This window comes from Dermacentor andersoni, chromosome 8 (assembly GCF_023375885.2).
Source record: "Dermacentor andersoni chromosome 8, qqDerAnde1_hic_scaffold, whole genome shotgun sequence".
Taxonomy (NCBI): Eukaryota; Metazoa; Arthropoda; class Arachnida; order Ixodida; family Ixodidae; genus Dermacentor; species Dermacentor andersoni.
Genome location: NC_092821.1, coordinates 84,493,038 through 84,548,653, shown reverse-complemented (window position 1 = coordinate 84,548,653; position 55,616 = coordinate 84,493,038). Strand labels below are relative to the sequence as shown.

The following is a 55,616-nucleotide window of genomic DNA, read 5'->3' as shown; positions in this document are numbered from 1 at the left end:
GTTGGTGCGTAACGCAAGAAAAGAATCATTTCGGTTCGTGGAGCTCTTTTGATGTAGCGGTCTGCTACATTAAGAGACACCTTTTTTAGCAGTCTGCTCGTAAGAATAACCAATACGTCTTCTTGTTTTTCACAATATAAGGTCATGACAGGGAACACCTGCATGCGCTATTCTTCGCACAGAGAAATATGTTTACGTGCCCAGGTCAATGCAGTGTAACTGGAGATATATAAAAATTATGCTGGACATGTTAGTTGCTGCTCTACAGACTAAAAGGCGCTAGTGACATTGCGTTGGAAACCCTATGCATGCTCACAAATTCTCGTTCATTGGGGACAGTTTTCTGTGAGTTTTATAGCAAAAGACGAGAACGAATTTCTTCTATATGCCTTGTGAAGCCGGCGTTACATGTTTATAAATGAGTTCATTTATTTACCTGGTGTTTTTACTTCTGGTGTCAGCTAGATCAGCGGCAGGACGAAGAGAACACAGTGAAGGAAGAGGACCTGCTTCAGGTAAGGTAGTTTGAAAGATTCAATTATTTGTGGTGTCTTTTTCTAAATTAGACTTGCAAACAAAATTAAGCTTTCTTAGTAAACATGATTATTTTAAAGGGCCTTATTATATCCTGAGATTATAGTGATTCTCTGTTATATAAGGGCCCTATAGTTCCAATGCATTTTTGACCTTGTTGAGGAACATAATGCTCGCTAATAGCGGTGCCCTGGTAACACACACATCATTTTGTTCCAAATTTTTGGCACGTTTAACTGAACTAGACTTATCGAAACATGTTGAAAATTAGGTTTTTAATAAGAATGTTAAGCCTAACCCAATAATTCATGCGTTTTTGTATTTAGAATATTGTAACAAAAAAAAACTAGTTTGTGCAATTGTTTAATTCTAGTTCAGTAACTTCCGAAACGCTTGTGTAAATGACTTAATAATAGAATCAGCCGTCTATCTTCAAGGGATTAGGAAATAATGGTAAGTTTCTATCAAAAACACGTTTTAAAATAATTAGGCCTAAAGTAGAAGAAGACAATATACGCGCCCATCGCTCTTCAAACTCGGAGATGGGTAGACGTAACGCGGACAAACTTGTCGAATGGCACTGGAACTGCAGGGGGTTCCGCCGCAAGCGGAGACACGAAGCGCACAGCAATGACTCGCAGCTCGCGGGGGGCCTCGTGTTCGACCGCTCAACTGCCCTTATTCATTCCGTAGCTACCGACATCCCTCATGAAATTTTAGAAGTCATCACACACCATAAATGCCGCTAAATTTTCTTTAGTTGCCTAAAGTTGCTCGTGCCCGCTCACATAGTTACCACCAACTATTTACTGTGTTTAGCAAGCTCGGGGACAACTTGTTGGTCTGCAGAGGCTTCAATACACCGCACCCGGTCTGGAGTTTCCCGAAGGTAACAGTGAAAGGAAACCAAATCGTGGGATGGGATATGCAAAGTGTGCTTCACATTGCTTTATGATCCCGCGCAATCAACCCTCATCGCGAACAGTGTCGTTTGATATAAGTGTTCCGACCTCACAATGAACCGCGGCACTGCAGCGGCCGTGTCCAGCGGGCCCTTAGACGACAATTTAGGTAGCGATCACTACATCGTCGCAACCACCCTTTCTCTTATCAACTCTCACCCACCCGAGAGCCGGGTTTTTATAAAGCATTGGGCTCGATTTTGGGAGTATTGGGCCACCTCTCCAAAAGCGGCTTGGGTACGAGACTGGCTCGCAGCCTTCGCAGCAGACATAGAGGCAATCACGCGTGCGATCACTACTACGTCTGCCAATCCGGACGTTGACCGACAGCGGCTCCACCTGTGCTACGCCAGGAGCGTGCTGACGAACTGATGGAGGAGGCAGCGTCTGAATCGCAAGCTCCAAGTACGCTTTTCCCGTACTTACTAGTAGACTCTTGCTAGTAGCAACTGGAGATGATTCTGGGACCGTCTGTCTGGCATACTAGAAATTGCGAAGACGTGGGCCATTCTACGTGCACTGATAGACCCAACGGGCACCAAGACGCAGGCACACAAGCGCTTGCACGTTCTTATTCACTTATTCCGTGACAATTCCGACCGCCTCCTCCAGGAGCTCTAGCCCGTTAGGCTCACGCCCTCAATACTGTCCGCACCCGTAGATCACAGAGCCGCCCAACGCTCTAGACACAGAAATCACAATTCAGCAGGTCCGTGGAGTGCTGCAGGACATCTGCGAAAACTTGACACCGGGAGCAGACCACGTCCGGTATGCAACTCTCAGCAAAGTCAATATCGAGGATATGGATCGGCTGGTGGACACGTTTAGCGAGCATTGGCTGAGTGGCACGCTGCCTAGACATGGCGCCACGCGGATATATCTATCATCCCAAAGCGATCCATCAACACACGCAGAGCCGTGTTACTTACGTCCTGTACAGGCAAGCTCACTGAGTACGTGGTTCTGTGGCGCCTGCAGCCGTTCTTCGAGGGTCAGTCCTTTTTCCCGCATACGCAGTTAGGTTTATTCGCACCAGTCCACACAGGACGTGCTACTACAAATAAAGGAGGAGCTCCTGAGTCCCCCGCAGGGGGCCCGAACCTAGCTTTGCTTGCGCTCGACCTAATTAAGCCTTCGACAATGTGGAACACGACCCCATCCTCAATATCATCGCCGAATCGTGCTGCGGCATCCGGTTATACAACTACGTTAGAGCTGTCCTCTGCTACCGCACAGCAACGATTAGAATTGGTCCTCACCGCTAACGGGACGTGACACCGCCCTCCCTCCAGAGATCGATCATTTCACCCACCTTCTTTAACAGCGCTATGGCAGATCTCCCCAAGCAATTTGTCCAAGTCGAGTATCGTCACCATGCGCTCTATGCAGACAATATAACGCTGTGGACTGTGGACGGTTCGGGGCTTTGACACAGTCATTCAAGACCGGCTCCAACAGGCGGTCGAGATCATGTCAGACTACGCCCGAAGGGGTGACCTCAGCTGCGCGCCCCGCATTTCCGAACTCGTCATCTTCCGTCCACGCGGCAAGTCTACCGCGGACTCCATCACAGTCCTCGCCGACGGGACAACCGTACCACGGGTGTCACGAGCGCGCGTCCTCGGACTTTACGTTCAGGATGATGGCAGGGCTGGACCCACCCTCTCTGTACTTTCGCGCCAGATGGAACAGCTCATCGCTATGCGGCGCCGCGTTAGCAATCGATGCTTTAAACTTAAGGAAGGGGACATGATTCGATCAGTAGATGCATGCATTCTTAGGCGCTTGAATTATCATCTCCCCTTTCACCGCCTAACGCGGACACAACGTGACCGTGTGGACACACTCATCCGCAAAGCCACCAAAGTCGCATTCTGGGTTCCACACCATAGCTGCAATCAGCGTATTTTATCGCTCGGGGTAGACACTACCCTCGACGAACTACTAGAGGACCAATGGATCAGCCATCACCAACGTCTTCTCCACGCTTCGTTGGGTAGACAGCTCCTCATTCGCTTCTGCCACCCACTTCGGCCGGCATCCCCAGACATGCAAGGGATCTGCGTACCGGACAAGATCACTAGGATGCTTCGGGGGCATCACATGCCGCGTAGCATGCATCCTGAGCACAATGTGGGTAGACGACGGGCGCCGGGGAGATACCTCGCTCGTATTCTTGGTGAACTTCAGTGTTCTCTACACGAATGCCGCTTGTACGGAACAAGGGCACATAACGGTGGTGGTCGACGGTACCCGCCAGGTTGTGCGCGTAACCTCTATTATCTCTCCCGCTTCAGCTACCGACTCGGGCGAGAACCTGGTGGTTACTCTCGCCATCCAACACATCTTGAGTATCCCGGGGGAGACGTATTACATAATCACCCATTTGCAAGCGGGCTTTCTTGACAGGTCATGGTATTCGAAAAGCCGCGTACAGCATTTTTTACGTGCGTCTAAGTTAACAACATTCGACAACATTCACCTTCTCTGCACGCCTGGCCATGCCTCACTACCGGGTAATGAATGCGCTCATGCGCCCGTTTGAGAACTCACCCTCCGAGCAGCCCTGCCGCAGTGAGGCGGCCAACACAGGGCACAGTTCCCCCCCTCACACATCACGAGGTTACACAGCAATACACACGCCAGCGTCAGCTTCACCAACCTCCACCGGCGTATTCCACTAGGGGGGAGGCGGTCGCACTCCCCCCCCCCCCATTTGCAGACCCACACATTTCCCAATGTCCACTTCCTGCACATCCTATACCCCACGCGCAACCCCGACGCTTGTCCAGGATGGGGCGCTTCCCCCACCACCTTGCACGTTGCGGTAATGTGGTGCAATGCGCCGCTCCTTGCTTCCCATCCCTTTCCCGTATCCTTCTTTGGTCCCGTACTACAGAGCAGTGGGAAGGCGTCCTTCGCGACGGCACCTCCAAGGTCCGCTAGGCATTGATCCGATGGGCATGGGCCATTACCGAACGTGTAATAAGAGCCCCGGACTAGGGGCCCCTTCTCAGTTTGCCATCACCTGTCAATTAAATATGTTTTCATCATCAGGAGAGTGCTCTGGCTTTCGCTGTCTACGCGCTCAGTTGTGCGCACTCGCATTACCGTTCCGTCTGAGAAACTGTGCGCATACAACGCCGTGGTGAACGCAGTGGCCTTAGTGGTACGCACAGTAAACGTTGAGCTAAAATCATCTTGGTACTTCTTTGAGCACTGAAAAACACCCATGATTTTCCCTCAGTCTTAATTCATGCCAAAAATTCTGATTTGGGTGAGTTGGTAGAGCTTCACCTCAACGCAAAGCTCATCTGATGCGCCATCGAAATGCCACTTTTGTTACGCCGCTGCCGGTGTGTTACACATCATATATTTATATTAGATATTTATATTACATATTAGACATTAGGCATATTAGGTATTAGATATTCAGGTTACGGAAAACGTCTCAAAACTTGTCGCACGCTATTAGATATTCAGGTTACAGAAGACGTCTCAAAACTTTTCGCACGCTAAGTTTCTCATTTGTTCTCACACCTATGCCTGACACTGCTGTAAGATGTGTATTTCTAAAGGAAATGGCCGGTACGAATTGGCACTTCGGAAGGGGGGTGTAGCGGGCACACAGAAATCATCTAAACATTCAGTACTGCACTAATGGATATTAAGGACAGGATGCGAAATAAAAGAAGATTTTTGAATGCTGCTTTCGCAAACTGTGGAACTGGCTGTCATCGCGTTCAGGCGCGTTGCATGGCCTATATAGAGGATTTACACATGCGCAGATGTGTTAATGTAAGAGGAAAATAAAAGCTTGAATATCCAATATAAGTCTCAAGGAAGCTGATTTCTTTCGCGTAGAAAGGAAAAGAAGCGTCACTGGTGCAGCTCTTTTTCTTTTTTATCCACAATCCTTCCAGTAAGAAGCGCGATTACTATTTGGAGCTCTTTCCTGGAATCTTTGTTACTCGAAACAATGCCTTCTCGAAGCACGTCAAGCGCAAAAGTTCACGTGTTCCACCAGGTGCGTGTCTTCATTCTTTCGTAATGTTCCAGGCGTGCTCTCGGAATCGGTTGTTTACGCCCTTTCTACAATGGCCGATAGAACTCTCTCTACAGCACAAAGGAATGCCGAATACAACCCTCCAAGTGCACTTGAAAGAGGAACGCACATGCTTCTTCGCAACCTTATTTATGAGAAAGGATGAAATGCAGCTTTTTATAGCAATCAGGACACCTCCTCCCCTGCGGAAAACTTATATTTCTCACTGTTGGGAAGAAGTTCTTCATTAGGGACGTCCGTGCGCAATCAAGTCTTGGTAGACTTCGTTAGTCATCCTTATGAACTTTCTGAGACTTCCTTATACAAGTCTGAAGATTGTTTAGAAAATACCATTGTGCTTTCATCCTGGCAAAGACAACTACACACATGTGCTGCTACTACCTGCTTGCCTCCTCGGTCTAATATCAAAGTTCACACGTTTTAACGAAACAGACTCTCATTGACGTCGTGTGTTTCTAGTTGTTTCTTGCTTTTCCTGTACGCCACAGAGCATTTATCCTAACAAGTTGCCACTAACACAAACCGATCTCAAGATAAACACTTCCTACCAGCAGTACCTTCATTGGGATCCCTAGCTGCAAGACTGGCAGCGTCTGCACTAGAAATAAATACTAATCTCAGCGTCGGACTTCGAAGTTGGTGGCCATGATCATCTTTTCATTGCCTCGTGAAGTTTTGTTTATACACGGAGTTACATTTCCAATTCAGATCACTGTCATAAATATGCCCCTTACAACACCATCTAGAGGCCTGTTGATGCCGAAGAAGAAAGCATCGACGCGCCGGCCGGTATGCAAATATACTTGTCACATATTCCGGATCCAATGGAACTCGTGATGGCTCCTCAGGAATAAAAGCCAGAATAATAATCACGCGCACCGCGATCTACTCTGGAGTGCCTTGAAAAAGTTCCACGAAATCCCCGGGACGACAAGGGAATGCCTTGTCAGGGAAAAAAAGAAACGCCGACATCTTGCAGAACTACAGGACAAACCGACAGCCACTTGAAGATTAAGTAACAGCCTCAGAGCGATTCGGCTACCTCTGAGGTGAAAGCGTTATGCATGTGAAATTGAACTCCCACGTAGGTGGTCTAGCATTGGAGAGAAAAAAGATCAGCCGCATACCAGTGCTGCGACAACCAAAAGCAATACGCAACGCCTCATTCAAGAACAAAGCCGATGAAGCAATGACAGGCACTGGAAAATGGATTGGGCACCTTTGCAGGAGTGGTCGCTGCAGATTCGTGCTGTCTTCTTCAGCTTCCATGATGTGTCATTCCGGTTGACGCTGCGTACAGCAGCGCCGCCTGGAGTGACGCCTATCACTGGCAAAAGATGCCGAGAGTGAGTGGGGCTATACTAATCCAGGTACAACCAAATTAGGAAGGCCCACAAAGTTTCAACAAGACACTCCCTCACCCGATCACGAATTGGCCTCCCTGGTGCGGTATTCGGCCACCCCCTCCCAAATGACCCACTCAATTACTCAATGGCCCTCAGCACCCAGCAACAGCGGAGCCTCTGACCAAGGTGGTGGTCAGACCTGTAACGCTGCAGAGGGTGCTAAGAATCTCTGTATCCGGATAGGCCACCAATGGAAACTGACTCTTGCAGCGTTTAACACCCGAACCCTCTCGAATGAGCCCAGCTTAGCAGGACTCTGAAGAATTATTAGACATTGTTTGGGATATCATCGGCCTTCGTGAGATTAGAACTGGTGAGGTTATACATTGCTGAATAAACGACAAGTCCTCTGCTATAGAGGTCTTCTAGATAAGAAGCAATACGGGGTAGGATTCCTAATTTATAAGGACATAACGGGTAGCATTGACGAATTCTACAGCCCTAATGAGAGGGTAGCTGTAGTCGTAATTAAACTTAATAAGAGGTATCGATTAAAGGTAGTACAAGCCTACTCTACAATATTCAGTCACGATGGTGAGGAAGTAGATGAGTTTTATGAAGATGTTGAATTAGCAATGAAAAAAGCGCAAACTCAGTATACTGTAGTAATGGGCGACTTCAATGCAAAAGTGGGGAAAAAGCAGGCTGGCCAACAAGCAATTGGCCACTGCGGCATCGATTCTAGGAACGCTAGAGGAGAGCTGATCGTAGAATTCGCATAAAAGAATAAGTTTCGAGTAATGAACAGCTTTTTCAGGAAGCGTAGCAACAGAAAGTGGACCTGGGAAAGCCCTAATGGTGAAACAAGAATTGAAATTGACTTCATACGTTTTGCTGATCCTAGCACAGTACAGATGTAGAAGAATTAGGCAGGGTTAAGTGCAGTGATCATAGGTTAGTGAGGGCTAGGATTCACCTCAACTTAAAGAGACATAGAACTAAATTGGTCAAGAAGAAACAGGTCAACCTAAAGGCAGTAATTGTAAAAGCAGACACATTCAGGCTGGTACTTGCAAACAAATATCCAGCCCCACCTTAGAACAGAGAGATGATAACGGCATAGAGCTAATGAATGAAACCGTAACTAGGTTGGTTTCAGAGGCAGCAACTGAAGGGGGAGAAAAGGCACCAAGGCAGCCAGTAGGCAAGCTCTCCCAAGTAACAATGGATCTAATACAGAAACGACAAAAACTGAGATTCGCAGGAATGACTTGTTCACAATGAAAAACCTGTTAAGCAGAATGCTTCTATAAGGCTTGAGCGCACAACGCAAACGTTAGAAGTACACCTGCTGTAAGCGCCAGATGATCGGTTCATTTTGGCATTTGTAGTCTGAATGAATGAAGATTGAGCCATTTGGTCAGGTTTTTCTTTGTGGCTAGGAGAGGCGCGTTGTCCTAGCTTATTTTGTGACCTGTCTTCTGGGTGTGCTCTGCTAGGGCATTTCTGAGTACTCGATCTTTGGTGCGGTCATTTATACACTGCTTGAGATGCCTGCAGTAATCTTCACTATCACCAATTTAGTTTCTCAATCGGCGCACAGAATCTTGAAGACAACTCCATGAAAATTTGCTCGATGTAAGGGATTCTTAAAGGGACACTGAAGCGAAACAATAAATCAGTAGAGAATAATAAAGTATTGTTTGAGAACCCTGCAAGCAGTCATTTCAATATAATAGCTTGATTGTTAGGTGAGAAAATGAAGGTCCAAGTATGAGTATCTGAATTTCGCGCCGAAACCCCGCCTCCTCGACGTCAGTGTGACGTCAGGGATACCAAAGTATGCTTTCGTATTTGGGCCGCGTTGGCTGAGTAAAGGTTCCCGAAAGTTGCCATGTTTAACATTTGGTTCTTCTAGAACACGATGTAGGCAATCTGTACCACAACATAATTAAGTAGGCCCTAGAAGATGCCATCGAAATTTATGACGTCACAACGGCCAGGTGCGGGAACTTCAAGGAGCCGTCGCCACCGGTCTTTCGTTCTTGTACTTTTTCTGGTTTACCAAGCGTCTTATTCTGGTAAGAGTGGTGTTTTTGGTGTCATAGAAGGGTAATTTATTGATGCAGAAGAAATAATGTTTCCCTTCAGTGTCCCTTTAATATTCATCAGATCACATCCTTGACTGGCGCCACAGGCTTGCTAAAGAGATAGGCCAGGTCTTCGCTCGCGCCTTGTCTGTAAGGGAAAGAAGTACGCTTATCTTTATGCTGAAGCTTTCATCACTTGCTTGGACAGCGGTTGATTGTTCATCAGGAACTCAACTGTGCTGCAAATAGAATGCTAGAAGTATAACTTTTTGTCAGGTCCGCTTCAACACTCCTAATTTCCCAACGAACACATCCTCTCCCGTACGCTATATGAATATAGGCGCTCGCATCGCGTTAAATGCCGTTGTTCTCTTTTCATGCACATTGCCAGAAAAAAAAAAAGAAAGACATCAGCACATGTATTTGCAAAATGTTTATGTCACTTGGCGAGACTTCGAATAAAAATAATCCTTTAATTCCCGCTGGAAGAGCTGGCTTGTAGAAAACAGTTTGCCATTATTAGAAAGGGAGATATTGAAGAACCACGAATCGCCTAAATATGAACATAACGCTTTGTTACAGAATCGCTGCATCGTGACCTGCACGTATGCTGCTAAAATAATGCACAGGTCACAACCACGTGAGCAGGTCTTACTGTTGCAAGTAAGCGAAAAAGAAGAGCTGCAAGAGAATAATGAAAATGGCAAAATGAGTGAGGTGGCGTTCTTTTATGTTCAGATCAGTGCGGACGGACACACTAGTGAGGACGAAAGTATGAAGGTGCTACATAAAGGCAGAAACGTTTTAATGAAATTGAGTGTCGCATGCCTGATAAATAACCTCAAGCTAACTACATCCTGTGGCGTTGACGACATTACTTCTAAAATTCTAAAAAAGAATGACATAGCGTCTTGTAAAATTCTGCCTCACATCTTCAGGCAATCTTTATAGACTGGACTGCTGCCTTCAGATTGGAAGATAGCAAATGTCATAGCCATATTTAATTAAGGTAATAAACGCGCACCGAAAAACTACCGTCCAATATCATTACCATCTATATGCTGTAAAATTCTAGAACATGTAATTGCATCAAGTGTCTACAGTCACCTGGAAGCCAACAAATTGTCTTTTCTAACCAACACGGATTTCAGAAGGACTTCTCTTCTGAAACGCAATTACTAGAATTAGCAACTGATTTGCATGCTAACGGAAGACGATCTCCAAACTGAATGTACTTTTGTAGACTTCTCAAAAGCGTTTGACCTCGTAGCACATTGCCGTGTGATTTTGAAATTGCTCTTAAATTAAATTCTCTTACATGAACATGGATTTGCAAATTCCTTTGTAATCGTCAGCTGTTCACAGCAGTTAATAATTTTTCCTCTCCTTTTTCGCACGTCACTTCCGGTGTACCACAAGGCAGCTTTCTTGGGCCATTACTATGTCTAACATACATTAATGACTTACCCAATAATATTTCCTCACACGTGCGCATTTTTGCAGAGGACTGCATTCTTTATCGTTCCATCAAATGTGCCGATGATCATGCAATTCTCCAAAAAGACCTCGAACTTATTTATCTTTGGTGTAAGACTTGGCTAATGAATTTTAACGTTTCTAAATGTAAAATTATCTCTTTTAGCCGCAAACATACTAAATCTACGTTTCCCTGTCACATAAATAACATCACTATTTTGCACGATAATCAATATAAATATCTTGTTGTTAACTTCTACTCTTCGGTGGTGAGCGCACATTGCATACATATGCGCCAAATGCTTCAAGATCATTGGGGTACATAAGACGCAAGTTGCATAATTCTACTAAAGACATTCGTAAACTAACATATCTTACATTTGTTCGACCTCAGCTTGAATACGCCGCATCCGTATGGTCTCCCCGTCAGAAATACTTGATCGAACAACTCGAATATATCCGGAATAGGGCGGCGAATTTATTTCACGTTGTTATGAATTTAACGAAAGCATAACACAGATTAAACTCGACCTCTCAGTACAGCCCTTGCGTGATCGTCTTGATATAGGCCCGCTATAATTATTTCATAACTATGTCCATAATACAGCACCATCAGTCCTGCATCTTGAAACTCCTCATTACAGGTCACACCGTCTGTACAGTCAGTTCAATTTCATGCGCATCTACGGAAAGGCTAATTCATTTAACTACTTCGCTCTTTCAAGAGCCATTCGCCTTTGAGACAGTCTTCCTAACGCCATCGCTAATGAGGGTGACCAGGAAAAATTCCGGCATCTTCAAGCAACGCATTTTTCAAACTCTACATAACCTAAGGTGTTCTTTTTCTTGAGTTTCCCGTTATTATTGTTCTGCTTCCCCTTAAATACTGTTTTTTTATAGTCAAATATTGTCCCGCTCGCTCTGTAATTGTCTTCGTTATATTTTACTTTGCGAAACTTTCTTGTTTACTAATCTCTCGCGTTCAAAAGCATTCGGTTTGTCTTTTGCACAATTTTTAACACCACATTACTGCATGTCTGCGCATTTCTAACACTGTATTTTTTTGTATATACATTCACATACGTATTCTAATTATTATATGTCCTTTCAGTGTACTTTCCCCCCTTACAAAATAACTCAAGGAGCCTGTAAGGTATCTTTAAATAAATAAATAAATAAATAAATAAATAAATAAATAAATTATATTGTGGGTGAAGAAAAACGAGGCAGACGTTAGTGCCTGGTGCCCACAAATTACATCTTTAGCCGAAGCGGCTCAATCAGGCGGAAGCCTGATACCGCTGATTCCACAGCTCGGGTACCGTCAGCGTGTTGGGCGTGTCCTTGTCGTCTTGCGTGACCGGACCATTGCGGCACGTAGCAGTGCGCTACAGGGCCCCCTTCTAGCGAGGAACCAGTGAGCTGGACGGAAGGGGAAGCGCGTACGGTGGTGATGCGAAGCGCATGCGGAGAGTACGACTGGCCTGATCTGAAGGGAATGTAACAATAGTAGTAGCTAAAGCATGAGAGTCCAAATAGGCAAGCTTCAGATGATCGACGGAGTCCGCACCTTGACGGCCCTTGATGAGCAGTAGAACGTGTTTAGGTGCACGCTTATGTACTTTGAACAGACCATCAAGCGGTGACCGTAATACAGGACGCACCACGTCGTGGTGCACAAAGACGTGCCTGCAGTTCTCAAGGCGATGGTTGACGTATACGTACCGGGAAGAAGGTCGCTGTTGGGAGGGGCCGACAGTACGCATAGTGCTACGTAGGCGGTAGGTGTAGTTGTACACGTCAGAAAATATGGTGGGCGGGTGGTCGAAGAATTCACCAGGGATTCGTACAGGGGGGCCAAACGTAAGTTCGCCGGCGCTGGTAGAATAGTCACTGCGTGAAGCGGTGCGGGTGCCAAGTATAACGAAAGAAAAGCGCTCGATCCATTATTAAGGAAAAGTCGAAGCCATGAGTGAATCCTTCAGTTGGCGGAGAAAACTTTCGATGATCCCATTGGATATCGGGTGGTAAGAGGTAGTCTTGATGTGATTGACGCCGAGCAGCCGAGATAGACTGGCAAACAATGTTGAGTCGAAGTGGTGACCACGTTCAGCGGTAATGGTGGAAGGGACACCGTAGCGGCTAATCGAGGCGTGATGCGTGCTCGAGCTATTGACCCCGCCGTTATGTCAAGGAGGGGCATCGCTTCAGGCCATCTGGTAAACCTGTCAGTGCAGGTTAACAGGTACCTATGGTTCCCGCAGGGAGGAAAGGGGCCGATAATATCGACGTGCAGATGGCTGAAGCATGCGTGCGGGGACGGTATGTGCCAAGAGGAGTTGCAGTGTGGCGATGCACTTTAGACTGTTGGCAGTTGAGGCACGTGCGTAAGCAGCGGCGAATGTCGACCTTGATACTGGGCCACACATAAGGAAAAGTGGCGAGTCGCTGTGTTGCGCGAATGCTAGGATGAGCCAAAGAATGCAGGGCGTCAAAGACGGCTCGGCGGTATGGAGGAGGCACGTAAGGCCGAGAACGTCTTCGACGTATCGCAAACAAGGGACACGTCGCAGTGAGGACTTGAGGTATCTTCAAACACCAGAGAGGTACCGCGGTCGTGCGATGCAGCAGGAGCTCGGCGTCAGCATTATGGGTGGAAGCCACGGCCGTGAAGTCGATGACCGGTCGACCGCGGTGCATCGCATGGATGGCGGTGAGAGAAAGTGCTTCGGAAACAGCGTTGGATTTTCAGCTGAAGTGACGAATGTCACTGGCGTATTCAGAAATGTAGGCGAACTGCCTGATTTCGCAGACCGCATAGTAGGTGCTGCTGACGCTATGGTGGAAATCAGTGGTTTATGGTGGGTAAGGACATGGAACGGATGTCCGTCGAGAAAATTACGAAAGTGTCTCACAGCCAAATAGGTGGCCAGCAGCTCTCGGCCGAACGTCGTTTAATGGTTCTCAGGGGGCGCAGGCTTCCTGGAAAAGAAAGCGATGGCCTGCCAAACACCGGAAACGAACTGCTGCAAGACTGCACCGACAGCGGTGTTCGATGCGTCAACCGTGATAGATGTTGGGGCGTCGCATTTGGGGTGCACGAGGAGCGTCGCGCTAGCAATGGCTTCTTTCATGCCTCTAAACACGCGGTCAACGGTGCCGTTCATGGCCATGGGAGTATTCGGTGTCTTGAGGCCCAAGAGAAGGTCCTGGAGAGGCTTCAGTATACATACCCAGCAAGGAATGAAGTGGCGGTAATACTTGGCCAGGCCAAAGAAATTCGCGCAGTTGCCTGGTGGTGACTGGCTGAGGATACTCATGGATGGCTGTGACGCAGATCGGCAGTGGACGAAAGCTGTGTACATTGACGCGATGGCCAAGAAAATCCAACTTCGTAACACCAAAATCGGACCAATAACGACAATAACGAATTTTCTCAGTCTTGCGAGCACTTTACCTAGATGTAGCTTATGAGCTTCAGCAGAAGCGCTGTATATGAGGATGCCGTAGCAGCGTTCCAAGCCACGTAATACCTAGTCACCGAAACACTCAAAGGTCTGCAGCGCATTATGGAGACCGAAAGGCATGCGCAGATATTCAAACATACCGAAGGGTGTTATAATCTCGGTCTTGGGAACATCTGAGGATTCCACACGAATCTCGTGGTAGGCTTTCACTAGGTGGACCTTGCTAAAAATGGCGCCGCCGTGCAGCGCTGATGTAAAATCCTGAATGTGATGGACTGGGTACCGGTCCGGGACAGTGGCGTTGTTGAGAGCACGGTAATCGTTGCAGGGCGCCAGTCACCGGTGTTTTTGGTCATCATATTGCTACGGAATAGTATTACCGATGACGAAGAGGTGAGCAGTAAGACGACGACGACGACGAAGTGCGGCGTATTACGTTGTAAATATACTTGCATATAGCTTTTCATCTGCGTCTTCTTACGTAACATATCTGGTGGAGGTGCGGGGTCATCACTACATCACTCTCCCTGCTCCTCGTGATCCTGGCTTATTCTCTGGCAAAGATGGGGAAGACGTCGACGACTGGATCAGCCTGTACGAACACGTCAGCCGCAATAACCGGTGGGGCCCTACCGCGTGCTGCGCCAGGTGACGCCTGTGACGTACTAAATTGCTCCTGTGAGCTCAACCTCGTCATCTACTGTGGCATCTAGTGATGTCGTGCACGTCAGTAGGCTCACGGCCTACTACACTGCTTCCGAGGCCGGCCTTTAGTCGCTCCGGGGCGGCGCTTTTACCGCCGGGGGTAGTGCTACGGAATAGTATTACCGATGACGAAGAGGCGAACAGTAAGAAGACGACGACGACGATTGGACGCTAGCGCGGGCTATTATTACCTCTTGGCCAAGTGCGGCGTATTACGTTGTAAATATACTTGTATATAGCTTTTCATCTGCGTCTTCTTACGTAACAATATGAAGTGGTGAGGCCCAAGGACTGGAAAAGGGACGAATGAAGCAAATGTCGAGAACGTGTTCAAACTAATTTCTTGGCGACAGCTAGACAAGCCGGCGTGAGGCGACGAGCCCAAGCAAACACGGCATGGCGAGCCGTGACGTTATGGGCAGTCACGCTGTCAGTGACCGAGTACTGAAAGGAAGGAGGTGGGAAGGCGTCCTGAAACTCGGCAAGGTCGGGAACGGCCATGTGCTCCTGGGGACGCCAGAGTGGTGGAGAGCAACAGGAAACGCTTTTGACGGTTAAGCTCGTCTCAGAGTCCAAGATGCGGCTGTGCCGCGCGTCCGCGACGACCTTGCAGTGCCAAAGAAAGCCGGCTCCGATAATGGGCTGGCGCACGGTCGCGATGAGAATGATACAGCGAAAAGTACGTCTGAAGCTGATGTCAAGAGTCACCGACTTTTGGCAGTAGGTCCACATGGTTGATCCGTTGACCACGGTGAGAGGAGGCGAGTCGGAAGGATGGCAGCGCTCAGTCAACGTAGGAGGAAGGACGCTAATCTCGGTGCCAGTGTCGACGAGATAGCGGGCTTTGGTGACATGGTCGATGACGTGGAAAAAGTGACTGCATCTGGGACCGCAAACAGCGGTCGCCGTCGGTGTTCTGCCGAAGCGTTTCCCGCGTAGGCGCAGGGCTGGCTGCACTGGCTTGCGCGAGAGCCATAGCGATGGTGGTACTTGCAAAGCGTAATCGGAGGATAGCGGCGTCCACAGTGACTGGGGTTGGGGAGACGAGGTTGTGACGAAGAACGCGGCTGGCGGGCCCGGATCGCAGCGACTTCAGCTGTCGCTCGCGCCACTTGCCTTGTAAGCTCCTCGTTAGCTTGAAGAAGACGCGCATAGATGTCGGTAGCAGCTGCGCCGTGGGACGGAGGGTCGGCAGGGCGATGAACTTCCACCACGAAGGGAAAACCGACATCCCTAATCTTCTCGACCAATTGAGCCAGAGCTTCCAGTTTCGAGCATGAAGACGCGGTCAGGATCATGCGCACTTGCGATGGGAGGCGCTGTAGCAAAAGTGCCCATAGAAGTTCGCTGTCGGTTGTAGGAGCCAGGTCTCCACCCAAAGCTTCTGTACGTCGCCATAGGTAGGTAACTTTGCGCTCCCTGAGCTCCTTCAGTGAAGTGGATGCCGCTCCGTTTCAGTGGTGCGCTGGATAAACGTAGCCTTAGGGTGGCCATAATGGTGGTCAGTGGGCGGGGAGCATGGAGCATCGCGAACAATCGCTGCAGTAGTAGGTGGAAACGCCCCAACGACGTGGTCGAACATGTTCAACTGCGAACTGAGGCGGTGACGACGAAACAAGGATTCGATCGTAAGGAACCAATATTCCAAGTCCCACGACCAGAATTCCGGGAGCTTGAGAGTGATGCCTCGGGTTCGCGGGGTAGTGGCGTAAACGGCAGTACTTGATCGGGGCAATCCGAGGCCATGACTGAGTGGATAGAAGGTAGACTGCGAAGACAATGGGCCTCGAGGTCCTGGCGGCAGTAGACCTACGGAAGCGAGTGAGGCACCCGGAGCTAATTGCGATGATGGGAAGTCCGGAGTCACCAATTTTGTGGGTGAAGAAAAACCAGACAGATGCTGGGGCTTGGCGTCCACAAATTATATATTTTTAGCCCAGCCCGCTCAAGCGGATGGAAGCCTGATTCCGCCGATTCCACTGCTCGTGCACCGTCAGCGTGCTGGGTGTGCCCTCGTCCTCTTTTGTGACCGGATTATTGTGTGACGTTGTAGTGCGCTACAAAATCACATACCAGCTATTTCAGTTAAACTAATTTTGAGGTTTGGCTTATGTAACACCTTGGAAGAATGACATCAGTGGTACATTGTTGGTAGTTGTTTCAGCTAACAGGAAACATTTCCAAAGGGTCCCGAGTGGGTTAATTAGTTATCTTTATTTATGCGGTATTTTAAGTGATCTTTTGAGGGCATAGGTTTGATTTTCACAGTTGTGGAACATGCATAAAACACTGAAAAAATGTGTACTATAACGACATGTTTTTCTCTAGTTTTGTACTGTGGTCTCTAAACGTTAGCTTTGTACAAAAGTTGCACTTTTTAAATATTTCCCAGCCAGTACAACCTACAGAATTTTATGAACGTTTTGAGCTGTTGAGCACGAGGTCGCGCGATCAAATCCCGGCCACTGCGGCCGCATTTAGATGGGGGCGAAATGCGAAAGTACCCGTATACTTAGATTTAGGTGCACATTAAAGGAGTCTAGGCGGTTCAACTTCCTGGTGTCCCACTCTACGGCGTGCCTAATAATAAGACCATGGTTTTGCTACGTAAAACCCCATAATTTAATTTAATTGTAGCTTAACAAATCCGGTCAAGCATTATAACTAACGCTTTCTCGCGCAAAAGAACAGCCCGCGCCCGGATTTTCTATGAATGGCTTCAAGCTGTTTTTATACAAGGAGGGAAAGCACATCCTACACATTGGCTTGGGAAAAGTTAAGAAATTCTCCCCAAGTTAGAACTGTCAATTGATTCTCTGCAGCTGGAATAATAATACTCAATGAAGGCTTGTCTGATGGAAATGTAACGGCGTGTATTCATTATAGCCCACATTGTGGAAACATGTAAAATAACATGTAATGCTATATATTACAATGACGCATAATGTTTTGTAATCACGGACCCTACATATAACGTGATTAGTATGTCTGACCCATCTGTATAAAACGCACAATAATAAACTGTTAAAGGGGTGGTCGACCAATCGGAAACATTTTTATGGCAAGCATTTCTTAGAGAAAGCTGCGTTCTGCCCCAGGAATCTACACGTTCTTGGAAGCTTTCTCGTTGTCATTGTAAGCGTAATTGGTGCATAAACGTGCAAAATCCTACAGTTACTTTGTTTTTTCCTTGTGCTGCACAGGTTGTTACAAATATCACGAAGTGCGCAAAATGTGTGCGAGCAGCAACTGCGCAGAAGCAAAATGCAGGAAGCCGACTATTGGCCCCCGCTGTAGGAGGAACTGCGTGAGCGGGTGCTTTTGTGACAAAGGATACTACAGGGAGGACGTCAGCGGATTTAAAGAATGCGTAGCATGGATCGAGTGTCCCTCCAATTCAACACCACCTTTCAGCTGGTACCGTTGGAGAAATTGGCGTAGCCTTTATTAAAAAGCATTTAATAAAGCCGCGGTGTCCACGACTTGCTTACACTGGCCGAAAAGAACAAAAGAAGAAACACACACACACATACACACACAGACACACACACACACACACACACACACACACACACACACACACACACACACACACACACACACACACACACACACACCTATCATTGGTTGCAGATGCTTATCTAAGCCCCAAGCTCACTTGTTTCAGTCGCTGCGTACGATGTTCTTTCTATCTTTTCCTACTCTCACCTAAGGACCTCTTCACAGGCGTTTGTGAATCCAGCGCAAGATTTTTCTTCCGGCGAGTGACGGTCTTACGGTACTCCGCACCTGCGGAACGCCAGTCAGGTAGGTATGAAGGCACGAACAAGCCCACCACAGTGGCCTGGTATGACGATGTGAATAATATGAAGCATACACGACGGTAAGTGTGGCCACTAAAACAGGTCATATTGACAGGAGAAGCATTTTTGTCGCTTTAACTATGCAGTCTTGTGTGCTTTCCCGCCAGTGAAAAGTCCCACCACTCATTAAAAGTCCCTTTGGACGAAGCTACTGCATTTCTGGTGTAAGTGCCGTGGGGTCTTAAGCTTGCTCTTGGTATAAAGGAGACAACACTGTAGTGCAAACAATCAAAACGGTTTATTGCACGTATCATAAACTAATGCCTGCTAGCCGCATCACTACACGCAGGGCATATAGACGGGCGCGGGACAAATCGAGGAAGTACGACTCACCGTGACCGGATATCGAGCGAATATGTTCGTTCCGATGCTCGACACCAACGTCTAACCATTTGCGTTTACTGTCACGCGAGCAGTGACGCGTTCGAACGATCATGTTCGTCGTTTCCGGCGCCTTGCTCTTAAGCATTTAGCAGGATGGTCCCGCGAACGGTAGGCCAATGCGCAAAGCGTCCACGCAGCACACCGACCCCTAGCTAAGGAGGAAGAGCCTATTCCCTTTCGCACCCTATTAGCGCGTTGGTTAGGTGGCATTAGAAGAGCTACACTCGCGCCACTTCTCGCAATGTGCTGCAACCACACCGACCACCACCGGCATTTAGCTAGGCGGAGAAGCCGGATTACAGGGAACGCGAGAGCCATGCAAGGAAAACAACAGGCGACGCGTCAGAATCGAGCGCCCTCGCAATGCATATCGCATGAATTGTAGCGAATGACTTAACGAACTTCACAGCAAGGCCCCGGTGCTTGCAGAATTAGGCTGACAGCCCGAAAAGGCTTTCATGATGTTTAACTTCCCTATTTACGTTCAACCAAACCGCAAGTATCCTCAACTTCACATGTTTTAGTTATACGCAACAAAAGTGCAGAAATGTTACAGGCTTGGGCGGCACGCGCAACACATTAACAGCGTAAGCTGGATGAGCGGCTCCAAAAGAGTTACATTTTCGGAACCACGCACTACAGGGCATTCGCGGCGAAGTATTTTCCCGTCCGTTTTACGAGAACGATATGAACTGTCCGCCCGACGTCGACGGCGAGCTGTGGCTTGTGCTGCTCCGTGAACAGCAGCACAAGCCACAAACTCAAAGCTCCTCAAACCTTCCTAACAACATTTATTTATTTATTTATTTATTTATTTATTTATTTATTTATTTATTTATTTATTTATTTATTTATTGATCTAGTAGTAGTCTTTTTACCCACGGTTTACTTCTGATTTCCCTTTTACCTAACAAAAAAGTGCATTCTAAGTTCCAACGTTCAAATTATCATTTCCCTTGTTTTTATTCACTTAATTTAAGCACCCGTCTCATGACCAATCCCCCACTGCGAGTATGCGCCACAATAACTCAGAACGACAACTACAACCATTTACAGCTACCTGTGCATCGGCTACGTGGCGTGCTAGCAGGTGTATTAATATGCAACTGCAATGCAGCGCTCATGCTGCATCGGCTTTCTTCTCGCGCGCGAGGACGAATGTATACAGCATTTTTTTTCCGCTGCAGGCTAGCAAGTGCTGGGGTGGCTCAATGGTAGAGCAGCTGACTCCGGCGTAGCAGGCACGAGTTCGGTCCGGGCGGGAACTGGGTATCTTCTTTTCTCATTCCTGGCGATAGGTGCGCCGGTGGTGCGCCACATATCCTGCGCCACATATCCCACGATGTGCCCATCACTTCTGTGTCTCGCACAAATTTGAGAAGAATTTGTGACACTTCCGTGCAATTACTTGACGGCATTGGGGTGAACAAGCGTGCCTGGTTGCGCTTGTCGGTTCTGTAGCAAAAGCGTGAAAAAGAGTCCTGATGAAAAAGGGTGTGTAGTCACTCCTCGTAAAAGTACAGCTTCAACTAAGATGCATCATGCGTGATCATGCTTTGCTTCCTCCTCGCTCTCATACGACTTGGAAATGTTAATGCACTGCCACTTCGGTTGCACCCTTATCTTAACGTAAGAACATTCTCGCTCAGGAATTGTGTACAAACCGCGTGGATTAGCAAATTTTGCCCCGGTATCCTAGTGTTGTGTTTTTTTTTTTTTTTACCGAACTCACCAGGAAAGTAAGATATAGCACGTAGTCTCTTTCTCAGCCCCTGCGACTCAAGCGCTTCCGCTTTTCCTCGTGTGGGGATCATCGTGTGGTAAAAATACGCCAGCTTCGGCATTCACGTTTTCTGCTTCATCGCCAGCGCGAAGTAACCCCCTTTTCTAACAGCATGCTTTCATCCTTGTCAGAAGTAAACCGGGCGCTCCAGAGATTCCGATGAATGCCGAGCGGCCGACGATCGGCCGATGTGCTCTTTAGTATTGAAGCTCGCAACTACCACCGGTCATTACTCGTCGGAATGACAACAGCAGTTAGCAGTTTTTGCCAGCATCGTGGTGTGCCACGTGAGTTTATTTATTGTGTTTGCCCCACCACTGTGTGCATGCGCGAGTCGCGTGAGAGAAATATGGAGATTTTTGCTTTTATAGAGGAGGACGCGCCATAGAGAAACATACGTAAAAAGCGGCCACCAGAGCTGTTCTTCAGCAGAGCAAGTGAAGGTCTGACCACCCGCCAGGCGGCGCAGCGATTTCGGTTTCCATTCCACCTCAAAAGTAGACACCTTATCATATACCTTATCCGTATGTTTGCAGACGATTGTGTAATTTATTGTAAAATTAACAGCGTTTCCGATAACACGTCCCTTCAAAACGAGCTGCGAAGTGTACAGGAATGGTGTAACCTTTACTAATGGAACTAAACTCTAACAAACGTAAGACTGTCTCCTTCCACCGCCGCAGAAATCCACTTGTTTTCTCGTACCAAATTGCTGACGTCAACCTTGAATTAGTTCCTTCCTACAAATATCTCGGAGTAACCCTTTGTAGTGATTTAACCTGGGAAACGCACATTATGAACATCATTTCATCTGCTAACAAAACACTCGGGTTTTTAAAACGCCACTTGCGCCACGCCCCTCAACATGTAAAATTACTAGCCTATCAGTCTCTCGTCAGGGCGAAATTAGAATATGCATCCCGCATTTGGAACCCTCATCAAGTATATCTCATCAATCAACTGGAATCGCTTCAAAATCGAGCTGCAAGATTTATTCATTCTAAGTACTCCTATAACATCAGTATATCGGCACTAAAAACAGAATCTGGCTTATCATTGCTCGCATCTCGCCGCCGCATTGCTAGTCTTTGTCTTTTTCACAAGTTCTTTTACAGCTCACTTGGCAAAGCACCGTACATTGTCCCCCCGGCACGCATATCCAGCCGCACGGGTCACCCGCAACAAGTCGCGCGCCCACGTACACGCACTGTCACTTTTTCGTCTTCATCCTTTTTTCGAGCAGCAACAGACTGGAACGGCCTTTCCAACGAAATCACAGTCATAACCTGTCCTAGCACATTTTTAAACACCGTAACAAATTATCTTACCCTGTAATAAAAATATGGCCCTCAATTTTTTATGTATGTATGTACCCACCCCTTTTGTAATACCCCTTCAATGGGGCCTTTAAGGAAATAAAATGAAATGAAATGAAATATATCCACCAGGTTGCCTCCATGTGTCCAATCATCATAGAGATGTTGATGCTGCGCCGATCATGAGCCGCTACTTACGCGCGCTCCATGGCGCTTTTCTGCGTCTCACCTTGCTTTTTCGCTAAGTTGTTCGTGCTTTCCTGCCGAAATAATTTTGCGGTTTCTTGCCTTAAGAGCATTTTCAGCAAGACGTTTGCTATGCTGGGTTAGCATGCTTTGCACATGCAGTGTAAAACACGAGCTGTGGCTGCCGTTTCCGTTTGTCGTGCTTCCGACCGCTTGTTTTTGTGCCCGCCCTTTGAAGAGCTTGTGCATTGCTTTCAACACATAATTTTCCAAACGTCACTCGCAACAGCTTCGGTTTACAGCACAGAATTTGTTATCTGTGGCTCACCCATGTAATCGGACAAGCGTTTTATTTGGCGCGGCTCCAGCAGTGTAATGCGCATTCGGGATCGTCTTGCGAAAGCTCTTTATGAAGATATGAAGTACTTTGTTGAAAATAATGAGCTTACAAAGTCACGAAGGCGCTTGAAGCCAAAATGACAAAGTTTAGGCAAATCCATGTACTTCCCACAGCTCCCATGCCGGCTGGAGCGCCTCAATTGCAGCTACACTAGCGCCATAGCTCCTTCTAGTAATAGTTGCGTGAAACTCTATGGCCCGACCATATTTATCGGCCAGATCAATGCCGCCAGAATGGCTGACGAGACGGGATTCTGCCTGCCGGAGCGGTGTCATTCATTACAAGCCGCTTCGAGAAAGCACGACGAAAGCGTTTTTCTTCATTGCCATCTTCAGTGCGTCTTTCTATGTAAAATTTCTTCTACATTTGCCCAACTGTTATCCCTAATAATTATCAAACTCAAGGCTTCTGCTTGTGTGTTATTTACTCGCCATCTGCTTGCTCGTTGTAGGCATAGGCTTGGAAAGGCTTTGATGTGAACCCACTGCGCGACAAAGCTGTTTGATAACCATCTGGTTTACTTGGTGGTGCATTTATTTGGCCGTTACATGAGTCACATGACGGACACAAATCACAAGCAGGAACTTATCGTTACGCTCCACGATAGGCTAGCGAAAAAGCCTGAGTGAAACTTGGAACATTTTTCAGTGTATATGGTGACAAAACAATTTAGCGAAGCGTGCGTTTGGTATCACACACTCAGAGATGCGGCCAGAGAAGATCGCACGTTCGACCGCCCTTCAACTTTACACACCACTGCGATTTTTGAACTTATAATCGAGGTGCAATTACTGCATGAAAGTGGCTTGCTACTGTGTACGTGAAATGTGAAATCTTCTAAGGGCGTCTTTAATCAGATCTTAGTGAACGATTGAGGGGGAACGCAAGCAGCAGACGGCAAGAAACGTCTCATTCACAATGACCCAAGCAATGAGAAATAAAACTAGAGAAACAATTCCTCCTCATTTGGATCCTATATATGCTAAGAGGAAGCTTCAGCTCGGGCCCAACTATGATGCCGCCTATCAAACACATGTAAAATGCAAAAATGGGTTGCTTAGACAACATCGATCCACCCATCCATCCATTCATCCATCCATCCATCCATCCATCCATCCATGCATACGAGCGCGCACCGCAGCTCTTTCTGTAGAGAAGCGGTAGACGATCTATTTATCAGGTTATGACGCGTCTGTCAGTCTTTCTCCAACTTCCGTTGTGAGGCGCCCCCAAGATAGTACTCTCCAATGGACTGCAAAGCAGGCGCGAACGCTAGCCGACGGGCGAAATTAGGATAGGACGATAGGAGAGGGTGGCATTAAGAAAAGAATAGAGGGGGCAATGCTCATTTTAACTGACTCTGCGCTTTACCATTTGTTTACATTCTTTCTATTTTTTTTTTCAATCGTGGTCATAATGAAGAAAGCACGAACGACAAAAAAGAGGCAAGAATGATAAATCTAGAAGCGAAAAACACCATCAAAGGTGCACATGCATTGTCTACATTTACCATGTGTCAAGGTGTCGTATGATTTATTCTTTATTGAGGTGCGTATTTTGTTTACATACGTTTCATTTCCCGAGTTGGCCTTGTGTTCGCCTTATATAATCTCGTTCGGCGAATAAAATGCATTGCCGTATCTAGAAGGGGAACTTGGGCGAGTGGGTGGTAATTTATGTTTTGGAAAGTAACAGTGCTAAACGGACAAGAACATAGGCATGGCGCCCGTATCGTCTTCTGCTTTGCGTTAGTGCTTTTCCATTTAAGGCTGTTACTTTCCAAAACATGAATACTGCCTTGAAGTGGTCATTCCTTAATGTGAGGTCGGATAAGTTCTGAAGACCTAAGAACATAGGGATTCGCTAAAAAAGATACGATATCCAACTTATTACCAATACAACACTAGAGTAATGCAAAAACATGTAACATATGCGATAGTTTGACCCAAGAAGAAGAAACACAGGCACAACACTCCGGTGAGACTTTCAGAACTTCAGATATTTGCATTTATTCCCAAAAATTACATGTATTCTCTTGTTCACATTGTAGGGACCTTTTCATGAGTGACGTGCATTACTCTTGGTTGTAATCAGCGTTCCTCAGAGCATTCGCTGAAGGTCACACATCGTCCTTTCTTGTTTCGATACCGTCGTACAGCACAGAAGCAGCCCGACACACATTCGATGGTGCAATTTTCTGGCCGTGTCATTCGCATGCATGTTTGCTCAACGCAGTCGCGACTTGCACAGTCTTGATAAGTCTCGCCCGATAGACACCTCCTGCCTGCATCATTGTACAATTACTTGTAATGCTTTGAGAAGCATAAAAACGACAGCGCCACAGATTAGAGGAGAACGAAAAGACAAAAGGCAACTGAGTGTTGTCGGTGTGTGTATTGTGACAACTATGTATTTAAAACGTTTTTCATATTTTTCGCAGCTCAGTAAGGCGATCCCATATGGCTGCGAGTTTTCGATGGTTGAAGGCAGTGCATTTATTCGTGGCATAATTGTTTAGAACTGGGTTCAAGGAAGAAGATATACTGAACAGGCATTAACCACAGCGCTGCTTCGCTGTGGTTATAATGACAAAATGTACGCGTGAATTACTTTTTATAGAAACCAGAAACCGCGCACAAATAAGTTCGGCATGGCCTCAATATGCAGTATTTCAACCATAAACCTGTAAACAGGTTAGCTACCCATCCATTTATATGATAAGGGAAAATAATAACTTGCTAAGTCCTCGTTCGTTACCACCATGTACAAGCTAAAGAAAATAAACTTGCTTAGATTATGAACGTCAAAGACGCAATTATCATATGCGAATTACTACGCGTGAAGCTCATAGTTCAGTCAAAAATCGGGAGGATAACACTCGCTAGTTTGTATGCGAGTGCTACTCGGGCAGGGGACGAGCGTGCGTAAAGCACCCTGCCAGGTTCGCATAATTGAGTAAGATATATGTACACCAATTCCTTGCAGGCAACATAAGAAACACTCACGCGCTGGCGAGCCGTCAAAGACAACGAAAAAAACCTTCGAGAGCACGTACCTATTGCCTCGGCGAAGTTGAGCGGCAAAAGCGCAGCACTTATGACAAGACACGAGGCAACCGGCCTTGCCGGTAGCAGATTCATCGTGTGAGCACTTCTAGTGACAGCCGCTAAAGCCTTCCAGCTGCGGGCCGTACGGCTCTTACGTGATCTTCCGCTCGCATTTCCACCGCTCACCGAGGACCCAGACGGCACGCAGATGCCGCCATTGACCGAAGTGCTTCTTTGCCCGTCGAGCGCGAGACAGTTTCCACCACTGTTAATGCCGGGTGTGGCGCTAATAGGCTTCCAACTGGAACACACACAGTGAGCCGCAGACGTTGCACACGTAGAAAAGTGCTTTATATTACATTGCGGGCAGCATTGAATGCTGGCGTTTCCCTAAAGCAACAACTGTTTCCTCTCGCTTTATTTATTGCCCTCTCTCTGTATGACACGCAATTTCCTGAACGGCAAAGTGAGGGCCCCTTTGGGGACGCCTGCTGGACACACCTGGAAGGAGAGCCGAGTTGGAGAGGAGCGCAGAGGAGGAACTAAGACCGCTCAGAGGAGCTCAGCAGGCTGCTGGCGGTGTGAAAAGGAATGTCAGCGTTGACAGTTCGGACACAATGAAATAGAAGCGCCGCTCTTCTCTCATGAGTGCGTCCGAGACTAAGAGCCTGTCCAGTGCCCTCACATTCTCTAAGTACCCGTGAGGCATTTAAGAAAAGGCGCTCGCGCTTTCCTACCGTTTTACGGAGGACGTAAACTTACGGACGAAAGCTGTTTGTTTAGTTGCATGTGGGCAGGACGTAGATAATCTTGCGTTGATGTAAAAGAAATATTATTTCTGGAAATCTTTACGTCTGTTTATTGTGCTAAAGTTTTTAGCACCCAACTGTCGCCAACAATTGATATAGTACTTATTTATTCTGCTGATGTTCTGTGCGTTTTTAGCTTCAGCAGACCACGCGTTAAACTTAAGTTATGCAAAACCATGGTTTTGAAGAAATGCTAATGTGGACGACGTTTTCCAGGTGTCTAAAGAGGAAGCTTCGGGTGAGCACAACACGAATGCCATCAATTAAAATACACGCGCAGAAATTCAAATACCAGACAACTGCTTGACCGATTTTTGAATGAAAGTGGTTGCATTTGAGAGAAAAATAAAAGTAAACTTATAGTGCCTTTGTTGGGCCGAGCTTCGATTCAGGGAACTGAAGTGTTTGCAGAATTATCCGAAATTGGTAAATTTTTAGAAACTGCAGCTCGAAATTTACAAATCAGTTCCTAGGCACCAGAAATAGATATGACAGATCTGTGAACTTAATCATTTATAGCATTTGAAGCGCATGAAGTGGTAGAACAACTGACAGTTTGCATGATATTTTTAGAATGCTTAGATGGTTCTGAAGAAAAGTGGCCCTTACAGTTTAGTGATATATTTCATAGCGGTACATAAATTTAGTCAGTTTTGAATATATTATTAGGTGCATTCACGATAACTATACCCTTTCTTGAAATCGCTTTTTTATCCTTTTTGAAATTTCTTGTCCTTTCTGAAATTTCTTATCCTTTTTGAAATCGCTTCCCATGTTCACTACACTTTAACCTTTTTTTAACTAAATGCAAAGTGAGGTGGGCTGTATCAAAGACGCACCCGCAGTGAGGTACGTGAAAAGCCTTGTTCGCGCTGCAGACGGTGTATGGGTACTAGGGTGCAAAAATGATACGATGTTGACACGTTACATTTATTCATGCATTGGATGGCTACATCCCTAACTTTGGCACCATCTAGTGGAGGTCTCATGGCCTAATTTTGCAATGGTCCTCGCTCCATGATAGTAATGGGTCCGCTCGTTTTGCACAGGTTGTTTTGAGCAATAGCACAAGGCAATGACTTCCCTCCTAGGGGTGTCGGAGATTGCCCTTCGGCGCTCGAGGCTGCCGTACTCGTGCACGTTTGACGCTGCAGCGCTTTCCTCAATCTGCACCTGCGCTTTCCATAGAGGCAGACATGTTCCACCATGGTCAAAAGAGCTGGTTCTTTGCATGTCTTGCTACCCGAGTCTCTTCATGTCATAGGTGGGCCGTAATTATGGAACATGGAGGGACTGATGAGCGAGCGTTAGAGTATTGCTACATATTACACATTGGTGCAATGTGTTGCACCAAGCGTCATTGCGAGCAAGCGTGAGGTTATTGCACCATATTGCGCAATGGCATGCGTTACAACTCGTGATGAGCAAGACTTTATTCGATAAATTGTAGCTGCTAAAGCATAGTGCCGGCCTGTTGTGTTGGAAGAAACAGTGTGAGGTGGGTTCGGTCCCTCTCAGCAACGGTAAAATTTTCTTACGAATTTTCAGCGGCACTTCCCTCGAGATTTACGTACATTTTTAGATTGCACAGTCTTAGAGATCGGTGCAAGAAACCAGCTCGATAGTTTAGACAGCCGGAAAGAAAACCAGTATAGCAGTGGCCAAGAATGCTATTCACAATAAATGATACAATAGTAACAATAATTTCTACGGACGATACTTACCTAGGTTTTAAATATGCTTGTCCAGCCAAGAAATCAGCACAATCGAGCCATTCGAAGGAATGCACTTGTTGTAGGACGTGATTAAAATCCGCCCTGACGGGCTAGTGTATGATCTGCGTGTAGTGGGGGGAGGGGGGGGTTATGTGCCAATTACCCAGCCGTGACCATCTGGCATCTATGTGAAAATTTGACTAGAATCAAACATGTATTTTTTTCCAATCAGAGGTCAAGCTATCATAATGTAAACAAAGAATGGCGACAGTGTTCGATAGAATGAGTAATATTTACATGGCATAAGGAATGTGGCAGAAAGGTGTGACGTGATTGAAGCCTTTTCTGCTCGTACTATATTTGGCTTGAATTACTCAGTAGTTTTAAAGAACAAACCACACTCGAGGCCGTCGGCCACTGCGCCCTTGCAATGTTTGCCGTTCTCACAACTACGTGTAATGCAGTGTTGTCCTCATACATCCGGTTCCTTTATCATGTGTGACAGTTCGTATAGAGCAGGCTGTTTTCTGCTGCATTACCTGTCTGGATACACATCTGATCTGGATGGCACATGGCCGCGGAGTACCATGAATAAAAGTACCGAATAAAATTTCGTGACACGAAAAAGTTCTTTAGGTGTAAACAACAAATCAATAAGGATATGATTGACGTCTACTTCTGTATTACATCAGCCAAAATAGCGTCGCTTGGGTGAGCCCAGACTTGATTCCTCTGTCTGGGGAGGAGGAGGAAAGAGAAAAGTAGAAGGCAGGGAGGTTAACCAGAATAACGTCCGGTTGGCTACCCTACACCGGGGGAATGGGAAAGGGGAAAACAAAGATCACAGGGAGAGAGAGGAGGGAATGAAAGAAGGAAATTGCGGCGAGTTCGCTGACGCGTGTGGTCTTACAGAAATCGCGTTAATAGTCACAGATGGTCGCACAAACCCGTCGTCCTTAAGAAACACAAAAGCGCCTTCACCGCTTTATGGGCCGACGGGCGATGGGGGCGGTGTTCTAGCAGCACCTGCACAGAAAGCGGCCGATTGTCCAGTTTTTGGAAAGCTTTGGCAAGTTCTTGTCTCTCTGAGGCATATCTTGGACAGTGGCACAGCAGGTGGTCGATGTTTTCTTCGGTGCCACAGACCTCGCAAGCTGCACTGTCAGTCATTCCAATTAATGTAGAGTATGCCTTTGTCAAGGCCACTCCCAACCAAAGGCGGCAGAGAAGCGCAGCTGTCTGGGAATTGTAGAATTAGTATGCAGATTTTTTTTTCTGGAGATGACGTCAGCTGCAAAGATAGTGAATGCCTCGATATGGGTGATGTAGTGATCCACTGATGTTACTGATACTTATTTCTTTCTCTTTCTATTTATTATTACACGCTTCCTGAATCAAACTTCACTCACGAGACATTGGTTATTGTTTCGTTTTCTATCGTCATTGTTTTTTTTTCTCTGGCGCTGTATCCATCATTACATTGTCATATTACAAATTAGAACAACCATGAAAACAGATCGTTTTCAGTAATTTACAGAGCCAACAAAAATATCGATGGAGGCGTGGCTAGGAGCCACTGATTGGTCCTATGTTTTGTTTATTAAAAAACGCACTATATGTATAGTTTGACTTTTCAGATTGCTCTTGAAAGCGCAGTTGAACACGACATGCTGAATCCCTTTATTTTGAGCTTGTACGTGCCGAAACCACAATTTCATTATGACGCACGCCGTAGTGGGGTACTCCGTGTGAATTCTAACGACCTAGGGTTTTTTAACGCACCCCCAATGCACGCGACACGAGCATTTTTGCATTTCGTCCCCATGGTAATGCAGCCGCTGCGGCCGGGATTTGATCCCGCGACCTCTCGCTTAGGAGTGCAACACCATAGCCGCTAAGCCTCCGCGGCGGGCAATGTGGCCTGTTGAAAATGTTGATAAGGTATAACGCTTTGTGTTACTTGTTTATTTTTGTTACACTAGTACCACTGCGATTTCCCACGGGTATAGATAACACATCAGCAACAAGTACCTCAACAAAAATGTTCATAGTTATGCATGTTATTCCGAAGAAAATATGTTGTCATTTATGGTATAGCAAGCAGAAGGTCGCTTGTTTTGGAATGATATCTGACTGATTAATTACGATTGGATTCATTTGTAGGACACACGAACAAGTAGCTTAATTTAACAGCTTTAACAGCAAGCTATGCTGCTTCTAAATCATCTATCAGTTGGGCGCCACTGTGTGAACTCATACAGCAATACATACCTCCGAAATTCAATTCCCACTGCGCTGAATATCTTTGTCCAAGCGGCAAATATATAGAAGTAATGCCCATTTGTCTTGGTTTTTAATATGTTTTCATTTATTCTTGAAAGCATAATATGTAATGCTGGCTAAAACTCAGCGATAACATTCCGACACCGGTATGCATGGTCCATCGAATCCTCGCCGATACTTTCCATTAATGCACATGCAGTTGGCCGTGAAGTTCAGGGTGCATAGGTCGTACTTCCTGGTCGCGCATGTGCAGTGCATACAGTGGGCGTCCGGGTCAAGCACGGGTCTCTTGCGTGCTGCAACAGTGATGCGTCACACTGCAAAGACTACAGTCACAATACTTTGCACAAGGTTTATACTAAGAAGTTCGTGGCATCGGACTGACAAACATTTTCTAACACGGCGAAAACATTCACCACTCTTTTACGTTGCAATTTTTACAAACTTGCATGAATAATACAGGTGTAAGAAATTCTACACTTGCCGATTTAGCATTTTGTTCCCCGGACAGACATAAAATGGTCGCAAGAATTCTACTATGACTATGTCATGAAGAATGCATATATTTTTTTAAAATGTTAGATAAGTGTTAAGCACAATATTACTCAGATTTCAGATTAAAACAATTCCATTACGCTTGGTAATATATTATACTCTGCATTCCTCCGCATTTCATGGAGTTTTGATCAAGTCGTCTTGTAATTCTTGCACTGATTTTATGTGCTCAGTATTTTTTATTTCCTTGTGTATTGTCCCCGCTGCCAAGGCATGTTGATGGCTACCGCCCCCCCCCCCCCCAAATAACAAAATCATAAATAAAAATAAAAATTGCTCACACCATCGGTATCGTTATTTGGTACGAGATATGACCATGCTAAAAAGGTTCAACCCTTTTTCGTAGTGTCAGAAGTGCTACTTCATCGAAAAGCAAGCAAAAATATTCTCCTTTTCAGTCAACAAAACATTCTTTTTTTGCTTAGGTGTACATTTTGCTTTGAAGACAGGGGCTTCTGCAGAACTTCTGCAGGGGCTTCTGCAGAAATGGTGCTTCTGTGGCGGTCGGCGCCGACGCGTTGGCCGATGCACTCTGACTGATCACCAATTTCTTAATGTCTGTCATTTCGCTATCCATTTTTCCGACCATTTCTTTTAAGTCCACGTTTTCCTTCTGAAGGCGCGCTACCTCGGCGTCCCTGGCTTGCTCTGGAAGCGGGTCGCGTGGGACCCGGAAGGGTCTCGCTTTGGCGCCTTCAGCAACCATATCTGCCCACGATAGGGTCTACTTTCTCTTCCTCTGTGGCCGGCACTGGACTCATACCGGGTCCTGGAGACAGAGCGGCTCCTGGAGCAGCTTCTGGATGTACCGCTGGACATGAATCTTCCCCTGGACCCGGATCTTCCCCTCGACCTAGATCTCCCCCTAGACCTGGAACGGCGTCCGGAAGGCGGAGACGGGCTCCTGGATCTAGAGCTCCCTCGAGCCGCGGAGCAACCGGCGACGGCCGGGAGTTGTCGTTCGCCCATGGCGAGGGCCGGAGACTTGCCTCTATTGGCTCGGGATCAGTTCCCGTGCCTGCGTCTCACGAGGTACGGCGTTTGGTACCTCTGCTTGCACTCCTTGACAGCGATGAAGTGTCGGCCTCCGCACAGCATGCATTTGGGGTCGCACTTGTGTTGTTCGTCCGGGTTGGCGACGCCGCATCCCCTGCACATGGCTTCGTACGGCGAGGGGCCGACGTCCACTCGATGCCGAAGGCGGCCACAAGCGTAGCACACCTCCACTTGCTTCCTATATAATGTACACTTGACAAGTGCGCCGAGGAGAGTAGCACCACAATAAATTTTTGTAGTGGTCATTACGTGCTTGAGAACCGCTTCGAAGTCGCCCGAAGTAAATCCAGAGAATTCACTGTCACGGAATGGGACCTTTTTCGCAAGCTCCGCTGCAACGACAGCGCAGCCGTCCCCAAAAACCTGGAAGATTGGTGCGAGCGAATCAAGAGTGACGCCGAGTCATCCACTAAGATGATCGTCAGCGTCTTGGAGCTAGAGAAGATGGACAGCAGGCTAGCCGATTTGATCGAGGCCAAGCGGGCGCTGCTTCTCCGATGGAAGGGACACAGGTTTATCCGAAGATTGAGGAAAAGGATCTCCGATCTTAACAAGGCCATCGAAGATCACTATCGAACCCTCGGCAAGCAGCAATGGGGCGAGGGCTGTGACTCGATCAACGGGCAGATGCGTAACGGCAAGTCCTGGGGCATGCTAAAGCCTCTCCTCGACGAGTTCAGCACCAGATCCAGTCAGAGACACACGCTCGTCAGAGCTCTGTACGAAGCTACCACACCCTGTTCCGGGGACGAGCTGGTTGTCAAGCTCATGGAGACGTAAAGGTTCCCGTAAAGCACGGAGACGGAAGACCGGTTTTCCAACCATTTAGGCCCAGCCATTCCGGAATTGGGCGAAGACTTCACCGTGGGGAAAATTAGAAAAGCCATTTTTGTGCTCAAGGGGAAGTGTGCGCCAGGTGCCGGCAGAATCACCAACAGTATGCTGCGGAACCTTGATGACCGTTCAATCGGATGCCTCACCGAGATGACTAACGAGCCGTGCAAAAACGGCAGCGTCCCAGAGCAATGAAAGACCGCCAACGTCGTCCTGATCCCTATACCTGGCAAGGCTCCGAATGTGGACAACCTCCGACCCATCTCTCTCCCCTCCTGCGTCGGGAAATTGGCGGAGCACGTCGTCCTCAACAGACTGAACAGATATCTCGAAGAGAACATCTATACTTACAACATGATTGGCTTCCGTGCCGGCCTCTCGGCGCAAGACGCCATGGAGATGATCAAACATCAAATCATCGACTGCAGTACCAGGGACACCAGGGCCCTGCTCGGACTAGACCTCGAGATAGCGTTCGACAACGTTCTCCATGAATACATTCTGACCTCCATCGCAGACCTCGAGCAGGGTCCCAGACTATATAACTACGTCCGTTCGTTCCTGATGGGGAGGAAAGCGAAGCTGCAGATCGGCGACCTTGTCTCCGACGAGGTGCTTCTGGGACCACGGCGCACGCCGAAAGGCTCGGAAATTTCACCTGCTGTCTTGAACATCTGCATGATCTGCCTCTCGAGGAATCTGGCCCAAGTTGAAGGTATCAAACACACCATCTACGCTGGCGACATCACGATCTGGTGCACTGGTGGTAGCGAAGGGAAGGTGGAAAGCGTCATGCAAGAGGCGGTAGCGTCACCTAGCAGTACCTGCTACCCACCGGACTCAGATGCTCCCCGACCAAATCTGAGCTGGTGCTTTATAGAAAAGAAAAAGGCGGAAGACCCAAGGACTGGAAACCGGTCTCGGAAAGTGTCATTCACCTGTTCCCTCGGAGCGGTGACCCGATACCCAGAGTCGACACCATCAGAGTCCTGGGTATGTTCATCGAATCACGCGGCGGCAACGGCACTGCGTTACGCAAGATAATGGCGAAAACCGACAATGGTTTTCGCCTCGCCCGAAGAGTCACGAACAGACATCTTGGCCTTAAGGAGGACAACCTGCTTCGGCACATCAACGCCTTTGTGCTGTGTCACTTCACCTACACGGTGGACATGCGCAACTGGCTCAGAGCCGAGCGGGAAAAGCTTATTGGCCTCATTAGAAGATTCGTCAAGAGACCCCTCGGGTCAAGAGACCCGAGGGGTCTTACCCATACCGAGGAACCCATACCGAGGACCTCCTTCGGCTCGGTATACAAAGCACCATGGAGGGGATAGGCGAGGCTCAGGAACGGGCCCAGCTAACTCGGCTGTCCACCACGCCGGCCGGCAGGCGTATCCTCGAGGAGATCGGACTCGCACCCATCAAGAACATGGCTGAAAACACCGAAATTCCCAGAGAAATAGCGGAGAAGATCGTGGTCGCCCCTTCGCCCCGCAACGTTCATCCCGTTCACAACGCAGGTCATCGCAAGGCAAGGACATTGAATTTACTGAAGCAAATAAACAAGGAGAAGTTCGAAGCAAGCTTCGTGGTTGAAGCTGCATACCGAGACGGCAAGGCTTTGGCGGTTTCCGTCGTGGACAGGCTGGGCAAAGTCGTCAACTGTGCTTCCGTCAGGACGACGAACCCAGAGGTGGTCGAGCCAGTGGCCATTGCACTCGCCATCTCATACGGTCGGAGAGAAAGGGTTTATAGCGATTCGGAAGTGGCCGTCAAGGCAGGCAATTCAAATTCTGAAAGGTGCGAAACTCGGCGACACCTCCATACACTACATGTTTTGGTTACCTGCCCACATCGGGACGATTGAGGGGGTTTCTCTGAACCCCAACGAGTCTGCCCACATGCTGCACGTGGCTTTACCGACCGCGCTGCCCTCGGATCGGGCGACTCTCTCGCTGGACACACAGACGCTCCTATCACGCACAATGAACTTACTAAGTTCTTTTACTAAGAGAGAAGGGTTTTCCTGCCACCTCACTCCAAGCTAAGCAGGCCGTAGGTGGTCACACTCAAACTCCTGCAACCGAACTCCTACCCAAATCCGGCGTCCCTTAACAGCACGTATCTCAAGATTTGTTTGAATTGTTCTTGCGTGGCCTGTGGTGAGGTTGCTATTTTACCTCATATGCTCTGGTAATGCGGGTCGTTGGGCCCGAAGTTCACCAAGGAAGAGTGGGACGCGCTCCTGCGAAGTCCCTTCTTTGAGGACCAAATCGTGGCCGTCCAGCGCGCCCGCGATTAGATCACAGACTAGATCTGTCAGTCCCGTGGTGGGATTAGCCAGGAGCGCGTTTTATCGCGTTTTGCTGGACCCAATGAAAGTTTACTCACTCACTCACTCACTCACTCACTCACTCACTCACTCACTCACTCACTCACTCACTCACTCACTCACTCACTCACTCACTCACTCACTCACTCACTCACTCACTCACTCACTCACTCACTCACTCACTCACTCACTCACTCACTGGTAAATACTGCGCGTGCCGTGCAACTAAGCACACCTGCATCGTTACTTTCTGAGTCCGTGCATGTAGCTTGTGATAGGCAAAAATAAATCGTGAGCAAATCCACGTGCAGGCGTGAGCAAAAGAGTAGAGCCCAAAGTGCCGTCAAAGCAATTGTTTAATCCACCTCATCGGTGCTACGTTAGATTATCTTAATGCATTAAAATGGTAGGACAGGCGCAGGTAGCCATTGCAACTTGATTTTCGCCTTCATGCTTAGGCTAGAGTTAAAAATATGTTGTCCTCAGAATTTTGATCACGCCTGCAGATATATCGTCGGCTCACAGATATCCCTAAAATCCGGGCAAAGCCAAACCGACCCCAGCCCATTCCTATTCTTCTGATTATTTCCGTTTCATGATCCGGATCCGCCGTCACTACCTGCCCTATGTAGATGCGTTCCCTTACCACTTACAGTGCCTCGCTACCTATTGTAAATCCCTGTTCTCTTCCGAGACGGTTAAACATTACTTTTCTGCAGATTAGTTTTTAGACCCACTCTTCTGCTTTGCCTCTCCAAGTCAGTGAGCATGCATTGCAATTGGTCCCCTGAGTTACTAAGCAAGTTATTAAGGTATTCTCCATTAACGTTTATCCCCAATTCTACCCAATCAAGGTCTCTGAATACCTACTGTTAACACGCTGTGAATAACAATGGAGGGACCGTATCTCCCTGCCTGACGCCTTTCTTTATTGGGATTTTGTTGCTTTCTTTATGGAGGGCTACGGCGGCTGTGGAGCCGCTATACATATCTTTCAGTCTTTTTACATACGGCTCGTCTACACCCTGATTCCGTAATGCCTCCATGACTGCTGAGGTTTCGCCAGCATCAAACGCTTTCTCGTAATCAATGAAAGCTATATATAAGGGTTGGTTATATTGCGCACATTTCTCTATAACCTGATTGATAATGTGAATATGGTCTATTGTAGAGTAGCATTTACGGAATCCTGTCTGGTCCTTTGCTTGACAGAAGTCTAAGGTGTTCCTGATTCTATTTGCGATTACCTTAGTAAATAGTTTGTAGGCAACTGACATTAAGCTGATCGGTCTATAATTTTTGAAGTCTTTGGCATCCCCTTTCTTGTGGATTAGGATTATGTTAGCGTTCTTCCAAGATTCCGGTACGCTCGAGGTCATGAGGCATTGCGTATACAGGGTGGCCAGTTTCTCTAGAACAATCTGCCCACCATCCTTCAACAACTCTGCTGTTACCTGATCGTACCCAGCTGCCTTCGTCGTTTGCATAGCTCCCAAGGCTTTCTTTACTTCTTCCGCTGTTACCTGTGGGATTTCAAATTCCGCTAGACTAATCTCTCTTGCATTATCGTCGTGGGTGCCACTGGTACTATGGGTGCCACTTGAACTATCTCATCCATATTAGTAATGACATTGCCGGCTTTGTCTCTTAAAGCATACATCTGATTCTTGCCAATTTCTAGTTTCTTCTTCACTGCTTTTAGGCTTCCTCCGTTCCTGAGAGCATGTTCAATTCTATCCATATTATACTTCCTTATGTCAGCAGTCTTACGCTTGTTGATTAACTTCGAAAGTTCTGCCAGTTCTATTCTTGCTGTAGGGTTTGAGGCTTTCATACATTCGCATTTCTTGATCAGATCTTTCGTCTCCTGCGATAGCTTACTGATATCCTGCCTGGCGGAGTTACCACCGACTCCTATTGCACACTCCTTAATGATGCCCACAACATTGTCGTTCATTGCTTCAACACTAAGGTCCTCTTCCTGAGTTAAAGCCGAATACCTGTTCTGTAGCTTGGTCTGGAATTCCTCTATTTTCCCTCTTACCACTAACTCATTGATCGGCTTCTTATGTACCAGATTCTTCCGTTCTCTCCTCAGGTCTAGGCTAATTCGAGTTCTTACCATTCTATGGTATTTGCAGGGCACCTTGCTGAGCCAGTCCACACCTTGTATGATGCCAGGTTTAGCGCAGAGTATGGTCTATTTCATTTCTAGTCGCGCCGTTCGGGCTCCTCCACGTCCACTTTCGGCTATCCCGCTTGCGGAAGAAGGTATTTATTATCTGCATGTTATTCTGTTCCGCAAACTCTACTAATAACTCTCCCCTGCTACTCCTAGTGCCTATGCCATATTCCGCCACTGCCTTGTCTCCAGCCTGCTTCTTGCCTATCTCGGCATTGAAGTCGCCCATCAGTATAGTGTATTTTGTTTTCACTCTACCCATCGCCGATTCCACGTCTTCATAGAAGCTTTCGACTTCCTGGTCATCATGACAGGGGCGTATACCTGTACAACCTTCATTTAGTACCTCTTATTAAGGTTCACAACAAAACCTGCCGCCCTCTTGTTAATGCTATAGAATTTCTGTACGTTACCAGCTATATTCTAAATAATCAGGAATCCGACTCCTAGTTCTCGCCTCTCCGCTAAGCCCAGGTAGCACAGGACGTGCCCGCTTTTTAGCTCTGTATAAGCTTCATTTGTCCTCCTTACTTCACTGAGCCCTATTATGTTCCATTTACTGCCCTCTAATTGCTCCAATAGCACTGCTAGACTCGCCTCACTAGATAACGTTCTAGCGTCAAACGTTGCCAGGTTCATATATTCCAATGGCGGCCTGTCCGGACATTAGGACATTGACCTCTTATAGGTGAAGCGCTACGTGATGAAAAGAATTGCGTAGTAGGAGGAGCAGGATGAGAGGGAAAGAGAAGGCAATGATGTTAAGCAGAAATGCATCTGGTTGGCTACCTTACTCTGAGGGAAAGGAAAGAGGGTATAGAAAAATGAGACAGAGAGCGGGAGGGAGGGAAGACGCGGTCAGCTTGCGCCCGCATGCAGGGAGCCTGAGCAAGTCAAAAGCGTTCGCAAAATAAAAAGAACTGAAATATTTGTTAGAAGAATATGCATCGCCTATTATTGAGTAGATGGCCTTTTGATGCAAGAGACAACACAAAATATCGGGAGTGTTATATAGTAACTCGCCGAAATTCGCATCAAACCTGATAGCGCAAGTCCTACATTACATTTATTTTACATCACACGTCTTACTGACGCAAATTATCACATAGTTTAGGCTCGCAGAGGATTACCTTTACATCCAGAACAATGTTTGAGAATATCTTCATGCTGTCACTAGTAGAAGCACTCAAATGTAGGGTTGATCTCCGCAGAGAAAGCACTGTGGCTGAGGCGGCTCTCATGTGCCTTGATTAGCCACTATTTACTGACGTCTGAGGTAATGGTTTGCGACGGCTATTAGTGAAGCTCCTTACTTTTAAAGTATCATAAAGATATTGCTAGGTCAGTTCTTAGTCAATGATTGAAGCAGCTAATGATCACAAAACTTGTTACCGCTTTGGCACGAGACTCTAGAAGGGACGCGACTGCTTGTGTTGAATATTCAGAACTCCGCGTCGGTCACTACTGTTTCAAACTGTAAAGCTTCCTTTTATTTTTAACTATGCTACATCATGCTACAAGCAAACATGCTGCAAATACATAGCAAACTCATTTACAAAAAGAAGACTCGATAGGTTTTCTAATTAGCTTTGACTCTGACTGCGCCTTCAAAGTGCCAGTATGACAAACAGGTTATAGGAAAATGAGCAGTGGCATGCTGGAATTATTTTTACGAGCTATGAGTCTGTCATCTGACTAAATATATGAACAGAAACGTCTTCAGCCATATCCTGTTAAATGAGGCCACCAACTGAGCGAATTCATCCCCCAACTTTTTTTACAGCAGAAAAACGGGATATCTGCTTTACCACCACGGCAGCACTGGTCAAAATGTTGTGTTTATTTATATTTAAAGAAAGTCCTTGCGCTCCCTTTCTAGAACTGCAAACTCGTTATTATTTGCAGAAGTCCCATTTTCCGTGTCGTGTCAATTAAACATTTTACCATGCCAAATCAACGTTCAGAGCCGCAATATTTCCATCTCTTTTAACGCACAAACGGATTGAACTGTCTTATATCCTAATATTGAGAGAAAAAACATTGACAGCATGTTAAACTCCTGTAACGCATGAAGGCGAAAGCCTCCTACGCATGTGGTAATGCATAAAGTTTTTCGATTGTCGGGATCTGACTTCTTTGGAGACATAAGAAGCTGCAGTGCGAAGGCATTGCGCTGTAGGTCGATCTCCTCAACGACAGATGAGAGAATGAAGTGCACAGTCTAAAAGCTTTTTCGTTCTTTCTTTCTTTCTTTCTCTTTCTTTCCGTCTTTTCCTTTCATTACTTTTTTTTTCTCTTTCGTTTCTTCTTCCATGTTCAGCCTTTGAATCTTTGCATGGTTACGGTGGTATGGGCCATTGCTGATGTTTATAATTTCTTTCATTCTTGCTTCGTTGTTTGTTCTCTTTTGTGTCTTCATTCATATTGAACCATCGTAGCTTTCCTTGCTTACGGAGGTATGAGCCATTCCAGGCTATGTAACTCTTTTAACCAATTAATGCCCAGCGTTGGGACGCGGCTCCCCGTAGTCCCGAAATAGAAGAGCAGACCGGAGTAGTCCGTCGCGCCCGCAATGCGGACGAGAGGCTAGGCCTTTCCATACCGGCGTGGAAGCGGCCCGCTTCGGTCTACCAAACTAGCGTGACCTGAAGGACCTGAATGAAGTTTTTTATACCATACCATACATTAAGGCACAAGAAAAATCTACCAGTTACATTTTGTTGATTTTTCATGTCAGACAACCACACACTCTAAATACTTTCTGAAAGTTTTGCGAGTGGCGCTTTATTCTTTGAAACGCTACCCGATAGTGCACTTTATAAAGTACTCTGCGCCTTTATTGGAGCAGAACCTGATGTAGGTCACGAAATGTATATGATATATCTTGGAGCTTCCAAACGCAAAAAAGCTTGGAGCGAAGGGTCGAACGAAATTTTGCGCAAGCCCGCATAACTTTCTGGTGGCAAAATGAGCATTTCAGGGGGAAATATTGTTTGTTATGGAGGTGGCTTTACTTATGAAGTGTGTAACATGACTTCATCAAGTAACAATGAAGCGGTTTGCTGTTTCTCTCAGAGGTATGCACAGCGCAAATATGTTATTGATGCAGCTAATTGCGATAATTGGCGATACATACAGCCATTCAAAACTAAAGCATTCAGCATTTGGTTCAGTGGTAATTGAAACATTCAGGATGCTGGTGATATCTCATCCAGTGATAGTCGGTTCTGGCATTACAATCCTGCTGCATGACTGCTAGGTGTCATTTTCGTTAGAATTTTCTGGTATTTCAAGAGGGGGGATCTACGTCTAGTTCACCAATCTGGGTTGCCCTACTTTTATTTCACAACACTTCACGATTGGCATAGTATTATACACAGGCTTTGCTGTTTTCTGTTCCCTCCCACTCGTTTTATAATTTGTAGTAAATGATGGAGGAATCATTTTTTTAAATATTCTTCATATGATATCGAAACGGTTTCTATTTATGTAAATTTACTGTAACACTGGTCGCTATTTTATTGACTGAGAAGACAAGAGCATCGTCATCTTTGTCGGCAGCGAGAATGAAACCAGGAAGAATAATAGCAATGTTGATGTGATTCTAAGTACATTTCTTTCCTGTAACAGCCCGTGAAGTTCTTTAGCCAGCAAAAAATATTTTGACGAAATACAGGTAAAAAACCGTTGTGTGTTTCGGGATCAAGCGCACCCATCTAGCATACATATAAGCCGAGCGTACTTTACTAAGTACACCTCCATTTATTTTCTTGCGGTGGTATAAACATGTATTGTATATGGAAAGTCATGGGCATTCATCGTATACATCCTTCTTTTCTAAAACTTACCTAAATACTTCAGCTACGAAAAGCGTATGCTATGCTTGAAAAAATATTTAGATCATATAGAGCGAAATGAATGTAGAGTGGCACCTACTGTGTTCAGCACTTTTCCAAATTTGGCGATCAATAAATGACACACATGAAGCAGCTGACAAAAAACAACAATGTGGGCGTATTCGCAGGAACCTTCTTAGTAAACTGGCGTACCAAGGAACACTGCGATGTTGTCTAGTTATTTATAAACCAAAATGGTGCTTTACGTTTAAATGTACGCTGGACGTTAATGGGTCATTGTAGGAACCATTGCAAATGGTGGTAGTATTTGTGCCTCTAGTCTACATTTTGTATCACTGGACCAGACGCCGCTTTTGTTCTAGTATGAGCCATTGCATCGAGTCACTCAAGTATTTCGCCTTGCTGAGAAGAGATAGTCAGGACCCTTGCGGCTACGCTCAGAAAACGCGTAGTTATGGAGTACTATGACACGCAAGAAATGATGTTGCAAATACTCACAACCAGCAACATTTTTAGTCAGAAGTACCGTGGCAAAAATAATAAATGCACTTATATTTGCCATGAGCATTGGGCGCAGGTTCACAGAGCCGCATCAGAATGAAGAACCGAAAAACCATTTGCGTCCTAATTTCGCTATAAAAGGCAACAGCAAATACAGGCATGTCAGCCAGGCGGAATCTACGGAGCATACTTTTTTGTGCTAGACAGATGACTGGAGTGCTTTCTTTAAATGGAAGCTGTGCAAATGGCCTAGGTTAAAGAACAATATTCTTTCATTCGCCCTCATACAGCTGGAATAACGCTTGAATAGCTGTATTGTTCTAATAAACTTTTCAGCGTAGGAATAATTTATATGTTTTGTTTTTAACTAGACATCTCTTCTTTATTTTAGTAGAACGATATGTACAAAGTCCAAATTTCCCCCAAAAAAGCAAATCAACGCCAACGTTAAATAAAAAGAGATTAACCAATCAGGCTTCTTGAACACATGTTTCAGGTGTGTCTGAAAATGTAACAGTTTTGAAACAGAAAGGTCACAAGGCATAGTTAAAAATATTTCTGGCAGACCCCACTGGATTACACCTTGATTCAATTTGATCAAATATTTGGGCGATGCCCTCACATACAATCAAAACGCAAACTGAATTCGCATACGTAACGAATGTTTTCTAATTTGCCTTTACACAAATTTCACTAGGTTGCCTAGTGCAGTACGTCATACTAACACGGCGAGTTATGCCTCGTCCACTACAAACAAGACCCTAATATCGATCCATTTTGAGAAAATCAACAAAAATTGTCCAAGATGTATTGTTGTACTTCGCTTTTCTTTATAAAATAATTTGTCGCAACTCCAGGGGAAAATTAGGTGGAGTCAAAGGCACATGGCTTTAAAGTCCGGAAACAATCATCTCGAAAAGATCTTCACAACACGAAATTGTTTGAGATGGGCCTGCCTACGGGAATAAATACCTTCAATAAATAAATTGAAAGGTTTACAATAATGGGACTAGTCTACAAGCAGATGTGCGGAACTGAAGGTGATGCGTGAAGAAAAAGGAGCACTGCCGAAGGTACAAGGCAGACACGCAATATTCTTACTTAGCGGGATATCCTTATTTGCGTAATTGTCCTATTGTTGGAGAGATAAGATATTTTTGTTGTGGCTTGTTAGATAATATGTTACAGCGAGACCTGACATCTTAAGAACATTACGAGTGCGCGTCGTAAATCGCGCATTACCGTTGCGCTTACCACCGCGAACGGTAATAGTCGCCCTAACCGTGATTACGTTGCATTATGGCAAAGTCCATGCAACGTAGACTGCCTACTTTGATCTGAGTTCGCGCTTGCTGCTGACTATCTGACCTGACAGCAAGAAACAGACATTGAGAAGCACTTAGTGAGACAGTTATAAACGCGAAAAAGTACGCCGAGCAGATGAGGCTAGCAATTGTGACAACATTGATCCTTACTATACGCTAAGGAGGAAGCACGTAACCGCTGAAAATGCTTGTAGACGAAGCGAACACCCGCTGTCACATTCATTGAAACGTGGCTCATTGTTAAGACTTCAAAACATTTGTTGATTGAATCCTTCAGCGGTGGGGCCCACGTCGATAAGATGGCGGTGGGATCGTTCATTGAACCTGCGGAAGCAGACGTTCACAGAGAACACGGCAATGCTAGATGAGCCAACACCCTCGTCAGAGCAAGTTCCAACTAAGGTGATACATGACAACTAGTTGGAGAGCGCGAAATGCGTTTAGGCAGTTTGCAAGGAGATGTCTCTTGAAACGACACCGTGGTGTATATTTGTTCCGTGAATGACAAGTGTGCACTTTTGTTTTCCCAACTTTTTTGGAGAGACCCAAAAAAAAAAGAGTTAAGCGACAGCAGACACCATGCTGGAGTACTAAGGGAATCATTGTGCGCTTCCTCTCTCTATGTTCGGGAACAATGGTTAGCGTGTGTTTTGCTCAAGCTTACCTCGGAGGAAAAGGGCTGCAAGCCTCCGTATTTACTAAAGATGTCAGCCACCTCCTAACACTGATGACGGTGACGTAACCGGGCGAAGGAAGAGTTAAAGGACGATACGTACGGTCGCTTTGCGAACGGAATCGGTTGCTCCAACTTGAATTTCTGATGCGCATCATTCTAATTGGCCGAGAGGGGGACATTTAATTCTCTTGGAGATAGAAAGAAGGAAAAGAGCTGCTTAAAATTGAGGAGATGGTTGAGTGTTGTGTAAAAATACCCGGACTCGTAGACTTTGACATGCAGTATGCTGCGAGAATGAAAGAGACGTTCTTGTAAGCCATTGCTGTGTAAATTTTTACTTATGGCACAAGACTGAAGAACGTCGCAAGTTCGGCATTCTACAGGCTTGTTAGCTGGTACAGTCTGGGTGCAGCGATCTCGGCGCCGAAGTGTCCTGTGCGGTTTTAGAGAAGACGGCACACGCGTCCTGATGTTGGCACCGTGGTGACTTGCGGTTTGGTTGCCAACCTGATTCTCGGTCTCGAGCGTCGACGACTCGTGATTACGTAACGTGGTGACAACAAAAGGTGTACGCGACCTGGCAGGATCAACTGACTAAGCTCGTGTGGTCGTTTAACCAGTGCCAGCGACCTGCGCAAGAAAGCGGCTGTGATATGGGACGTACGCATTGTCTGCCACCGCGGTCGGCATGCCATGTACCGACGGTGTCGCCTCTGGGAGACAAGGCGTGTTGTCTTGAGACATTGCCGTTGTGACAACAGTCTCGCATGTTGTGTGCGGTGCGTCACATGTTGGTGGTTTGGTCCGGTGGCTGCCTGCGCCCTCGGTGAAAGCGCGTGACGCCGTTCAGAATTGACGGCGCTTGGACACGAAGCCGTGGCTATCCCGTATTTCCACGGTGGTGCGTCGACGGCAAAGCAGGAGGTAGAAAATTGGATGGCGTTGTTTCAGTAGTTGGTACCTTAGTGAAATAAGCTAGACATGAAGGGCTGCGTCGGGTGCCCGGCCCGCCGATACAAGTCCTCGTGCTTCAAGTGGCAGTAAAAGGTAGTGCTCGGTGAAGGAAAGGGCAGGCGCATGGTTACGTAAAATGGTAGAACCTAACACTTGAAGGGCTCTATAGGGAAAAGGTATGTAAAGTCTCTACTCATATGAAGCAGCGGACGACATGCTCATGGTGGAACTGGTGAAGCGGTGGGTTGAACGGTGAAGCTGGCTTTTATATAGCCTGCCATCATGGCGGTTTCACTAAAACGGGCGAATCAGATGCGCAGAATGTGGATCACTGGTTAATTAGAGACGTCCCCCTTTGTATATAGCGGCTATTGACAGCGGTGGTCTGCCGGCAGAACACATTTATTAAAGACGTGTTTGCCGCGACAAGCTTACACTGGCCGAAAAGAACAGAAAAAAACACCCACACACACGCACACACACACGCACACACACACACACACACACACACACACACACTCATGCACATCTATGATTGGCTGGAGATGCTTATTCTAAGCCCCCGGCTCACTTTTTGCAGTCGCTGCAAATGATGTTTTTACGCTCTTTTCCTCTAACCTAAGAAACCCTTCATAGGCGTTCGTGAATCCAGCGCAAGGAATTTCTTCAGGCCAGTGATGGTCTTACGGCGCTCCGCGCCTCTGGCACAGTAGTCAGGTTATTTTGAAGACACGAACAAACCTGCCACAGTGATCTTTTATCACGAAGTGAATATTATGAAGCGTGCATGACGCTAAGCGTGGTCACTAAAACATGTCATATCACCAGGATCAACATTTGCGTCGGCAGAACTATGGTGTCTTGCGTGCTTTCCCGGCGGCACAGAGTTTGGTCACTTATTTCACTGCATTTGGACGAAGAAACGACATTTCTGGTGTCAAACGTGCTCTTGGGACAAAGGAACGACAACACAATAGTACAAACAATCAAAACAGTTTATTGCACCTGTCATACATTGTTGCCTGCTAGCTGAGTTACTACACATAGAAGATGCCGATTGACCCGCGACAAATCGAGGAAATCCGCCTCACAGCGACCGGATAGCGTACGAATATGTTCGTTCCGATGCTCGACACCAACACCTAATTGTTTGCGTTTACGGTCACGCCAACAGTGGCGCGTTCGAGCGATCATATTCGTCCATTCCGCTGTCTTCCTCTGAAGTGTTTTGCAGGACAGTCCCGCGAACGAAAGCGAACGCGCGAAACGTCAACGCAGCCCACCAACCCAAGCCAAAGAGGAGAGAGCCCACTCCCTTTCACGCCCTATTAACCCCTTGGTTAAGGGGCATTAGCAACACAACACTCCCCCCCCTCCCGCAATGTGCTGCAACCTTACCGACCGCTCCAGGCTCTTAGTTAACTGGAGAAACCGGATCAAAGGAGAGGCGAGAGCCATGCAGGCAAAATATCAGGAGACATGTGAGAATCTGGCGTCCCCACTGTGTATATAATACGGATTGGAGTGAAAGACTTAACGAACTTCACATCAAGGCCGCGATGCTTAGGCTGACGTTCACCCAAAGTGCAAGTATCCGGAAGTTGCCATGTTTTAATGGACCTCAAGAAAAGCGGAAAAATGTCACACGCCTGCGCGGCACACGCAACGTATTCACAGTGTAAGCTCGAGGAGCGGCTTCAAAAGAGCTACATTTTCGGCACCACGCGCTACAGAGTATTCGTGGCGAAGTCTCTTCGTGTCGTTTTCACAAGAACGATATTAACAGTCCGCATGACTTCGACAGCGAACTGCAGCTTATGCCGCGGCTTGTGCTTCTCTCTGAAGAGCGGTCCACCAAGCCCTGCGTTGCTGGCTGCAGCCGTGGGAGTAGCCCTGTGATTCGCTTCTTCAGCAGTATTTGTCACACTGCGAGGAGGCGCCATAACGGGAACACAGGTATCCAGACAACATGGCCCGCGTGTCACATCTCTCGACACGTGGCCCGATACGATGCTTTTGATGATGATAGTATAGTCAATGATGATGATAGTATAGTCAATGAGTGGGCATGGGAGCAGCCGTCGCGGAAGCATGGCTAATCCCTTCGTTTTCTACGCTCCGCAGGCCCTTGTTACCCTGGTGGTATACGTCGCGGTCGCTATGCCGTCCGCCATACCGCGCTTGACAGTGTCGCTCACCGAAAGCCCTGCGCAGCACTACCGCCTGGAAGGTGCGCGCGCGCTCAACAAATTCATGCCTCGGATCACCAATTTCCCTGGTATCAAGTTGACGAGATCGACGCTGGAATCAACTCCCGCCTCGTATTTATATGCCTGGCCGCCACCGTGTGCTTTCAGTGGGCATGGGAGCAGCCGTCACGGAAGCATGGCTAATCCCTTCGTTTTCTACGCTCCGCAGGCCCTTGTTACCCTGGTGGTATACGTCGCGGTCGCTATGCCGTCCGCCATACCGCCCTTGACAGTGTCGCTCACCGAAAGCCCTGCGCAGCACTACCGCCTGGAAGGTGCGCGCGCACTCAACGAATTCATGCCTCGGATCACCAATTTCCCTGGTGTCAAGTTGACGAGATCGACGCTGGAATCAACTCCCGCCTCGTATTTATATGCCTGGCCGCCACCGTGTGCTTTCAGTGGGCATGGGAGCAGCCGTCGCGGAAGCATGGCTAATCCCTTCGTTTTCTACGCTCCGCAGGTGTGTAACCGCTTTTCTATCTTCGCTAGAAGGTCGGACGACCGCTGCTTGATAGTGCTCCCATGCCCACGGGTGCTTTGTGAAACCTCGTGCAATTGCTTTGATTCTTCTTTGTTGTTGCTCTGCTGTGGTGACATTGAGACTAACCCTGGTCCAGCCCACACTCGATCTACTCAAACCAAAAGCGATTCGGAGCACGCGCAGATAGCTGTCATGATGCAGATGCTGAAAAAGACAAACGACAGCATCAAGGAACTATCAAAAGATTTTTCATTGGGCCAAGCTACTGCAATAGCCGATATTAAAACAATCAAGTCTAACCAAGAAACGTTAGAATCTAGGCTCATTGACATGCTTAACCGCATTGAAACCCTTGAACGTAAAAGCAACGACTCTAGCTCCATGAGTCATCACATAGCTGCCGTGCAGGATACTGCCACGCGCCTGACGTCACAGCAAACTTCAATCCAGAATCGCATAGACGATCTAGAAGATCGATCCAGACGCGAAAACTTGATAATACATGGTATTCCTGACGCACGTGAAACATGGCAACAAACCGAGCAGAAAGCGCTTGCCGTGTTGTCCACCATGATGGGCAGTAGCATCTCGGAATCCGAGATCGAACGCGCACACCGTTTAGGCACTTTCACAGCATCAGGATGTCGGCCTGTTATTATAAAGTTTACTTCGTTTAAAACTAGACAAAAAGTGCTGGAATTACGCTCAAAATTCAAAGAGGATAGAATGTCAGTTGCCGAAGACTTTTCCGCCACCACTCGCCATGCTAGAAAAAAGCTGGTTGAATTGGACAAAGGTTTACCCGGGTCACCGAGCTTCCAGCTGCGGCACAACAAGCTCATTGCCCACAATAAACGCTACGTGTACGACGCAGCCGGCGGCAGCATTAAAGAGCTAAACCCGCCCGTTTCTGGTGATTCAACTAACAGTGTATCACGACCTTCAGCGCCAAACTTGACTCATCATAGGTAAGCGCGAGGGGACGTGGTGGTTTGTTGCCGGCACCCAGTGTGTCTGTACTTTTGGCAAATGTCAGAAGCGTACTTAATAAGCGTGAGTCACTTGAATCAGTTGTTGACACGTGTAATTCATCTATCATTGCGCTCACTGAAACCTGGCTTCACCCAAACATTACTGACAACGAAATATTTCATGACGCACCTAGCTTCAGCATATATCGCTGTGACCGTGAATCACGTGTGGGAGGCGGTGTTATGTTGGCTATTTCGCGAGATATTCCGTCTTCCTATATTCCTGTTCAAACTAACCTAGAAATTGTATGGGCGCACGCTTACATCTGCCATAAAAGCTTTGTGTTTCGGGTTTGCTATCGTCCACCCAATAATTGCTCAAATTTTGCTGCCCATTTACATGATGCCATTGATACTGTTATTGCACGTCATCCTAACGCTTTCATTTTTCTCCTGGGAGACTTCAACTTTCCCAACATTTCCTGGTCTACTGAGCCCCCGGCTTTGAAACCGTTTTCATCAGAAAGCTTTGACTTTATTAATCTTTGCTCGGTATTTTCTCTTTATCAGCTTGTCTCCCAACCTACTAGGCTATCGCACAATACGGCAAATACGCTTGACCTTATACTAACGAACTGTCCTGATGTGGTATCGGATTTATCGTATCTGCCAGGTATTAGCGATCATTTAACGCTCTGTTTTCAAGTAAAGTATTGTCAGCCGATAAACCAGAGAGTCAAAAAGTCCCTTCGTAATTACAGTAAAGCCAACTTTGAAGCTATTAATAAGGAACTGTCTACGTTTCTCAACGTTTTCTTAGATGATTTTGAAAGCCGTACTACCGAAACTAACTGGAATATGTTTACAAGAAAAGTACATGAACTAATCGACAAGCACGTACCTATGCGCACTATTTCTTCGCATAGAACAGCACCTTGGTATAACTCGAATTTAAAACGACTTCGTAACAAAAAAAAGCGGCTCTATCGCTTTGCCAAGCATTCTCGCTCCGAGCAGCGATGGGATGCATATGTGAAAGCGAATAATGCTTATGTCTCCGCACTGAAATGTTCTCGTAATAATTTCCTACAAAATACTCTGCCAGCTATGCTCAGTAATGACCCATAAAAGTTTTGGCGAACGATTCACCCCGACCGTAATAGCGAAATCACGTTACTCGACTCTTCTGGTGATGCGATTCCAGTTGCCGACTGCTCTGTAGTATTAAATGATGTATTTTGTCGTAATTTTGTTATAGCTTCGTCTACAACACTTCCCAACGTGCAGCGTTTTGACTCTCTAACAATGGATCCAGTAATTATACAACCCCTTGGCATCGAAAAAATTATCGAATCATTGAAAGTGTCCTCAAGCCCAGGAATTGACCTTATCAATGCGAAATTCTTAAAAAGTACCAAAATATATTCTAGTATTATGCTATCCAAAATATTCCAACAATCACTTGATGAATCCACACTGCCATCCGACAGGAAAGTCGGCAAGGTGGTTCCAGTTCATAAATCTGGAAGTTAAAATTCACCCCTAAACTATCGCCCGATTTCACTAACTAGTATCCCGTGTAAAATCCTCGAACATGTTCTTTACACAAACATTGTTAATTTCCTTGATGCCAACTCGTTCTTTTCGAAGGCTCAACATGGTTTCCGCCGATCTCTTTCCTGCGAAACACAGTTAGCTTCCTTTACACACAAGCTACATACAATTCTTGATCGTCGTTCTATAGCTGACTGTGTCTTCCTAGATTTCGCAAAAGCCTTTGAAAAAGATTGCCACAGTTTACTTCTCTTTAAATTAAGCAAATTGAACATTGATAGGAAACTTCTCTCCTGGATAGAATATTTTCTAACCGGACGCTCACAATTCGTGTCTGCTAACACTTATAATTCCCCGTTGAAGCCAGTTCATTCTGGCGTGCCCAAGGCTCAGTGCTCGGCCCTCTCCTGTTTCTCATTTATATTAATGACTTGCCGCAATGCGTGACCTCTAACATTCACTTATTCGCCGACGATTGCGTAGTCTTCCGAGAAATCACTGACCAAAATGATGTTATGATCCTTCAAAACGATATCAACTGTATATCTAACTGGTGTAAAGTCTGGCTGATGGAACTCAACACTACAAAATGTAAGGTATTACACATCTCCCGTACAACTTCTTGCCCCATTTCCTAGTTGCTCGAGAATTCCGCTCTCGAATCCGTAACATCCTATTGCTACTTGGATGTGCACATCACTTCCTCTCTTTCCTGGTCTCTTCATATTAGCAAAATAATTAGCAATGCAAACCGCTCGTTAGGTTACCTCCGGCGCAATTTTTCATCTGCCCCTGTTTCTTTAAAAGTCCTCCTTTACAAATCTTTATTCCGAAGTAAACTCTAATATGCCTCTTCAATCTGGGACCCCAGCACTGCTATATTAACCTCTGCCCTCGAGCTTGTCCAAAATAACTCTGTCCGCTTCATTCTAGCAAACTACAGTCGTACTGCCAGTATCACTTTAATGAAAGAGTCCCTAGAGCTTGCGTCACTCGCCTGCCGCCGCAAGTTTTCCCGCCTATGTCTCTTCCACAAGATATACTACAGTCCCGCCCTACGCAACGACCTTATTCTTCCTCCATCATACATTTCCCCTCGTTTCGATCATGCACAAAAGGTGGGAATAATGTCGTGCCTAACTCAAACATGTTATCAATCATCTGTACCCCGCACCTCACAGGACTGGAACCACCTTCCTGGAGCAGTCACGTCCACTGTTCAATATTCCCAGTTTCATAATGTTTTAAACACAAGTGTATTGCAATGCAACTAACCAACTATGTAATTATATTTGTTATCGGTCAATTGCTTGAATTTTTGTTGCTTCACGTTTCAGCTAACATTGTATTAGCAGAAGAAAAACCTGTGTAGTGTCTTTTTTATGTTCCACTCCCCTCTGTAATGCCTCTGGCCCTTAGGGTAATACTAATAAATAAATAAAATAAATAAATATATAAATCGGTATAGGCATACAGTTCCAAGCGGAGTCGTGACAAATAGTCACCTAGCCTGCTTGAGTTAATCAGTTCCAGCTACATGTACCATGCAAGTGCTATATAAAACTGCTACATGTCGGCACACCTGGAAGAATGAAAAAAATTGCGGGGTTTGACGTGCCAAAACCACTTTCTGATTATGAGGCATGCCGTAGTGGATGACTCCGGAAATTTCGACCACCTGGGGTTCTTTAACGTGCACCTAAATCTAAGTACACGGGTGTTTTCGCATTTCGCGCCCATCGAAATGCGGCCGCCGCGGCCGGGATTCGATCCCGCGACCTCGTCCTCTGCAGCCCAACACCTTAGCCACTGGGGATCCACGACGGGTACCTGGAAGAATATAACGCAACTTTAGAGCAAAATTTGCACGTATCGACGCTACGCGGTGCGCATGCAACACCGCATGACTAATTGCACAATACTAGGCTCATGATGATGATGATGATGATGATGATGGCCTAATGGCATTCCCTTTGAAACGGGGGATTGACAGACACCTAACCTGCTTGACTTAATGAGGTATGCTCCACATGTTTTTCATTCTAGCATTTTTGTATACATCTTAAAATATTTTTCTTAAATCTTCTGTATCTACCTTGATCCTGATGATGATGATGATGGCTTAATGGCATTCCCTTTGAAACGGGGGATTGACAGACACCTAACCTGCTTGACTTAATGAGGTATGCTCCACACGTTTTTCATTCTAGCATTTTTGTATACATATTAAAATATTTTTCTTAAATCTTCTGTATCTACCTTGTACAACTAACTATGCAACTGCTACATGGCGCGCCACCTGATGTAGTATAGAACTGCAATACAAAGGGTGCACGAGATGACGCTACATTGCGCACATCACACCTAGAGTGACAAGTGGCGCGAAAATTTACTATTGAAGATAACTTTGATAGTGATTATAAGGAGGATTTATTGGCATTGTATTTGAACAAAGCGGTGGCAGCCACCTAGCCTGAATAATTTAATCAGATATGCCATACGTGTTTTCATTACAGCAATATATATACAGCTCCATAATCTTGTTTCTACCCGCCGCGGTTGCTCAGTGGCTGTGGTGTTAGGCTGCTGAGCGCGAGGTCGCGAGATCGAATCCCGGCCACGGCGGCCGCATTTAGATGGGGGCGAAATGCGAAAACACCCGTGTACTTTGATTTAGGTGCACGTTAAAGAACCCCAGGTGGTCGAAATTTCCGGAGTCCTCCACTACGGCGTGCCTCATAATCAGAAAGTGGTTTTGGCACGTAAAACCCCATAATTAAAAAAAAAACTCTTGTTTCTTCCTTAAGGCTTCTCTGTCGATCTCGTAACACTGTCTATGCAGTTGCTACATGTCCTGCAACCTGGTGTAACAATATGGAACTGCAATTCAAAGGGGACCACGTATAGGCGTTACGCGGTAAGCATCTCACTTTGAAAAATAAGTTGCAGGATAGGATGCTACTGATAAGAATGATGATATTTTATTGGCATCCCGATTTGAATCGCGGCAGTGATGTAGTCGCGAACCAGCTTCATTTAATCAGGTACACATAGACTTTTTCTACTATCCTGCCCCACAGAGACGTCTGCGTCAGCAGGCATTTCGTGTTTGGCGATACCAGGCACCCGAGCGCACGAGGGCTGGATCCTCCCGCGTCTAACGGTGTGCGGCTTAACTGTGTCCAAATTCTGAAGGTTGAGCCAATGCCGGGTGTTGGGACCTTTACGGCGCCTTGGCGATGGCAATACATCTCTTTGGCCTCGGCTTCGCGTAGACGGCGTCCCCGGCCTGACCAACCCGGCGGAAATAGGTATTGCCTTTTCCTGTCTCTCTCTCTCCCTCTGGCCTTCGTCCTTCTCTCAATCTCCATCCTTCTTGTCTTCTATGGGCTTCGCTTTCAAACATTTCGAGGCAGCAAGAGTTAACCTTGCGAGAGTAGCCAACCTAGGCTGTGTCATATTCGGTTGCGGTCGTAACGTACAACTGGCGTTTGCAGGAGCGTTTTTCACAGGTCCTGCAGCATTCACTTATAGGGCTCCACGTTGGGTGGCTGGCGTTACTGCCAAAAACAGTACACTCACTTATGGCTGCGTCCTTCCCCTCACTACCTGATCGCTCTCTTAAGAGGAGCTGCGCCGATGAATTCTTTGAGTTTTTTGTGGTCAAAAAGAATCTTTTTTCCCGTTTCCATGTAATTCACTCTGAGAAACCGGGCAAACCGCGCTAATGATCTCGCCATTCGTCGTATCTAGGTGTCTTACCGTAGTTTTTTTTTAATGCGAGGTCAATGCTTCAGGGAATACAGAGGTATCGGATGCGGGCGAAGAAGGGCGAATAAATAACTGAAAAAAAGGACTAGATACGCAAATCTTCTTGCGGAAGTTTTTGCTACATGTTATAAAGCCTCCACGATGGGAAGCAGTGATCTCCTCTTGGAGCGACTCAAGCAGAAACAATATGAAAAGCGGCCAAACTAGGGCGATTTGGGGATGCCCAAGTAAGAGTAACCCCGCACTGCACTATGAATACCGCCCGTGGCCTAGTGTCAGATAATATTCTGTTGGAGCTTACTGAGGCTGAACTCCTCTAGGGCTTCAGTAAGCACAATGGCATCAACATTAAACTAATTAAGATAAGGCGTGACCAGGAGATTCAGACCAAGCACACGCTACTTATTTTTGGCACAAGTATTCTGCCCGAGTGCGTCGAGGCTGGGTACATCAAGATTCGTGTTGGGCCATACGTGCCAAATCGCCTCAGATATTTCAAATGGCAGCGTTTCGGCCACAGTTTACAGAACTGCCGATGCCGCCAAAATTGTGCGAAATACAGTGTCCAGGAACATGCCTCTGAATCTTGCGAGAACTTTCTCCAATTTGTAAATTGGGATGGGGATCACACTGTACACTCGTGGTCATGCCCATCATGGAAAGAGGAAAACGAAATTGTAACAATTAAAGAAAACAAAACATAGCTTTCAAGGAGGAAAGCAGGCGGGTATCCTACCTGCCCAAGAACACATTTGCCGATGTGACGCGTCAGGGACGGCGACACAACGGCTTCCGGTGGCTGTCGGGACGACATGCAGTCAGCCGGCGGTGACGCCATGCGGTCCTCCAGCGACTACAGCTAGTGCTGCTCTGCCACTCCAGAAAAGGGCCCATTGACCTCCGGGTTCATGGCCTCAAAGGTCTAGTCCTATGTGTCGAGGCCTTGACGCCAACGCAGCGCTCGCAAGAGAGCGTGTCCAGCGCCTCGCAAGAGGCGATGGACACAACAACCAGCGTGATGGCGCCACCAGCACCTATGTTGTGGCGAGACTCCTGCGACCACACACACACACGATAAAGACAAGCCTCGCGTCACCGTGTCTGGAAAGGGCCCCTGAGCTAAATTCCGTCTATTAATAACACATTTATCAAAATGGTAACAAAAATACTACAATGGAGTGTCGGAGGACTTCGTCATAATCTTCATGACATTATAGAACTATTACACAAACACAACCCAAAGTTTGGTGTAATAGTTATCGTGCAAACACGCAAGGCATAGAGAAGTAATTATTAAAGGGAAAATGAGACATCCACCCAATCGTAGCATTTGCTACGAAGGAAACACATACGGGTTCCTAGGAAAAGAAGCATCACGGTTGAAGAATAAACTCACTGCCCTTCCACTCTGGGAAGAAGCATGGCCAACGGAGCTGTGTATGTGGACCCCTCATAGGAAACTTCACGTCCGCTGCGGGTCGTCCCGGCATTGCACTATCTTTAGGATCTGCCCACGCATGTGGAGTGCTTAACGCCTGCTTCACCTCCACCGTGGGTCGGACCGGTATTGCGCTATCTTTGGTATCGGCCTACGAATGGGGAGTGCTTAACGCCTGCTTTGCCTCTTCCGCGGATTTGTCCGGCATTGGCGAGCGACGGACACGCGCTTCCACGGCTTACACAATTTCTGCACTTCTTTCAGGACACATCGGCCGTCGACAAGTTGATCCAACAACCATGCGCTGCTTTTACCATCTGCGATAACCGGCTACGCCCCCGCTCTCAGCCGTTTGGCAGTGGCAGTGGCGAGTGACGGACACGCGCTTCCACGGCTTACACGATTTCTGCACTTCTTTCAGGTTGGTGCACTTTTTCCTGTT

The 55,616-nt window shown here is 46.7% G+C and overlaps 2 long non-coding RNA genes across 2 annotated transcripts; one reads left to right on the top strand and one right to left on the bottom strand.

Moving 5' to 3' along the window:
* Positions 1-214: 214 nt before the first annotated feature.
* Positions 215-18,128, top strand: LOC126538711 (uncharacterized). The gene is made up of 2 exons (XR_007601122.3): positions 215-515; positions 17,850-18,128. It is a non-coding gene; the product is annotated as an uncharacterized lncRNA (long non-coding RNA).
* A 12,355-nt stretch (positions 18,129-30,483) lies between these two features.
* Positions 30,484-41,973, bottom strand: LOC129386757 (uncharacterized). Its single transcript, XR_008614065.2, has 2 exons — positions 41,750-41,973; positions 30,484-30,728 (listed from the first exon to the last, which is right to left on the bottom strand). It is a non-coding gene; the product is annotated as an uncharacterized lncRNA (long non-coding RNA).
* Positions 41,974-55,616: the final 13,643 nt, after the last annotated feature.